General features: G+C 45.3%; 4 protein-coding genes across 6 annotated transcripts; 1 reads left to right on the plus strand and 3 right to left on the minus strand.

The window, feature by feature from the left end:
• Positions 1-593: 593 nt before the first annotated feature.
• LOC134790134 (COP9 signalosome complex subunit 2) lies at positions 594-9201 on the minus strand. Its single transcript, XM_063760924.1, has 8 exons — positions 9054-9201; positions 5251-5445; positions 4719-4844; positions 3186-3353; positions 2530-2704; positions 1840-1978; positions 1307-1639; positions 594-767 (listed from the first exon to the last, which is right to left on the minus strand). Exons 1-8 carry the CDS (start codon positions 9105-9107, stop codon positions 623-625), a joined length of 1335 nt encoding a protein of 444 aa, XP_063616994.1. The 5' UTR covers positions 9108-9201; the 3' UTR covers positions 594-622.
• A 577-nt stretch (positions 9202-9778) lies between these two features.
• On the minus strand, positions 9779-21979 carry LOC134790135 (arrestin domain-containing protein 4). The gene is made up of 7 exons (XM_063760925.1): positions 21806-21979; positions 21282-21418; positions 20561-20677; positions 19984-20201; positions 18082-18264; positions 13859-14044; positions 9779-11253 (listed from the first exon to the last, which is right to left on the minus strand). Exons 2-7 carry the CDS (start codon positions 21400-21402, stop codon positions 11089-11091), a joined length of 990 nt encoding a protein of 329 aa, XP_063616995.1. The 5' UTR covers positions 21403-21418; positions 21806-21979; the 3' UTR covers positions 9779-11088.
• A 238-nt stretch (positions 21980-22217) lies between these two features.
• LOC134790141 (tubulin gamma-1 chain-like) lies at positions 22218-28652 on the plus strand. 2 transcript variants are annotated; one of them, XM_063760930.1, is made up of 10 exons: positions 22218-22361; positions 22576-22778; positions 23297-23443; positions 23930-24066; positions 24274-24468; positions 24735-24855; positions 25017-25151; positions 26657-26839; positions 27204-27390; positions 27774-28652. In XM_063760930.1, the coding sequence occupies exons 1-10, from the start codon at positions 22313-22315 to the stop codon at positions 27788-27790; spliced, it is 1374 nt and encodes a 457-aa protein (XP_063617000.1). In that variant the 5' UTR covers positions 22218-22312; the 3' UTR covers positions 27791-28652. The 2 variants fall into 2 exon arrangements, with proteins under 2 accessions (XP_063617000.1, XP_063617001.1); XM_063760931.1 differs by having other exon boundaries at positions 25020-25151.
• Positions 28653-30276: 1624 nt separating this feature from the next.
• LOC134790142 (cAMP-regulated phosphoprotein 19) lies at positions 30277-36100 on the minus strand. Of its 2 annotated transcripts, XR_010144159.1 has the most exons (5): positions 35950-36100; positions 35523-35570; positions 34146-34262; positions 30982-32526; positions 30277-30695 (listed from the first exon to the last, which is right to left on the minus strand). XR_010144159.1 is itself a non-coding variant. In XM_063760933.1 (4 exons), exons 2-4 carry the CDS (start codon positions 35559-35561, stop codon positions 32335-32337), a joined length of 348 nt encoding a protein of 115 aa, XP_063617003.1. In that variant the 5' UTR covers positions 35562-35582; positions 35818-35931; the 3' UTR covers positions 31873-32334. The 2 variants fall into 2 exon arrangements, 1 of the variants encoding a protein (XP_063617003.1); XM_063760933.1 differs by lacking the exons at positions 30277-30695; positions 35950-36100 and adding an exon at positions 35818-35931 and having other exon boundaries at positions 31873-32526; positions 35523-35582.
• Between the last annotated feature and the right edge of the window lie 24323 nt (positions 36101-60423).

The following is a 60423-nucleotide window of genomic DNA, read 5'->3' on the forward strand; positions in this document are numbered from 1 at the left end:
ACCAATATGGAGATCACATTTCTTTGTCAATCTAATATTTTCTTTACAACGCTTAGTAGGTATGTTATGTATGAAATTTACATCACGAAATACGCTAGGCAAACATTTATTTCTTGTAGGAAGCTAATATTTAAAATATTTAAAAGAATACTTAATTCACGTAGGAGTAGTTTTCCATTTTTTGATTGATACAAGTAATTGTCACTTTCAAGACAGGAGATCTTGTATATTTTAATCATCTTTCTTGCACGAATGATACATGAGGCATCAATAAAAAAAATTATATTAACTTCTATACAGAAAAATAATCGGTATGAAATATCATTTATATTTCTAAAATAGCGAATCTAAGTACATATATAAAAAACCTATTAAAAACCGACGACGACTTCTAGCGAAACATGTAAAGCGACACTATAGTTTGGTAAACCGTCAGTAGGAAAGGTGGCAATTCCGCCAAAGGCCGCATTTCAAATGTTGAATTTAGTGTATCGGGTCTTTTTGTTAAGTATCAGTCTGTCTCACACGACCGACGCGTATCTGACCTTAAATTTATCGTAGAAGTAGGAGAGTTCGGGTGTGTAGTAGATTTGAGTAGGAAGTATGGTCGTTATGTGGTGAGCTAGGCCATCTTGTTGACCAGCGCCTGGTGCAGGTTGGCGAGCTGCAGCGTCCACTTGTCCAGCGCCGCGTAGCGCGCCAGGCCGCGCCGCCCCGCCGCCAGCTCCAGCACCAGGTTCACCTGGTCGATGCGGCCGCTGATCGTGCTGCAATGCACAATGCGATACAAACACTACGTCCATATATCACTATACAGGGTGGCCAAAAAATAAGTGCATTCCCTTTGCCAGGGAGATTTTGGGATTACACTGAGCAACTTTTCCTATGGGACATGGAACCGACCCCGAAATTGCGAAAAAAAAATTTGGCCGTTTCATACATTTTGGCTGGTCCATTTTCTATGGGAGGGTAAATTTTTTTTTCGCGATTTCTGGGTTGGTCCCGTAATAAAAGTTGCTCAGTATAATCCCCAAACCTCCCTGGCGACGGGAATGTATTTATTTTTTGGCCGCCGTGTATGAAACACATGTCAAGACGAAAAGGATGAAAAGACAGGACAGGTGCAGTAAGCTGCGGCAGCTATAATATTCTAATTTAAATCACAAGGTGGCAAACGCTCCGACACGCACGATTCCTACCGTATTAATTATGTACCAAATACGTGATGAACTAGAATGATTGAATATCAAACTAACACCAAAGACGCCATAGAATTACTGTTAAAATTGACAAATAAAGTACTCACTTATCCAAAATACAAGTGACTAGTAGATTTTCCACCTCCTTTTCATCTATATTGAGCTCCTTCGATATAAAAGGTATATGAATCCTCGTATAAGGTCCTATTAGCTTGATCAGCACTTGAGTCCTAATGTTCCGGAGTAGGTCCTCGATATGTTCTCTGATGAAGGGGTCGTCCATGATGTTGTTCCGGTTGTGTTTGAGGATGGCCTCGAAGTCGTTGATGTCGTTGTTCTGGTACGCCATCACGAGGTTGGTCATGGCGAGGATCTCGGGGTCGTTCTTGTACGGCTTCGCTTCTTGGGAGTCGAACGGGTTGATTCCGGATTTCATAAGCCTGGAAGAAATGGTTCTGATGTTAGTATTTTTATTTCGTTCCGAAGTCCGTAATGTTCTAACCGAAAGTTTTATATAAAGGTTTTTCGAAATCAAGAAAAGTCTGAAGCGAAACCCAAATAAACCTTTTTTTTAGCCGGTTCCGAACCTCGGTTTAAGGAATGGCAGTCAGTTGAGTTGTGGGTGAATGGGAATACTGACATGTTGGCGAGCACTAGGTACTTGAGGCAGGTGGTGCGGCGGGGCGAGCCGGACTCGTCGTAGTTCTTGAACGCCTCGAAGAAGTCCGTGTGCGCCTTCTCGAACTCGCCCTCGCGGAGGTGCATCTTGCCGCCACATTCTGCAACGGAAATCAATAACATATTCAACAATGGTCTGTCTAAAAGCTGTTAAAAGGTGCTATAGAGTTAGACCAAGAAAAGTCTGCAGAGATTTTACCAGCACACGCAATGCAAGTGTTATTTTAAACGTTAAACTTCTATAAAATTATGACGTATAAATAACACTTCCTCTGCGTGTGCTGTCAAAATCTCTGCATACTTTTCTTGGTCTGACTCTATTAAAGCCTGCGCAAACTGAAACTAAACTCAGTTTCATTCATATGGGGACTTATTGGCGTTATTCATAAACGTCTGTCAAGTCTATTTTAACAAGGCCTTGATAATCGTTTGTCCTAATCTATCTATTGACATTTGTGTTTGTTAGAAAGGGACAAAATTTAACAGGGGTTTGCTAAGTTTGATGAATAAGGGGGTTTCGGTACAGGATAAATTAACATTATCATTTCTTTTTCTACAGCTCATCAACGACTTATAAGTGATAGAATAGTAAACATACAATATATCTTATGTCATATATGAATTACTTAATATGAAAAGTAAGGATTCTGACCTCTGATGACCCCCATGATGAGGGGGTGGGGGATGGCCGACTTGATGTGCAGCGACTGCTCATACAGTGCCTTTAACTTCTTGTTGTTCTTCTGTGCCGTGTACATTTGAATCTCCAGCGCGTATATTTCTAGCAGTTGGGTGCCTTTCTTCAAGTCGTCTTCGCCGTCGTCAGTCTGAATACATAATTTGTTAGTTTTATAAAGGTCCTTGGTTTGATTCGACTATAATTATTATTGTTACTAATTTTGACCACTACGCATTCTCCTAAGAAACCTGTGGAAGAGTCACGTCATGACTAATCAGATTATCCTACAGGTTGATTTTCCATGAAAAGGAGTTGTTTTTTCAAGTCATATTATCCGTTCCATCCTACGAGCCTGCCAATTTAGGCCCACGGAAGAAGAAAAATTCCATACAATCCGGACCTCGAAAAGAGACGAATTTTGAAGGTTGGGTATGGCAACCTGCAAAAATGAAGAGGACTGGGCGTGGCCCCGGGGTCAATAAGTTTGGAGACGAATGACGGGTGTATTCGCCATACATGAGGCGGGGACATTGGAATGATTCATATGAGTGCACGCACCTATACCCATTTGTGCCCGGTGGGGACAAATGGGAATACACCGAGTGAGGTATATGAGTTTCGTCAGTTACCTGGCAGCTCTGGTGGAGTTGCTTGAGGATCTTGGCGAGCTTGTTGAAGTCCCCGCGGTCGTAGTACAGCTTGCCAAGTTTCGTGTTGGTCTTGAACCATAGCCGGTCGTTCTTGGCGTCCTTTAGCGCCTCCAGGGTGGTCTCGTAGAAGTCTTGTAGGAGTTCCATCTGGAAGTTACAAATGTCGCCAAATTTTAAAGCAAAAAAATTTAATTCATTTTGTCTTATGCATTTGTAATCTATTTATTTACTTTAGTGGTAGTTTCACCTTTAAATAATCAACCAAATCTATCAATGAAGCCTCAATAAGTGTGGTTCAAATAAGCCGTAAGCAAGGCCACATCCTCTACAAGATACTATAAAAAGTATGTTTATCTTATAAAGATACAGAAAGCACAATATACAATTACTGTAACATTGATGGCGCATAGCATAGGTACGTAAGTATGAAGTTCAAATTCCAGGAATCCCTGCACTATACTCTGTATCTTTAGGTATTTGAATAAATGTAAACAATTTGTACATTTTTGGGTAGTTTTAACATTTATTGGTTAACCAATCAAATACAAGACCGCCTGGATCTGTCAATGAACGACCTGACTTTAACCTACATTATTTGATCATGTAATTTCATTTCATTTCATTTATTTATTTCAACATAAACTTACAGTGAAGCACCAAACGTTTACATGAGACGTACGACTATTATATTACATTATATGTTATACCTATATCTAAGAAAGAAAAATAACAGATAGTGAGGCTCTCTGTGCCTTTCCTATCCAAGCAGGAACTTAGGCCTAGACACCATAACCTTCTTGCAGTTCCAGCAACGCATACTGCAGCACACCTAAAATATCCTCTCATTCGCGCTCTAAAATTTCTGAACGCGCTTCTGTCATGGGCTCCTGAAAGTGATTTGTTTGCAAGTCGATGGGCAAGTGAATGTAGAATCTGTCTGAAGTATTGCGAGGCGATGGATGGTAGTGGTATTTTATAAAACTGTTTTTGTAAAGTGTTGTGTACCGTAGCGTATAAGTTAACTCTAAATTGTACAGTGATTTGGTTTATACTGTCAGACTGTATGAATAAATAAAATAAAAATAAATAAATTTTGTTTGAATAAATAAAATAAAATAAAAATATGTAATGTTTTCATCTACCCCCAAACTGGTGTAAGGAGCCATTTGAGGGTAGATTTTGTTTATTTTTATTTAACTACCTAAAGATACAGACTATAGGCTAGGGGGCTATTCATTAATTACGTCATTTCAAATTGGGGGGGTTGGCCATCGAATGATGGTAGCGTGACGTGATTTTTGGATGATTTTAGGGGGGGGGTCAAAAATCGTCAAAAATCGATGACGTAATTTATGGACAGCCCCTAGGCCTGTATGGCAGGAGACCAAGTATGCAAGATGAGTTAAAGTCTCTCTCTAATTTTAATGTTTATCATAGTTCACCTTCAGCCACTACTTTGTGGCCCAGGATCGGCTCAAACAAAACAAGAGAAAGTATTTAGAAAATACGAACATTTCTCGAGGTGGAGATGTAGTCCAGGATGGAGTTGATGGACTTCTCCGAGTGGTTGCGTGTCACCGCGCTCTTGATGTACGTCAGCAGCTGCTTGTAGCGGGACATCATCTCCGTGAAATTGCTCTGGAAACAATACAACTTGTTTTAGGAATCAACTATTAAGGTTCTAAGTACTCACAATTTTTATACAGATTTCAGGACTTCAGCCATTTAAATTTCTTTGTAAATTATTAAAAACTTGTTCCTAGGGCTTGTTGAATAAATAATGTTTTGATTTTGACTATGTTATCTCACATATGCCAAGCAAAATAGAGACAACCACAACAACATGGTTCTTTTGCCAGGTTTTCTTCAGGCAAGCCATTGTACCTCTTTAGCCTCAAATTCTAAAGTGCCAAGTGGTACTCTATTGCCAAAGCTTTTTCTGATTCAAAGCCTAGCATTAAAAAAAATATCTGCCAATGAAAATAGGCTATGCATCATACTTATTATGCTTGAACAAGCACTTGGTATTTTTACCCAGACTCACCAATTTAAAATTAATCTTAATCATCTGTTTGAGGGCCTTGAAGCCCCACTCGCCCTTGTCCCCGCCCTCCAGGTCCAGCACCTTCTGGAAGCTGAGCAGCGCCTCCTTCGGCTCGTCCTCCTTCAGCGCCTTGCTGTTGTAGTACTGGTTCTCCAGGTCCACGTCCGGCTCCGAGTTGCTGTCTTCCGAGTATTCCTGTGGGATGATGGGCATGTGATTTATATTGTTTTTATGCATTAACTTACATATATTTTGGCACTATTCTTGACATATCTTTGACGACTTATATAGTTTGACTGGCAGCAGTTGAAGTTTAATTAAAATATGAATGGAATACTTTATCTGACTTTATCATATAGAGCCTTTCCAATTAATTCACCCTTAACCTTTTATTCCTATCATAAACCTGCCAAAAAGTATTCTTTGTTTAAGTATTCTCCTCGTTCCTCCTTAAAACCTTGGAAAAGGTAATCGATAAGTATATCAGGGAGAGCTGTCTTCTGAGAAAACCCATACACGACAGTCAACATGCTTACCGCAGGGGCAGATCTACAGAGACTGCCTTGCTGGAGCTAGTTGACAGAGTGGAAAGGGCCTTGGAAGACAAGGACATAGCCATGTCGGCCTTCCTAGATATTGAGGGCGCTTTTGATAATACACCCATTCGGACACTGGTGGAAGGGCTTAGGGCCAAGGAGGTGGATTCCACCACTATCCGCTGGGTGCAAAGCATGCTCTCAAGCAGAGTGGTTAGGCTAGACTTGCTTAACACTACTCTCGAAGTGGCCACTGTGAGAGGCTGCCCGCAGGGAGGTGTCCTATCTCCCTTGCTCTGGACTCTCGCGGTGGATGGACTTCTGCACAAGATGGCGGAACTCCGAATCGACACTCAGGGGTACGCAGACGACCTTGTTGTGACGGTGAGGGGCAACTGCCAAAGTACTTTATCAGACCTTATGCAGAGGGCTCTCAACACCATAAATACATGGTGCGGAGAGAATGAATTGTCTATCAATGCAGATAAGACAATTATAGTACCATTCACGAACAAGAGGAAACTGGACAAACTTAAACCACTTGTCATGAATGGTAAAACTATTCCGTTCTCAACAGAGGTCAAATATCTGGGGGTAACACTGGACCAGAAACTGACCTGGAACAAGCATGTGGACGGAACCATACAAAAGGCTAAATCAGCCTTGGCAATATGCTGTCGTTTGGCAGGCAACAGATGGGGTCTAAAACCCAAAATTGCCTTATGGCTGTACACATCCATAGTGAGGCCGATAGTGTCTTACGCCTCTGTAGCATGGTACAGGAAAACGACGCAGAAGGTAACAGTGATGAAGCTTGGCAGCCTTCAAAGAACTGCCTGTGTCATCGTCACTGGGGCCATGTCATCCTCCCCGACGGCAGCCCTAGAAGCCATACTAAATCTACCACCCCTCCACTTGCATCTAGAATTGGAGGCGAGATCTAGTATGTTTAGAATAGCGGGCGTGAGGAGAGGTAATTGGTTATCGCAAACTCTGAGACTGTTTAATGAATCAGTGTACGATATTCCTGTTCTTGGGATGCCAACCGACACTATGTCACCCAAATTTTGTCCACTCAAACTTTACTCAGTGGAAATCCCCAAACGGGAGGACTGGTCAAACAGTCAAATTAAGTGGAAAGAAGGAAGCCTGAGGTGGTACACTGATGGCTCCAAATCCGGATCTGAAGTAGGTTGCGGAGTATACGGTGAAGCGCCTAGGAAAAGCATAAGATAAACCATTCTAAAACTAAAATAATGGTAGTGGATAGGGCAAATATACTTCCAGTTACCGACGTACTCCGCCAGTACGAAAAAGTCAGCGAGTTTGTGTATCTTGGGTCGTTAATAACCTGCGACGGTGGCAGCACTGACGAAATACGCCGTAGAGCTGGTATGGCTAAGAGTGCTATGGCTAACCTTGACAAGATCTGGAGGAACAGAGGTATTCGACGTACGACTAAGGTGCGATTGGTTCGAGCTCTTGTCTTCTCGATATTTATGTACGGTGCCGAAACTTGGAGCCTGAAAAGCTGTGATGTGGCTAAGATTTTCGCTTTTGAAATGTGGTGTTGGCGAAGACTGCTGCGTATACCTTGGACAGCTAGAAGAACTAACATCTCTATTTTGGAAGAACTCAGTATTACCACACGGCTCTCCGAAGCATGCCATGAACGAACCCTTAGATTTTTCGGACACATTATGAGATCATCAATGCATGATATGGAGAAGTGTATCATCTTGGGGCGAATGAATGGTAAACGCGCTCGGGGTGGGGCTCGTAAGAGATGGTCTGACGCCATGAAGAAGGCGAGTGGCGGCAGCCTGCACCGTGCAGTTCACTCGGCTTATGACCGCAACCAGTGGGGACATGTTGCACGTGGTCGCGATCCTCAGCATTGAGGGAACGAGGAAGAAGAAGAAGAAGGAAAAGCATCAGCTTAAACCTAGGACGTTTTTGCTCTATATTCCAGGCAGAGGTATACGCCATTCTAGAATGTGCGTCAATCAATCTGCAAAGCAACTACGGCAACCATACTATCTATATCCATTCGGATAGCCAGGCGGCACTCTTAGCTCTAACCTCCGATGTCACCACATCGAGGCTGGTTGAGAACTGCAGGCAACTATTGAACAACCTTGGAGCCAGGAACAAGGTTGTTCTACGTTGGGTCCCGGGGCATGCGGGTATCGTAGGAAACGAGAAGGCCAACGAACTCGCGCGAGCAGGGGCTAAGGGGAAGAACTACAGTCCTGAGCCCTTTTGTGGTATCCCCAAAAGCCTAACGCGGCTCACCCTAAAGACCTACTGTCACTACAAAACCATTCAACTCTGGAGAGAAACAACAGGTTTGAACCATTCCAAAGCGCTTATCAAGGCCTTCAGCAAAAAGGCGTCCTCGAACGCCTTAGCGCTGTCTAGGAACCAACTGCGCAACTTGGTAAGGGTGCTTACCGGGCATTGCGGCCTAAATAAGCACATGCGCACCATGGGGAAACGTGACATAGGGCGGTGCAGACTCTGCATGGAGGCGGAGGAGACGCCCTTGCACATCCTCACAGAGTGCCCTTGCCTAATGCGTACTCGTGACCTAATCTTGGGCGGACACATATTACGCCCGGAGGAGGTAAAGTCTCTCGAGACCAAAAGGATCCTGCAGCTATTCGAAGTTGCAGGGTTGGATCGAGAGTTGTAATAGGTGGCCATCACAATAGATCAGGAATGGTTGCAGTGATACATAGGCTTTGGAGCCTTATATAGCCCCTAATAAAGAAGAAGAAGAAGAAGAATTCTTTGTTTGAATTCCAGGTGTTGGTGATAATGCTACTTTATTACATAAATAAATTTAAACAAATTATATTAGAGCTAACCAACATGCATGGGGTTTGTAATTATAATTAACCACTCTATATAAATAACAAAAACAAATAACTGAGTAACTTCTGCTAAATAAGTTAATGAACAGTACTAATCCTATTAAAAAAAGTATTATTTGTAAAGATACTTAAAGCGAGTCCCGTAAAGTCTGTAAACATCCTCTGATATGAATTCTTTCCACCAACAAGTTAACTTATAGGTTAGGTCTCGAAACCCAAAAAATGAAAGGCTTATACAAGAAGCAAAGGCAATAAACAGAATAAGAAATGCAATTAAGAATAATATTTTAATACAAAGATTGTGAGGCGGATCACAACAGAAAAACAAAGTACAGTGCGAATGTCATAGTGAAAAACGAAGTTCGCAGATTAAAATAAGTAGAAAACTGACCAAGCCGTAGTCCTCCTCCTCCTCGCACATGTAGTCGTCGTCGTTATCAGACATTATTAGAGGCGGAAACTGTTTTGGAAAATGAAAATTATGGATATTAGAAAATTTGGGGGAAATAAACAGCCGCTGACGTGAGAAGAGTGACACTGACGTTAGTTTTTTTTTGGCGTTTGGTTAATTGTTGCCAGTAATTTAAAAAAATGCGGTTGCACATAGCAAGTAATTGCGCAAGTTACACTCAGACACTCACTGCTTCCCTCTTAAGCACATAGAGTACGGCGGACTGGATCATGTTACCAGTGCTCTGCATGTTATTTATGGGTGTCTGTGATATATGCTCAAATCCAATGAGATATCATAGGCAGCCCTTTAAAAGAGGTTGACTGGTAGACTTGTAGAGAATCCCTTATGGCATTAGACCGCTTTCTGTACTGTAGGGTTATCTTTTGCGCAAAAAATGGTTAAATAAATAAATGAATAACTTGCGCAAATCAAATCATAAACTATCTAAGTGCGCAAGCTACGTACTCCGTGTGCAAGCATCCAAATTGATTTGAAGCAAGTTTCCAAATTGATTTGAAACAACAGTAAATTAGCCCATATTTTCAAAAACACACAATAAAAAATATCTACAGTAGTTCAAGGTACAGTTTTACAACTTCTTTATAGCCCCATTTGATTCATTAGAGTGAAAGGGTTAATAGGAATTTAAAAAAACGCATATATTCCTTAAAAGTATATTTTATTTTCATAGATCATAATTATTACACTGGACGGACTGGTTTATCACAGGTTAGTCGTATAAACTGTTATATTAAAAATACATTTTTACTTTTATAGTAATAAAATATCATATTCAGAACGTAAATAACACGAATCTTAAACCTAACTCCATATACTCCAATTTTTATACCTTAAAAGTACCTGTAATTATTGCGAATATTCGAGAGCATTCATAAAAACATAAAACATATAAAATTCATTGTTAAACGACATAATAAACAAGTGTTAAATAATAAAAATAACTGCAGTAATGTGATGGCACAAAAGTCATTTATAAGTGGGAAAGTGCGCCGCCAATATGTGAAAATACAAAAATTAAATCTTTACAAATACCTACTTAATCCTTTGAATGCCAAGAACCCTTAAAATTGTCGAGCTCTCTCAAAGTAACATTCATGCTTTCAATGAAGGTAAACTTTTATTGACAGTCTTGAATCGTGTACTAGTAATATAGTACGTGTGTGTGACATTTCTTATATGACGAACGGCCGTCAAAGGGTTAAGACGTTTGAAATAGACGCAAAGTACATATTGCGGCGTTTGTGTATTTATAGCTTACATAAAACCTAAGCGTATTTATTATGCATTTCCATATTAAAGTACGTTTCATAATTGAAAATAAAAAAACGTAGTCAAAAATAAAACACATCAACATTTATTGCGAGGAATTAAATTACAAAATAGTAGTACATTAGAAATAAGTCGAAATAAAAAGTCAATTCGTCGCAATAAAATAATGGTTTAATTTAGTTTAAGAATTTTTTGAGCATGTACCCAGACAGTACAGATCTAGATTTCGATTCCTAGATTTAGTTATAGTGTAACTGGATACAGACCAGCTAGGCGGGTTCTCTGGTAGTAGGCGCTTCTCGCTACAAAATGGAAAATGCGTTTTATCGGCTAAGCTTGTGCTGGCAGTGAATGTGTTTATTCAAAGCTATTGTTCTTTTAAGCGGTTGTGGGCTACCGAAAAGACGGCCTTATCGTTATGAGTGAAAAGAAGTTAATAAGAAGTTCCGTTGAAACACGAACGAGTATGTACCCAGTATTTGCCAGCGTCTTCAACTGCATATGACAGACATATGCATTGCCAATGCCGATATAGATGTCGTCATAAGATTTAATTCTGCATTTTCTCAGCCAGCCATGGGCGAAAGATGGGCAACATTCAGCCATATGACTGACTCCTATTTAGACGAGAAGAGGTAAGTACCTAGGTACCCAGTAACCCCAGGAGTTGTTGTTTGTTGTGTCAATGTTGTGGTTTCTCGGCGAGCCAGGGTCGGAAGATGGGCAGCGTGCTGGGGTAGATGGGGGGAGGAGCAGAGTCTCGCTCTGAAGCGAAGGGGTACGTGCCGAGGAGGATCGGGAGCTGTAGTTTCACTTCCTTCTCCAGGCTCTTCGGCTCGATTATGAACTGGAAACAAAGAAAAATATAAGTGTTTTTGAATGCACCAAGCCGCTATAGGCATTAAAACACAATAGGTAAATTCTGAACGAATAAAAACTTAAAAGACAACCAATTTTATATCGAAAAATTTCCTCATTTTGAGCAGTTCTTGTTAAGTATGATTTCACTTAGTTTAGGTAAACTATAACTAGTTTTCCTCCTATAACCTGGAACACTGACATTCGTACGAAGATTCGTGAATTGTGCGAAAGTCTGGGCACGCATGTGTGTTCAATAAATCCAAAATTCCGAGTACGAGAGACCCACTAGCATGACATGACATGTGAGACTCACAAACACGTCGTACTGCACTTGTATGAGATGGCAGCCGCGCAGGTTGGTGGGCGGCAGCGGCGGGATGTACAGCAGCTCGCGCCGCCACGTGTCGGTGCCGCCGGGCCGCACCTAGTATTACATGTGAGACTCACAAACACGTCGTACTGCACTTGTATGAGATGGCAGCCGCGCAGGTTGGTGGGCGGCAGCGGCGGGATGTACAGCAGCTCGCGCCGCCACGTGTCGGTGCCGCCGGGCCGCACCTAGTATTACATGTGAGACTCACAAACACGTCGTACTGCACTTGTATGAGATGGCAGCCGCGCAGGTTGGTGGGCGGCAGCGGCGGGATGTACAGCAGCTCGCGCCGCCACGTGTCGGTGCCGCCGGGCCGCACCTAGTATTACATGTGAGACTCACAAACACGTCGTACTGCACTTGTATGAGATGGCAGCCGCGCAGGTTGGTGGGCGGCAGCGGCGGGATGTACAGCAGCTCGCGCCGCCACGTGTCGGTGCCGCCGGGCCGCACCTAGTATTACATGTGAGACTCACAAACACGTCGTACTGCACTTGTATGAGATGGCAGCCGCGCAGGTTGGTGGGCGGCAGCGGCGGGATGTACAGCAGCTCGCGCCGCCACGTGTCGGTGCCGCCGGGCCGCACCTAGTATTACATGTGAGACTCACAAACACGTCGTACTGCACTTGTATGAGATGGCAGCCGCGCAGGTTGGTGGGCGGCAGCGGCGGGATGTACAGCAGCTCGCGCCGCCACGTGTCGGTGCCGCCGGGCCGCACCTAGTATTACATGTGAGACTCACAAACACGTCGTACTGCACTTGTATGAGATGGCAGCCGCGCAGGTTGGTGGGCGGCAGCGGCGGGATGTACAGCAGCTCGCGCCGCCACGTGTCGGTGCCGCCGGGCCGCACCTAGTATTACATGTGAGACTCACAAACACGTCGTACTGCACTTGTATGAGATGGCAGCCGCGCAGGTTGGTGGGCGGCAGCGGCGGGATGTACAGCAGCTCGCGCCGCCACGTGTCGGTGCCGCCGGGCCGCACCTAGTATTACATGTGAGACTCACAAACACGTCGTACTGCACTTGTATGAGATGGCAGCCGCGCAGGTTGGTGGGCGGCAGCGGCGGGATGTACAGCAGCTCGCGCCGCCACGTGTCGGTGCCGCCGGGCCGCACCTAGTATTACATGTGAGACTCACAAACACGTCGTACTGCACTTGTATGAGATGGCAGCCGCGCAGGTTGGTGGGCGGCAGCGGCGGGATGTACAGCAGCTCGCGCCGCCACGTGTCGGTGCCGCCGGGCCGCACCTAGTATTACATGTGAGACTCACAAACACGTCGTACTGCACTTGTATGAGATGGCAGCCGCGCAGGTTGGTGGGCGGCAGCGGCGGGATGTACAGCAGCTCGCGCCGCCACGTGTCGGTGCCGCCGGGCCGCACCTAGTATTACATGTGAGACTCACAAACACGTCGTACTGCACTTGTATGAGATGGCAGCCGCGCAGGTTGGTGGGCGGCAGCGGCGGGATGTACAGCAGCTCGCGCCGCCACGTGTCGGTGCCGCCGGGCCGCACCTAGTATTACATGTGAGACTCACAAACACGTCGTACTGCACTTGTATGAGATGGCAGCCGCGCAGGTTGGTGGGCGGCAGCGGCGGGATGTACAGCAGCTCGCGCCGCCACGTGTCGGTGCCGCCGGGCCGCACCTAGTATTACATGTGAGACTCACAAACACGTCGTACTGCACTTGTATGAGATGGCAGCCGCGCAGGTTGGTGGGCGGCAGCGGCGGGATGTACAGCAGCTCGCGCCGCCACGTGTCGGTGCCGCCGGGCCGCACCTAGTATTACATGTGAGACTCACAAACACGTCGTACTGCACTTGTATGAGATGGCAGCCGCGCAGGTTGGTGGGCGGCAGCGGCGGGATGTACAGCAGCTCGCGCCGCCACGTGTCGGTGCCGCCGGGCCGCACCTAGTATTACATGTGAGACTCACAAACACGTCGTACTGCACTTGTATGAGATGGCAGCCGCGCAGGTTGGTGGGCGGCAGCGGCGGGATGTACAGCAGCTCGCGCCGCCACGTGTCGGTGCCGCCGGGCCGCACCTAGTATTACATGTGAGACTCACAAACACGTCGTACTGCACTTGTATGAGATGGCAGCCGCGCAGGTTGGTGGGCGGCAGCGGCGGGATGTACAGCAGCTCGCGCCGCCACGTGTCGGTGCCGCCGGGCCGCACCTAGTATTACATGTGAGACTCACAAACACGTCGTACTGCACTTGTATGAGATGGCAGCCGCGCAGGTTGGTGGGCGGCAGCGGCGGGATGTACAGCAGCTCGCGCCGCCACGTGTCGGTGCCGCCGGGCCGCACCTTGCCGCGCGTCAGGGCGGCCAGCTCGCGCACTTCCTTCGCGCACACTTTGCCGTGAGCTGAGTATTGGATTGTCTGTGAGGAGAAATCATTTGGTCAGTTTTGCAACGTGAGGTTACAATGAAAATAATAAAATATAACATTACGATACAAGTGCGAAAAATATATATTAAAAGCAACCGAAGGGAGTGTTTTAGGGACCACCCTGCCTAAGAAAGGTTTCTTAAGGAAAGGGGTCCCACCCTTACATTAAAGCAAAATGTGAGACGCAATACACATTGGACAAAGAAATTGGATAGGTGGAGTACCACCCTTAAATCGACACGAGATCCGAATTACCTTTTCGCACGTGTAACAAGTTTTACAGTAGGTACATATGGCCCTTCAAATTTTCAAACAGGCACGTAATGTGCTGCTTTACCGCACTAGTGCGGTACAATATGTAGGAGTGGCCAGAGATGGCCAAATTTATTCAAATGACGAATAAGAATAACAAAATTTATCGCGAATGACGAATAAAAATGTCGGATGATTATTCTTATTTGAATAAATTACTCGTCGAATAACTTATCCGCGAATAATTTATTCGTCGAATGAATTGCCACGAATAATTTGTTTATTGGAATACCTTGTTAACTTTTCACGGTTTAGAATGATTTGGCAATTGTGATGTGCAATGCAGCTATCTGCAACTACCTAAATAGTTACTGTAAATATAAATTATACGCTGTGAGGTTCGCTCTGAAGCAAACAACTGCTAAGAAATCTCTTTCTAGGCCAGGCTTTTAACCCTTAATAATCTTTAACTAGTCAGAACAAATATACAGTAAAAAAAAAACAACGGGTTGCACTCCGGGAGTGCCGACAGAAGTGCAAACTCAATGACTAGTCCAAAATGTCTGCAGCACTATGTATAATTGACCCATCCTCCTTTCTATTGAAAAACTTTAGTTCCGAAATTGCTGGCCAGTGAGCTTAAATTTGTAGCGTTAATGGGGTTGGCAACTGTCAAAGGTTTGCCTAGATGGCGCCATCATAGCTTGCCCCTTTTTCTATGAGATTTGGCTTAAATAGCTGGCATCCAGGGTATTAAAAAAACAAAAATTTGACACAATTCTAGGGATTGACGGGGCAAGCTATGATGGCGCCATCTGCTAAAAACTTCCACCGGCCAACCCCATTGTTTAAAATTCGAATAGAAATTGTAAAGTTACCTTGCAGACCTCGCATCTAAATATATTTGGTCATGATATTTTGAGTTTTATTCACCAGTACTAGAGTTCACTTTTATTAGCGATTTCATCAAGATGTAGCTTTATTGAATTATATTGGAGTGATATAAAGTTAGAATGTAACTGTGAGATCCTCGTATTTCAGCCCGTACAAGATTAGAACATTAAGCTTTATTGCTTAATATAAAAGTCCAGTTTTTAATAATTGACCTGATTATGATACGTTATGACTAAAGTTCTTTGGTGAATAACATTGTCCGTCACACATAACATAAAGTCACGCAAGCGCCCTGCGCCGCCTACATGAAACAGCAGGCTCAGGCATACATTTTCGCCGTGTGGTAGAAAGAGAGGAGAGACGCCTTACGCGTTACGCGTTACGCTGTCTCGAGTTTATCATTTTTTCCCCACCTCAAAAAGTGCTCAGCGCCGCTAAAGAAGTTTACACTTCAACAAGTTATATTAAACGTGTTATTATTCGTGTTGTTTATTTAAATGGGATAAGCCAAAAAACTTAAATATTTTTCGTGGATTTATTGGAATGAAATAACGAATAAAATGCTTGATTATGATTCTGATTCTAAATCATTCATCATTTGTAAAGAGGTCGAATGATTTATCAGCGAATTTTTCCGCTTCGCGAATAAATCATAAAATATAGTTGGTCAAGCAGATCTTGTCAGTAGAAAAGGGCGCGAAATTAAAATTTTCTATGAGACGATACCCCTTCGCGCCTACATTTTTTAAATTTGCCGCCTTTTTCTACTGACAAGATTTGCTTGACCATCTATATTGTGAATTATTGTTTATTCGAATGATTATTCCGACAAAAGTTTATTCGAATGATGCTCATCTCTGGGAGTGGCCAATAACTATAGCAACTCAACCACCGTACTCATTTCAAATCAAAATCTTATATTCACAGTTCACACTAATTACTGTTACATATAAAGTGTGATGAAAAAATTGCAAAATTTCCGCTCAACCGAACACCACAACAAAATCAATAAAATAATAAGTATAACCCACGTCAAACAAACGATAGCGCCATCTAACTCGCGCGCAGAGACATCTAGCGATCAATTGGAGAATTACATCCCAAACTATAGGAATGATTTTATCATTTTTAGGGTTCCGTACCCAAAAGGGTAAAAAGAAAACGGGACCCTATTACTAAGACTCCGCTGTCCGTCCGTCTGTCTGTCTGTCACCAGGCTGTATCTCATGAACTATGATTTGATAATAGCTAGGCAGTTGAAATTTTCACAGACGAAACGCCTGATGGTAAGCTATTACCGTCGCCTATGGACACGGGCGACAACAGAGGGGTTGGAACTGCGTTGCCGGCCTTTGAGATGAAAGTACACTCTTTTCCGGTCGGAGCGACAGTTATTCCACAGTTTAGATTAGGTCACTTAAAATCGTCAATTTAAGGGATTACAGAATACAGATTTTTATTGGTAAAATAAAAGTACATTTTACAAGTCAAAATAAAATACAAATCAAATTTAGTGAGCGGTCGGCAACCTTTTAGCAGCCAAGGGCCAATAGTAGTTAACGGAGGTGACGCGGGCCGTACTTTGTTAATATTTATGACTTTATGAGACATTGTCGTTTGTCACTATTACATACAAAATAGCCAAGGCGCCTCTCGGGCAGCAAGTGACAGTTTCGCGAGCCGCATGCGGCCCGCGGGCCGCAGGTTGCCGACCGCAGTCTTAAAGCAATACAAAAGTCACAAATTATGGTCAAAGTCTGGCACCCGCACTTTACTGACGAAACGCTTCTAACAAAATGGCAATACATCGTGACGTCACCATGTAACGTTTGAGGCCGTTTCCATGTATGGAAATTAAGGAAATTGCGATTTTGTCGGTGAAATATTGCGTTTATGTATATTGTTGCTATGCTCCACGCTGCATTATTACCTCCGTGAGAGTAGCGCGGGTCCCGCGTATAGTGGTCCGGGAGTGGTTGGCCAGGGCGGCACTCAGGGCGATGGTCTCGCCGGGCACGTAGGCGCCGCGGTCCAGCGTGACGCGGCACGCCACGCTGCATTATTACCTCCGTGAGAGTAGCGCGGGTCCCGCGTATAGTGGTCCGGGAGTGGTTGGCCAGGGCGGCACTCAGGGCGATGGTCTCGCCGGGCACGTAGGCGCCGCGGTCCAGCGTGACGCGGCACGCCACGCTGCATTATTACCTCCGTGAGAGTAGCGCGGGTCCCGCGTATAGTGGTCCGGGAGTGGTTGGCCAGGGCGGCACTCAGGGCGATGGTCTCGCCGGGCACGTAGGCGCCGCGGTCCAGCGTGACGCGGCACGCCACGCTGCATTATTACCTCCGTGAGAGTAGCGCGGGTCCCGCGTATAGTGGTCCGGGAGTGGTTGGCCAGGGCGGCACTCAGGGCGATGGTCTCGCCGGGCACGTAGGCGCCGCGGTCCAGCGTGACGCGGCACGCCACGCTGCATTATTACCTCCGTGAGAGTAGCGCGGGTCCCGCGTATAGTGGTCCGGGAGTGGTTGGCCAGGGCGGCACTCAGGGCGATGGTCTCGCCGGGCACGTAGGCGCCGCGGTCCAGCGTGACGCGGCACGCCACGCTGCATTATTACCTCCGTGAGAGTAGCGCGGGTCCCGCGTATAGTGGTCCGGGAGTGGTTGGCCAGGGCGGCACTCAGGGCGATGGTCTCGCCGGGCACGTAGGCGCCGCGGTCCAGCGTGACGCGGCACGCCACGCTGCATTATTACCTCCGTGAGAGTAGCGCGGGTCCCGCGTATAGTGGTCCGGGAGTGGTTGGCCAGGGCGGCACTCAGGGCGATGGTCTCGCCGGGCACGTAGGCGCCGCGGTCCAGCGTGACGCGGCACGCCACGCTGCATTATTACCTCCGTGAGAGTAGCGCGGGTCCCGCGTATAGTGGTCCGGGAGTGGTTGGCCAGGGCGGCACTCAGGGCGATGGTCTCGCCGGGCACGTAGGCGCCGCGGTCCAGCGTGACGCGGCACGCCACGCTGCCGCCGCCCACGCAGCCCACGCCGAGGCGGTGCTCCACGCTGCATTCGAATTCTTGCTAAAACGGTAAAATCTTAGATTAGAACAGAGTACTGATTTCAAAAATACCTTTTTTTTAGTTTAAAAGGGCAGATGTAATATGTAACAGGAGCTGTGGATCTGTCAAAGCTTTTTATACATTATTAAGAACACGTTTATACATTATTAAAATCATGACACTTAATTAGTAATCACTAAATCGATTTAATCCAGCCTTACACGGCTAACTCATAGTTAAACAAACTGACATTGAACCAGTCACGGTCAATGGTCGTTATATCACGACCGGATCAAATCATTCCCACAAACCGTCACTACCGCCGGCTTTCATACCAACCAAATTTGAACCTTATAACAACGCTGTAAGATCTACCAATGCTCATTTATATAAACCTTCGTGTGTATTAATAGCAACATACTTAACTAATCATTAATGGACTTACGTGTTTGTAATAAAGTTCGAGAAGTGTCTGTTAACTGTTGACAATAGTAGGTATTAATACCTGTGCTGACATGCGATGCGTTTTGTTGCATGACATGAATGAATACTATTTCGTACTATAGAGTAGCGTGAATAGCGTGATACCGTGACATAAGGCAATTTACCTATTTCACGAAAATAAAGGTTTTTATGTGATTTACGAATCGTGACTATGGCTTGTTACTACGGCCTAAAAAAAGTTTAGAGCCTTTTCACCTGTTACATACCTTCAGAAGTTGTGAACTCTACAAGCGTGAATCAATTTAAAAATAGACTGGATAAACTATCTAACCAGTGAAATTGTGCTAAGTGAACTATGATTTAGACGCACCAGCATCAGCTGTCTGTCTAAAACGAAATAATAATAATGCACATACAAGACAGCAATAACACAGCACAAAAGTGCTACACTGCAATAGTCTTTGCACCTGGCGGGGACCATCTCCGGATGTATCACATTGTGCGTTCGGGGATGGTATCCGCCACGTGTATCCCTTGCTTTTATATTAGTGTCTTAAAGGGCCTCTGCGCTGTTGGCTTCGGCCCCACGTACGCCTCCCAAAGGTCCGGGACCCCATGGTCCCGAGATATGGACAAGACATACAAATAATAATAATAATTCAGACCCCGTTATCAGTGTGAAATTTTATTGAAATGCAGGGGTTGGCACTCACTCTCCCACCGTGCGGGCAAAATTCCGCAAGCTATTGGGTAAAAGTACGCAGGTGAGGTAATTGTTTGCATCATGAAACTTTTAATGGAATTGTCAATAAAATAAAGTTTAACGAATATTTATAAAATTGTCTGATCAATATTTTGGAACCACGTGAGCTGCGGACGCAAAGGGCAAGCAGTTCGACACACGTCGCATTATTGATGTATAATTATGACCTCTATAGTTCATTTAAGTCAAGTTTTGATGCAATAATCAAGCACTATTCAATTTCTTAAGTAAAGTATTAATAGTTATTTAATATTGTTAAATTAGTATGTGGATATTGATCAGACAATTCCATAAATATTCGTTCAACTTTATTGACAATTCCATTGAAATTTTCTTGATGCGAACAATTACCCCACATGCGTACTTTTACCCAATAGCTTGCGGAATTTTACCCGCACGGTAGGGGATTAAGTGCCAACCCTTTGCATTTCAATAAAACATCACCACTGATACCAGGGTATGATAATAATACATTGTACAGGATGCTGACAGACAGCACTTAAAGCAGAACTCTTATATCTGGGAATTATTACCGAGAGAACTGGAGGCTCCAAATTAAGATCGATCGGGTTGCAGACAATAAACACTTGGCGGTTCTTGTGGGTGAGGCCGTTGGGCTCGCGCAGCGCCGCCTTACAGTAGTACTGCACCCAGCCGTGCGTGCCCAGGAACGTGGAGGGCAGCCCCTGCGGCAGCCCCAGCTTGAAGGGGAAGCTATGGATGCCGGGGGAGAGGACTGAGGCGCCGTTTCCTGGGAAAATTACGTCACTGTTAATACGGAAATTTTTATTTAAGTTATTAATATTTATTTAAAATTTATTGCACAAAATAAAACAATTTATAATTGGTATTCTTTCCCCACGAAGATATTGGGAGCTGGTGTAATTATTGTATACTTGATGTTGAGAAAAAAAAGTTGAATAAACTCAATCACATTCTGAACAGGTGCTAACAGTCTTAACTGAATCTTATCACTTTGTAATAAGGTTTGTAATAAGGTCAAATGGTTAGTTAACTATGTAGATTATTGTAGATGATGATATTTGTTAACTGACACTCGTAAACCGTATTGAAATGACATAAGGTCTATTATTCTGAGATTGATGTTACCTGGTTCACCAAGCAGTCGCATCCTGAAGTCAATGTAGTTTTCTTTGTCAAAGAGCCGCTCGTGGCGCCCGGAGCCCACGCGGACCACTCCCTCGCCTACTACATGAAAGTGTAGCCCTGGAAGACAACATAAACAGTATTCTTTTTGTTTCCCTCCTCTAGCATACTTCATTCTGATTACTCATAAGTTTTCATTGGCACATTATATGATATTGGGTGAACATTTGGCATAATATAACAATGCCACACAAGAGAACTTCTTCTTTCTCGCATTATCCTGGCATTTTGCCATGCTATGGCTCATGGGACTCATGGGAGCCTGGGGTCCGCTTGAAAACTAATCTCATGATTTGACCTAGGCACTAGTTTTTATATTAAAACTTCAAATGGCAGTTTTAATGTAAAAACTAGTGCCTTTCAACCCAGAGGGCAAACTAACTGGGATTAGTTCGGTTTCCTCACAATGTTTTTCTTCACCGAAAAGCAACAGGTAAAAAATATCAAATGACATTTTGTACATAAGTTCTGAAAAATTAATTGGTACCAGCCGGGGTTTGAACCCGCGACCTCCGGATTCAAAGTCACACACTCTTACTGCTAGGCCACCAGCGCTTCAAGAGAACATGCATTAAAAATCATAAGCACCAGATAGTCTGTCTTTGACATTAAATTTCAAAGAGCTGGGAATTGGGGGCTATAAGATAATGGCTTTCTCACTTACCAAGTACAGGAGTGTCATCCTGCAGTTCCATAAGCACCTTCCCAGACAGGAACTGCCCTGGGAAGTACAGCAGCGACGTGTTGTCAAACACGATCAGGAACTTCAGCAGCTTCCGCGGCATCTTGGAGCCCCGCCCACTGACAAACAACTACACTTAACACAAACTATAATGTTTCTAATAAGCCATGCCCAGTCAAGAGAAAATCTAATCAACTTACAGCTGAATAATTCAAGACATACACTGTTTAATTTAATGCGTATATTTGGACATGTATTCTAACACCTGTGCAAAGTAGTTTCTAAACCGAACTCGTAACGCGTCAAATCACTTCCTTATTAGTAATTTAAGCGACCAGCGACCACCTTAGGATTTAGAGAAAACCTTGCGTTACGAAAGTTACACCCACGGTGACATTATCCTCGCAAGGTATTACATCGTAGGTTGGACAACAAAGTTGAGAAATAGCACCGAAGGCCATCAAGAATATCAAGATGTATGAGACATGTAAAGAATGCATAATTACCTTGGATTTATCACACCGATAACCACTTATTATGTGATGATTGTATGTTTCACTAATTACTAAGCACTCAATCATACATAATGAAGGTTAAAAAACGAAATAAACATAGATAAATCACTAATCACTAGCACGGCTACGGAATTCCAAAAACTTTACGAAACTTTTGACATTTAAGTAATGGAATCATTCATGCGAAAAGCATCGTTTTATTTTAGAATACTTAATATGTATAATTTAATTATGTAATTAATTAGGAATATGTGTGACTGAACAGGAATTATTTTTGCGAAGAAAATAAATAATACAAATGTATGACTAATAATCATATATAATTTATTTACACATATTTAAACGCTAAAATATGATTGAAATTTTACCCAATCTGTGATAACATCTGTCAAATAAATGTCAGTCAGTTCGGGTGGTAAATGGTGTTGTTTGGATTTTATTTAAATCAAAGCGTTTAAATTTATCCTTATAAATAGTGTTAAAAGCTACAAATCCATCATGCCGAATGAAATGATAACGCTACAGCTGGGCCAATGTGGCAACCAGAGTGAGTTTACACCCAAACTATATCCTTCGGTTAATTTAAATTTACAGCCTTGTTTTTCTTGTTTTCGGCTTACTTAATTGGTGTTTGTCGGTTGAGTATCTTTGTATCCTCTATTCCCGTCCCTTAGATTCGAATCATCCTCGTATTCAAGCAACAAAGACGCAAATTTATGCATATAAAACCTTTATTTCTAAAGCATGTTTTTGTTCCCCAGTTGGCTTTGAATTCTGGAAGCAGCTATGTATAGAGCACGGGATATCGCCGGAAGGTATCCTGGAGGAGTACGCGACGGCGGGGCTGGACCGGAAGGACGTGTTCTTCTACCAGGCTGATGACGACCACTACATACCCAGGGCTGTGCTTTTGGATCTGGAGCCTAGGGTTATACACACTATTATGAACTCGCCTTATGCTAAGGTGAGACCAATATGTTATGTATTGTATAAGTAACACTTGTTGTTATTTAGAAGCAATAGGATATCTAAATTTCAGTGGCTAAAATAAAGTCCTAAAGCAAATTATGACTCAGACAATGAAATCTTAATAGTATCTTATAGTTTGGCAACCAATTCATGAAATCATGATACTTGGGTTGGTTCAAAAAGAGGAATTTAAATATTTTCCAATGCTGCTCAATATCTGGCCAGATTACTAATACTAAATTCCTTGGGGAAGTTTTATTATTGTCTACTTTTTTGAATTTATTGCACAATTATTATTAAGTTTTATATGTTGGTTTTAGGTTATTTAATTTAGTTTTAATTAAAACATTTATTGCACAGTAAAAAAAAACAGATAGTAATGTTTGATTTTAATGCCATATGGAATATCTATTACTCAACCTACCACTTATTTTGATTATAATATTTGTCATTCATTTATCATTTGTAGTTTTTTAATTTTTAAGATATCCAAGACAATACCATTTATTACAGTTATATAACCCAGAAAATGTATACCTGTCTAAACATGGTGGAGGCGCCGGCAACAACTGGGCATCAGGGTATGCACAGGGAGACAAGTTGAATGAGGAAGTGTTCGACATCATCAATAGGGAGGCTGATGGCAGTGACAATTTGGAGGTATGCATGGCCTTATAAACATTATGCTGGTTCAATTTGAGCCTTGGAAGTTTTGGTTTAAGTTTATAACATAGAATGATAACACTTATTGATTATAACACTTATTGATTATAACACTTATTAATTATAACACTGACTAATAAAAAAAAGCCAGAAAACCTGATAATATCAACTTGTTATCAAGGAGAATTCTCTTCTTTCTTCCCTTGCCTAGCCTAAACGTTATGAAAGTAATATTTTATAAACAATAGGTTTTTTCTTTAAACATTATTAACATACAATATTTAACCTATCAACACATGCTTGAGAAGATACTACATGTGCTTTTAGCCTAGAGCGAAGGTCACCTCATATGGTGATGGATAAAAATAGTCAGTGGTCCAGGTATAAAGTCATGCAGCACTCAAAGTAGTATGAATAAGTAATATTTTACTCAGTAACTGTAGTGAGTACTTACTTATGACTTTAATTTTTATGGAATGGCAGGGTTTTGTGGTGTGCCACTCAATAGCCGGAGGCACAGGCTCTGGCATGGGCTCCTACATCCTGGAGCACCTTTCAGATCGGTTCCCCAAGAAGCTGGTGCAGACATACAGTGTCTTCCCCAATTTAGATGAAATCAGGTGAGTTCAGTTTTTCAATGAAACCAAATTTACGCCTGAGTTTAATCTCTTTTACACCACTGTTATTAACCCTCAGGAACCCATATACATATGTATAAAGATCATCCCATGAAAGCTTATTTTTCCCACGTCATACATTGTCGTCGCTTGTATTTCTCCTGTCTCGCACATAGCCAATTTGAAATCTTATTTTGTTTAATTCCCCAGTGACGTCGTCGTACAACCGTACAACTCCCTCCTCACCCTAAAGCGCCTCACAGAGAGCGCGGACTGCGTCATGGTTCTCGACAACACCGCGCTCAACAGAATCGCCAGCGACCGCCTGCACATCCCCAACCCCTCCTTCACGCAAATCAACACACTGGTGTCTACTATCATGTCGGCCAGCACCGCCACGCTCAGGTAACACACCACAACAGACAGGCTCGATTTCGGCAACGGCAGCTGCTTCAGTCGTGGTATTGATGGGGCTCGTGCACACTTGTGATTCACGTAATATTTCAACCGAATGTGTTTGGGCTTTCACCTCATCTCATCGAAAGTCTATAAGATGCGTAAACCGATGTGATTCAAATTTGCCAATTTTCTTTTGTATGAATAGTACTACTTGAGTGCAAAATTAGAAACCTTATGGTATGAAGGTCTAATATTTGACTATCGTTTGGTAGGTACCCCTCATACATGAACAACGACCTGATCAGTCTAGTGGCACCACTTATCCCCACCCCGCGGCTTCACTTCCTTATGACTGGCTACACACCACTCACAGCTGATCATCTGGTGCATGTTGTAAGTATTCTACGAACTTTACTTTCCATTTTGCGGACTGTACTTTAAAGGAAAATAGATGCAGCTTACACTATTGAAATGTGCTTTGTAAAAACTATGAATTTTAATTTGTTAAATTACTAAATTTAACAGAGGTTTTTTATGGGTATGTGTATTTTGAGCAGGCGCCAAAGATCCGCAAGACCACGGTGCTGGATGTGATGCAGCGGCTCCTCCAGCCCAAGAACATGATGGTTTCCCTCAGCCCTGACCGCGCCAATCAACACTGCTACATCTCCATCCTCAACATCATACAGGTACGAATAACTTCGTCCTTATTTTAGCCGAGACTGTCTACTTGTGGACAAAGTACTGTAAATGTAAAATCTTTTTAACACATTCGACACCGCGTACCCGACTCTCGGGCACTCGTAAACTTTACTCAGATGCCGGCATACCTGCTAGTCGGGCAAGAGCTATAAACCTACACGCGACGCCGAAGTGCCCGACAGGCGGGCAAGCATTGCATCTTCACTACCTCAGGGCTGCCACTGCCACTAACAGAAAAAATTGTAAGTCTTCTGATTATTATGTGGTCGAAAAGTTGGTACAGTTGATTATTATATTTTATTACTTCACTTTGTATTTTTATTTACTTTACCTAATGCGATTACAAAATAAAAATTCTTATTAGTTGGTTACGTGAAATTGCATACACGGGTATGTATCAATAGGAGTTAGAATTTTCGTAAATCGTACAACCTAATTTGTGTTTACGAATATTTAGTAAGTATAGGTATACATCTATTTCATGAGTACTCATAGGATGATTTTTGTGAAACAAAATTCGGAGAAAAATAAACCAAGAAATTCAACTAAGTACCTAACAACATTCTAACTTCTAAGCGGCAGTTCTCAGAAAAAGACAATAGGTCAGTCATCATAAAACAGCACTGCACTGCAACTGCGTGGAAGCAAAACGTAACAAGTAGCTTTGAATAGTTACGATAATTAGTACGTTCGTACACATACAATAAATTCGCAATTTCTTTGACAAAAGAATGTAGTTACTGTGATCATACACTTAACCCTGGAGATGTTGTTTACCATCCCTTATCTATTTGAAATTTGCGACCCGGGTTTTTTTTTCAACCCGGTCTCGGTGTAAAATTGCAATCGGAGCCATTCCGTAATGGTTTGTGATGTGCAATATTAATAAATGTTGATGATTTGGCTTTGTGTGATTTTATTCATTTCCTACTGCCCCACTGAATGCATTGTGATAATTGATAAAACGGGGAGCCTAAACAGATGAGACAGCAGATTTAATTTTATCCACGTACTTATACGAAAGTTACTTGGCACAGCCCTGAGCGTCCGCCGCTTGCCCGACTAGCGGGTTCGCGGCGTGCGGCATTGAGTTGCACGTCGTTGCCCGACTAGCGAGTACTGTCGGTTTCTGGGGTATTGTTTGAAATTTTGCCTGGTTGCGAAAGTGTTAAACTCTAGTAGTAGTGCTAAATTGTCGCGATAAATTTATTTTGATTTGTTTTTAATTTATAAACACAAAACACATAATAATTTTGCCCTACAGCTAGAATTTATAAGATCTCAAATATTCTTAATTTCTCAGTTTATAAAGTAATCCCAAGATAAATATCAGAGACTTTTAGTAGGACCTGGAGTCTGGAACTCTGGAGTGTATGTACTCGTACATTGCACAAATAGAAGTTTATGAAGGATTTAAAACATTTGCAGTCTCGTCGTTTGTGTTTCCACACCTATGTGTCTAGGTAACAGGATGGCAACTTTTTTGTTTCAGGGCGAAGTAGACCCGTCACAAGTGCACAAGTCCCTCCAGCGCATCCGAGAGCGTAAACTAGCGAACTTCATCCCTTGGGGTCCTGCGTCCATACAAGTAGCGCTGTCGCGGCGCTCCCCACACGTGACGTCATCTCACAAGGTGTCGGGGCTGTTGCTCGCCAACCACACGAACATTAGTTCGGTAAGATGCTATTTATATAATAGTTAGTTGTAATAACTACTAAATTGTACTTTCAGCAGCAGAAGAATTAGCATCCAAAATGACTATGTGGACAGAGTCGGACCATGCTAAGGTCAGAGTATACACTCTTATTTTCTTAACAATAAAGTTTTAGCAATTTATACTGCTGATCGAATCGCATTTATTGTAAAATCGGTAAGAGCGTAGGATAATCAAAACCTTAATGTTAACAAATATTGAAATACAGAATAAGTGTAAGGCCGGGGTCGTTACAATTGGTGCCGTGACCAGGATATTTTGCAAATCCCTTTTTTACGTTTGTTAGACATTTTGTTGAGACATTTAAGTTTACATATGTCCCCAGCTATTCGACCGCTGCCTCCAGCAGTACGACAAGCTCCGCAAGCGCGAGGCCTTCATCGACGTGTTCCGCAAGGAGCCCATGTTCCGCGACTCCCTGGACGAGTTCGACGAGTCCCGCTCCGTGGTGGACTCGCTAGTACGAGAGTACCATGCCGCCGCCACGCCTGACTATGTGCACTGGACGCCTGGTCAGTAGCTAGCTTTTCGGATTTTTTTAAATGATATGAGGCAAACAAGCAGGCGATTCGCCTGATGGTAAGCGATTACCGTCACCCATGGGCACTCGTAACACCAGACGGGTTGTAAGTGCCTTGCCAGTCTTTAAGATGGAAATACGCTCTTGTCTTGAAGACCGTGTCAGTTCGGAAATACCGCAGGCGACACAGTTGTTTCCACAATCTAGCTGTGCGAGCAGGAAGCTTCTGATGCAGAAGAAACGCATGGTTGCGGACTGCTAACCATCTAAGTGGTGAAGATGGAAATCTGTGAGGGTAGTATTGTATCTCGTATTTGATTGGGTTTTTTTTGTTAACTCTTTCTTTTGTTCTATCTTTCTATCTTTTGTTCACAGAGAGCTGTCAGCTATAATACAAAGATCTGCAGAAGCGCGAAGTTTCCAAAGGCGCAAATGAAAGTATTCTGACTTACAAAACATTAATGATCTAACCAGTGCCATCGTATGCATTTATCTCATTAACTCTTATAACTAAGACACTGTGATTAAATGCCAATTGTTAGTAGCGACAGAATTTTGAAAATAACGTGTTCTCGAAATGTAAGGTCTAGTCTGTAGAGTAACCCCAGTGTTCTCGTTTTGGAGATATTTTTTTACAAATGAGCTCTTAGCCTCATTATTAGATAAACCTTGTTTTTACTTCCCAGATGCTAAATTGACAGTATGATTGCCCCAATTTGTCATTTTAGTACACAAACAGGTGATTTGGTAGTAAATTGGCGTAAATTTTAGTTTCTACAGTAAAGAAAGGACGCTTAGCACGAGATATTTCGTACATTGACGTTCCTATCTCTATAGCATGCGCATAATTATATTGCTGTCCCTTTCATTGACCGCCGGCATCTTGGGCGGGAATATGTATAATTGCGCGCGTGCGATAGAGATAGGACAAAGACGAGTCATGTACGAAGTTCCTCGTGCCAAGCGTCCTTTCTTTGTCAAAGCACAACTCATAGTATGTGCCATATAATGACCAGAAGATCTGATTATGTATATCTTTTAGAATCTTCTCAATTTTCCAAATGTGATAGTTATAGTACTGTACGTTCAAGATTCGTGTCGCTAACTGTATTATGTAAATTCTCATTGTCTCTCTACTCTTTAGTTAAGTGTTGTTTAATGGATTAAACCCGTTAGGCTAAAACAAATTGTTTTGTTTAACGACTAGGTTAGTTGCCTGTATAAATAAGCATTGAAATAAAAAAGTTGCTTTTTACCAAGAATTTATTTTATAATGGCTAACCTTAACACTTTACATGTATCGTGCTCACACGAAGTTTGTACGCCTCGAAGCATTCGTTGCATACATCAGCGCTTTCCGTCCCTTTCAGACTGTGCCAGTGTGAAAGGGAGGTCTTTAGTCGATGTTACCGGTTTACCGAGACATATGGGTCTGCTTTAGGCTGCCGTTCCACTGAGGCGGAGATGAGACTAGATTGGTTGTAATCCAGCGGAGCTGAGAAAAGAACCAATGAACCAATGTTATTGGTTTATTCCCGCACGTCTCTCATCTCCGCCTAAACTGCAAAACGTAATTCAAGACCAAAAAAAGTAAGACAATGTTGCCACTGCAATAATTTGTTTGTAAAATAGTAAATTCATTTTGATAAATAATCACGCTAAGATAATTTATTTATTAGTAATTTTACTCCTGCAATTTAAAAAAGTACTTTTATTTACTTATTTTTACATAAATACAAGACACGCTAGTAAAAAAAGTGGCAACATTTCTTACTTTTTTTGGTCTTGAATTACGCTTTGCAGTATAATTGGTAAGGCCGCCTTACAGCAAAATCTTAGAAACGAAATTTTTCTCGGAAATTATTTCTGAAAAAGAACAGAGCTGTTTATTTGGATTTTCTATTCAACTTCCAGTAACATCGATGCATTGATGCTAAATCATATCGTTATTTAAATAAAACATGATTAAAATAGCTGTAGCAAATATTAGTTAATAATGATAATATAAAATCAATTGTATATCGGCGCCTTAAATTATAAAAGAGCCAAGTGTATTTTTACTGCCAATATACACAGACTATGAAATACAAATAAATGAATCTAATATGCTTCCAATTTGATGGCGATCACAACATGCTCTCTTTCACAAATTCCCCTAAATACGTATTTTATATTCACTGCAGTAAACTCGCATTTCGCATTTGATATATAAAAAATCCCTCTTATTCATAAAACTTTAGATACAAGCCAGCATTAGTTATTTATATTTTATCCTTTTCTTAGCAGAAACGATTAATAGCCAGTTGATATCGCAGATACTTTTACATTTATAGGATTTACTATCCAATCTGTCTGATTTGTACTAAAATGACAGTTGGTTTGGGCAGATTAGTTTACTCCAGTGAAAAATACATAAATTTAGGGACCCATTTAAATTACTCGAACCCTAAACTATTGAACAGATCATACTAGTCCATATCACATTCATACACATGGCATTATGTACTAAGGCTGTCTTTCCACTGAGGCGGAGATGAGAAGAAACAGGCTCTCCTGTTCCTAGCGGAGAAGACCTCTGTCTTCTCCGCTATGCTGGATTACAACAGCCATTTGTTGATTCTTGCGCGTTTCATCTCCTCTTCTCAGCGGAAAGACAGGCTAACCATATCATATCAGTTGATATGTGAACAATATTGAATGGTATAAACGTACAGTTATGATTACATGACAGCAAGGCCGAGCTACGCTATGGCTATGTATGTACATTCATTTATGTTTATATAACATGCAGATGGCAAGTGCTTAGATGACTTGGATTTCCTTAAGAATAACAACTAGTGAAATACTTGTAATTATCAGCATTTCCTTGCAAACACAGATTTTTATTTTATTGCAGTTTTTTTTCGTCAGATTTCGATAAAATTTAGTCAGTTTGAAGAGTTTCTTATTCTGGGAGGATCAAAGTGTGTCCCAAAATGTATGCAGTTCTCCGTTGATCCACGAAAATACCATACGTTTTCGTGAAGGAGATAAAGTGAAATTGCGCTTATATTGTACAGATAGGTACATAGGTCCCATGTACATACTACCAAAACTACCGAAATCTGAGAAAAAAAAAATACAAGTTAAAAATCGGCCCAAGTTTCAGGATGTTTTTTTAACGTTAATCCATAGTGTGCGTTGCACAATTTGTGTTAGCTGCACTATGAACTTATTAGAAACATTAAGAAGTTCCTGTAGTTGCAATTTATGGAGCAGTTGCGGATGGTGTGATTTCAATCTTTATTTTCTATTATTCTCAAGGACCGATGATGCTTATGTAAAGCCCCGTCTCCATATCGCGCGGCAAACTCGAACATTGGCTCGCGAGGCAGCCGCGCGCAATGGATACCGGGCTGCCGCGCGAGCCAACTCGATCTGATCTGATATGGAGACGGGGCTTAAGGGCCCTATCACACTAGTGATTTGCGAGCGAGTTGAAAGCGAGGCGAGCGCGCAGCGAACTCTCCGCGAGCGCGCAACGAGATCGCTCCCATAGGGCCCTAAGTGACAAATTGAATAAAACACTTATGACAATGTACACAAATCCCAAAGACTATGCCTAAATTTTATACATAAAAATATAACGTTGTTCTTATAAGATTTAAATTTCAACATACATCCCTAATTACGACCGAACATTAATCACATGTTTATAGTTAATACATCAACAATCAGTGCTTAGTGAAATGGTGTCCCTCCAAAGCTGGGTATTCTTTACATCTAACATGCTTGAAATGCTCTCAAATTCAACCCTCTAAATAACTTAAAAGTATAAATCCAATAAAAACATACACTAAGAAAGTGACCAAGGCCTCCAGGACCCCGGGCTGGAATCGAACCAGCAGCATCCTCTGCTATCGCAGCAGGTGCCTCGGCCCCTCGGCCACCCAGGTCACAATTTATATAGTTGTTTCTACTTGAAATAACACAAATTAAATTATTTTTAATAATACTTTAATTTGTTCTAATTGTCATTTTTAAAGTATTCAGGAGCAGGGGAAGCTGCAAGTTTAGACACCATTTTAAAATGACATGTTACGAATACAATTAATAGAATCATAATTTAAAATCAAACCAAGTAAATCCAGATGATGTTTATACTGGCAAACCCCTAATTTTTTAAGTTTATTTATGAATTATCACATTTAAGTGCTGGCTCTAACATTTACCCAGCTAAAAAACACATCGCTACATTATTGGAGAAAACTAACCTAGAAGCATGTCTAGTTCAGTCAATCCCCGGCCATCAGCAATACTTTTGTTGTTGGAACTCCAGCTCTGGCAACCTACATTCTTAATTTAAGTGATGTTTCACACTAACACAAAATTAGGGTCTGATAGGGTTGGACCCCAAAGACAGCCTTAGGTCCCAGCCTGAATAATCAGACCCTGGAAAAAAAGGTGCTTATACGAAAATTCAATGCATTAGCCATAGCAAAAAGTAAAGTAGAATAATAGCGTGACAAAAATATCTCTCTTATGCTTGCAGGGTTGGCAATCATTGAATATAGTGCAGTCACCATTCATTTATTCTACATCTAGAAAAGCAAATATAAATTGTTAAATTCTATTGTGTATTAACAAGAGTGTTTCTAAATTCTGGTTGGACAAGATTATTATTAGGATTTAAAAGAAATCTGTGTTAAGAAACACTTTTGATAACTATTAGAGCCCGTCCAGACTAACAGAGAATGCTCAAAACCGGTTCAAAACACTGAATACCAAGAAATTGCCTGTTGCTTAAAAGTCAATCTTGAGACTTAATTTATAGTTCCAAGCCTGTCAAATCAGAGAACTAGAATGAAGATTGAATGTCTGTAAACAAGAAAATGCTCAAAACATCCCTGAAAGTCTGGTCAGGCTAACAGACAAAATCCTGTCACTTAACGGCGGGCTAGGAGGTCTGGCTGGATTGCTGGAACTTGGGCTGGATAATGGAGGTTTTGCGGACGGGCACGGTTTCTGGTGTAGGGATGGCGTCGCCCGTTGGCTGCTTGGCGGGCGCGGCTGGGGCCTTGAAGGGCGCTGCTAGGTTCCCTGGCCGCTGCTTTGCCATCTGGTAGTCGCCGGAGTCGAAGAACTTTTGCTGTGGGAGAGTGACACATGTATTATAATTTGTCACTTCATTTCTCAGCTATAATACATTCACCAGTAGTAACTCTCTGTCGGGTAGCAGACACACGATATTCAAAGACATGTTTTGACTTCTAAATTAAAAAGGTTGCTTGTCATTTGACTGGTATCTGATGATATGTCCACACAGAGCGAGCATACGCGCGAGGTAATTTCCTCGCGCATAAAACGCGCTCGGCCGAGGTATGTATACACTGGCCATTTTGTGTGCGAGGAAATTGTCTCGCGCGTATGCTCTATCTGTGTGGACCCGGCTTTTCTTTTTTTGTGTGGGGTAGCGTCCACACATCGGTCTAGTTGACCTCGTTTAGTGGAAACCAAATAGGACTAAATATTGTTTAAAATGTCAGCAACTCGGGTCAGCAATGATGACAAGAGATTTTTTTATTCTTTATCTCTAAAATGGAAAGAGGGCTTTCATTGTAATAGTTTAGGATTAGGTGATTTACTACTACAGTAGAACCCGCTTAATACGATCACGTTTAATACGATTTCCCGCATAATACGCCATTTTACGCCGGTCCCTGCAACTTTAGATCTGTTTTCATACATTTTTTCACGGTTAATACGACTCGCGTCCCGCTTAATACGCCATCCAAAATTCCCGTTACGCACCATCTGCACGTTTGTGTTATTGACATAACCGTCGTACGGTCCTATTGTTATCGCCGTTAGCCAACATTTTTTATGTGTTTATTACCGCCCTTAAGTCTTTTGTTTTGTCTAATATCTTTTGTCTGGTCCTTATCGGCATGAGAATGTTATGCCATCTGCTTGACGGTTATGGACCACGGAGTGCAAGCTATCACTCCCAAATTACCATGACTTCCTAGTTGAGCCTATCGTTTGTGTTCCTAGATTAAAGTGTGAGTGTGAACTTATACCTACCTGTCCTACATTTATATATCATTCGCTCATTATCACCGCTGCGGTGTTTGGACATGAAATAATACTAGTTTTTCTTTCACGTTTAATACGATTTCCCGTTTAAGATGCTTTTTTGGCTAGGTCCCCTCAGAATCGTCTTAAGCGGGTTCTACTGTATTTAGGTTAACTAGAATCCACATACAAAATTACAACTATGTAAATCAGATGGATGTCAGTGTAATCCAAATGGTTTATATAAAAATTGCCCTGTCAGGTCTGTACTTTTAGCTTAGCTCTTTATAGGGGACACATACAACTTTACGGGCCTGATTTAGTTACATTATGTTTGTTTCTTACAAATACATAAATCAAAAGACAAACGATCATTAGCTAATTGAGGTTTGCAGCGCGTTTATGAACAAGGGGGTTGAACATGAACCAGAGCATCATCCTTTTGTTTTGTTTTTTAATTATTAGGAGAATAGGCGATGAGGCTCGAGTCATTTAATTTTGATCATTAAGGGGTTAAGGAAAGCACCTGGCACTCTGCTATCTAACCCTTAATAGGGCAGGGGGGCCACTATTTAAAAAAGGTGAAGTTCAATTTAAATAACTTCTGAAAACATTCTGCCTTATTAAGAGCTAATGAACAATATGTAATACTCCTCCTTACTACCTTACTTACGTAATACAGCTAATACTTACTCCTTTAGCAAGTCTTTTTTGCAAGAATGCCGAGTGTCCCCCGGGGCCACGTCCCAACATGGCATTTGGGAACTTTGCCTTTAGCTTAGCTTCTTCTAGTTTTTCTAACTCCTTTGGCTGCAAAGCAATATGTTTATTTTAGAATACATTTCATAATAGGGAATATTAGGCAAAGCTCTGCGTAGGTGGCACAACTAGCACATACAGTAAACAAACATCAATGACCATACATCGGATTCTAGGGGGCAAATTGTATGACGGATAGGGATCCCTATCCGTCATACAATTTGCCCCCTAGAATCCGATGTATGTCAATGACACACCATGCGTCACTACGTCAATCACATGGCCTACCGTGAAAGACGACAGTCGAAAGTTCGGTTTCTGCCTCTTGCATATTCAAGCGATAAAGAGGCTGATAACTAAATTTCGATTTTCGCATTTACCGGTAGGCCCTTGTTAACAAACCGCCTTGATGCATCAATGTCATATTTTATTGTCTGTGAAAACTTGTCAAAAAACTGTTTAAGGCACAGTATGTATAAGTTAGTCTATGAATTTACTAGAGTCGGTAGTGCTGCACTCTGGCGGCAGAACATTGCAGTAATATCCCCTATTGTTTAAAATGTATTCTTAATTAAGGTAGTTGTTGTCCTATACACATAAATACTCAAGAATGTTGCAATCAAATCAGTTTCTTTTTCAAACTTTCAAAATAAATAGCCACTATGAACTATAAATGAAGGGTACGTAGGGGGAGAGAAAATGTCTAGTAACTCTGACAACATTTTGAGATATCACAGTTTGAAAGGAGTGATGCATTTTCGTGTAATATAGGTGTTTTTAAAGTGAGAATACTTTTATTCTACTCCTTTGAGTTATATATATGATTACAGAGGTAACAGAAGCTGTAACTAATAGTTCATTGAGAGCTTTACATTTTGAGATTAAAATCTCTTTTTTTTTTAAAGTGACTATACATGTTCTTTTTGTGTACCCTTCATGAAAACAGAACCAGTGATGTCACGGTTAAGTCATCTACTTTTTTAGTTCTATCCAATTTATTAAAATGAAATTGTCTTAAAAAATAACTGCTGTCTATGTTTTTCTAATACCTTTCTGGTGCTTATTCTTGCTTGGTGTGAAATAATTTATATAAAATACAGGACATCCCTATACTAAACACTTATCCTGTGTAAAAGAGTGTAGTGCCTACTGTAAAAATGACTCCTTAAAACTAAGAAGTATAATGTGTTCACACACTCACATCTTCAGATATTGCAATGACATATTTTAAACCAGTTGCATCTAGATGAGGTTGTAATAAATTATGAAGGTCATAGAGGATAAAAGTTAGCGGTTGAAATAAAGACTTACGTCCTTCGGGGGTTCGTTCTGATCCTGGGAGTCACCCATTGTGAAAATCTGAAACAAAGACTAAATTAAATCAGCTAAATCTAATTTCAATTACTTACATGTCAACTGGAGATAGATAAATAAGAAGGAATCAGTAGATATACAACAATAAAAAGACCCTTCATTCATTCGAAGTAGATCATAGGCGGACGATTAATCTGTATAAAGTTTGAAAACGGTCCTAAATGTGCGTCTTAACGATCTACCCACACAAATAAGAACCAGTCAACAAAATTTAATTAAACATTGATATTACAACATAAACTTTACTAAAAACTTAAATTTCACGATCAATTCAGTAAATAAGTTGAAATAAAAATCGGAATCTCATTCACATGGTTTGTTATTGAGAACTTGTCGCCAAAAGGATATGGCCAAAGTTGTTTACCTTGGGATTGCTTTCTTTTCTTCTTGACGGAATTAACCAGCAATTGCTCGATTGGCAGTCGCTAAATATCAGTAATTGAAAAGAATACAACGGAATAATGATTACAACGATCACATAAAAGTCGTCAACAATCCTTGCCGATTTTTCCTCAAATGAAAAATGGCGTTTGTTGTAGTGTTGCCTGTGTACAATTTTACATTACTGCCAACATGACCCCAAGAAATTCGAAAACTCATGTTGGTAACTTGATTTATACTATAGTTTTATCCATAGACTTATAATATATACTGGGTCAAGCAGATCTTGTCAGTAGAAAAAGGCGGCAAATTTGAAAAATGTAGGCGCGAAACGATATCGTCCCATAGAAAATTTTAATTTCGCGCCTTTTTCTACTGACAAGATCTGCTTGACCCAGTATATAGAGACGGTGTCTCAGCGAGCTGTCACTGTTGCCACTTTTGTTTAGTGTACGATTAACAATGTGGCCCACCTTGCTGTAGCCATGTCGATAAAGTCATATCGATAAACTATCGACATTTCTTGCAATTTTACTTCAAAGGCTTAACGATACCTAAAATGAACAAAAACGCTTTTATTCTTTATTGTGGTTATCAGATCACAATTTTATAGTCACGCCCCAGCAGGGAACCAAGGGAAAGTTCGGATATTTAATTAAAATACATAAATACCTCCTAAAATAGGTGTTCCGCAATAATTGAATTATATTATTATATTATAATATATTCATTATCCATTACCATTTCAATTATGTTTATGTTTAACGAAGATATTGAAGCTTCAATTAATCTCTATTTCGTTCCGCTGTGTAATGTCTATCGATATATAACATGATCAAAATCGACTTTTCACATCCCTAAAAGAGCACACATATACGCTTTTACGCACACATATACAGCCTGGGCGCATCAAGAAAGGCAACACTTGATTTGAAGTTCATCTTGTCAACAGTATGGTTGTCCCTTTTTGACAAACGGCATTTTTAAAAGAGCGAGGAGAGAGAAATGATACTAGTTGCTGCGCCGTGAAAGAGAACAGAAAACGTTGGGCCCTTGGTTTTATCCAAGGGCCCAACGTTTTCTGTTCGTATCTGAACTTTCCCTTGGTTCCCTGCTGGGACGTGACGATAAAATTGTGATCTGATAACCACAATAAAGAATAAAAGCGTTTTTGTTCATTTTAGGTATCGTTAAACCTTTGAAGTAAAATTAAAATTGCAAGAAATGTCGATAGTTTATCGATATGACTTTATCGACATGGCTACAGCAAGGTGGGCCTCATTGTTAATCGTACACTAAACAAAAGTGGCAACAGTGACAGCTCGCTGAGACGGGATCTCTATATATATATTAAATCTATGGTTTTATCAGGGCTCGAGGCTCGTCTCATGGTTCGTAAGCTCGTCGAGCTAATATATTTTAAACACTAACGGCACGGCATAAGGTTTATAATCGAATGACAAGCCGAACGCGAGTGTAACGCAAGCGCGCGTCCCGCGCGAGCCCCTTTGGCTCGTGTCGTGCCCAAAAAACCGCTCCTCCACGCGAGCCAGGCGAGCGCGAGCCGAGCCACGAGACGAGCCGCGAGCCCACCGCTTACACTCGCGTCTCGTGGCGCGGCTCGCGGCTCGTCTCGTGGCTCGCGCGAGAGTCTAAGCCGGCTATATAACTTTTCTGTTGATTCGATTTGACAGTTTGATAATAAACACACACGCATCGCGGCTTCAAAACTTCAAAGGCAAGGGCAAGGCAGCTTTTGGCGCAATATATTTAAGAAAGTCTCATAAAAATGGATTCGGAAATGTCGGACCCAGTAGAGGCGGATACAGATGGATCTATTTGCAGTATACACGTACGCAATTTCTTTTGCCATGACAATTTGCAGATTGACTTGAACAAGAACGTTAATTTCGTCGTTGGGCGTAACGGCAGCGGTAAAAGCGCAATTCTGACTGCTTTGGTCGTCGGTTTGGGAGGCAGGGCTTCTGCGACGAACAGGGGAAACAATTTACATTGTAAGTACCATTATCTATAGCCATAATAACTACTATATTAAGTGTTCTCTTTTTCTGTCAAACATTATATTATTTGAAACAACATTGACCTTGACAACTGTTGATATCTATTCGACTACAAAATGAAGTCTACAATGATCAATATCAGTGTACTTTTCCACCCGTTCCTGAGTACAGGCCTTTTTATTTTCATGCTACTTCATTAGGATATACACAGTACTTACAGAATACAGATAATTTTGATCCAACTTGCCTTACTTTTATGATTATAGATAGATAGAATACTCTTTATTGGCACACCTCAGTAAAGATACTTAAAGCAGATTATAGCTGTGGCTCTGTCCAGGCTTTCCCCCGGATTTGTTATAGTTTAGAAGCAATAAGGTTATTAAATGGTCTTGGTTAAATAAAATAAAACTTGGGCAATCGAACTAATAAAATTGAAGCAATAAATCCCATAATTAGTGTGTGTATGTTTTTTTAGGGTTCCGTACCCAAAGGGTAAAACGGGACCCTATTACTAAGACTCCGCTGTCCGTCCGTCCGTCCGTCCGTCCGTCTGTCACCAGGCTGTATCTCATGAACCATGACAGCTAGACAGTTGAAATTTTCACAGATGATGTATTTCTGTTGCTGCTATAACAACAAATACTAAAAAGTACGGAACCCTCGGTGGGCGAGTCCGACTTGCACTTGTCCGGTTTGTTTTTACTTTTTATCATATCTGTAACTTAAATGATGGTAGGCATAGTTGCACCTTCAATACACCAGCAAAGATCCTATCACTGCAATTTAAAACATCTTTATTAAGTAAGTTACAGTTAATTAGTAAATTACAATACATTTAAACTTGCAAAGAAATCCCCTTATTCATAAAATTTAACAACTTCTGTTAAATTTAGTCTCTTTCTTAGAAACCGAAGTTACAGATAGGTATAAACAATCAATGGTTTGTTTGATTTGACAAAGGTTTATTAATAATACCAAAAGCTTATAATAAGATATAATTTCAGCCTTCATCAAAAAAGGTGCCAACTCGGCATCAGTAGAGATCAAGATACGGAACAGCAGTGAGCAGGCATACAAGCATGATGTGTACGGAGACTACATCACCGTTGAGAGGCACCTCAACGCCTCTGGGGGCTCCAGCTACAAGGTTAAGAATGCTGCAGGTGAATATGCTGCTAGGCCCTCTAAGGTGCCCATTTAATTAAAACTAGGAGCCCTAAAATATTAAATAACATTGTACATAATCTTCCTTGTATTGTGCTAACTTTTTTGCCATGGCTCTTGCTGATAAATATCAAATGATATATTGTAGATATATAAGTTCTGAAAACCTTATATTGGTACAAGCCAGAGTTTGAAATGTAAATTAGGTCTTTTAATAACTCAAATGATATGTGCAACTACATAATAATCAAAGAATCATCAATTATCATGTATACATACATAATACATATAGAAAGTTCTGCTCAGTGATCCCTGACAATCCTGACATAATAGACAAACATAAATTTCTTATCACCAGGTAAAGTGATATCCACAAAATTCGACGAAGTAAACAACATAATCACAGCGCACGACATCCAAGTGGACAACCCGATATCCGTCCTGAACCAAGACGACGCGCGGGGGTTCCACGCGGCGGACGCCAAACGGAAATTCACGCTGTTCCGGAAGGCGACCAATTTGGACCGGACGGAGGCGAATTACTTGTCGGCATTGGACAGTTGCAAGATGGCGAAGAATATATGGACCAGGAAATCTGAGGTTAGTCGCTTTTTTAAATGTACGTAGCTACGGCGGACGCGATTCTTTTTTTTACAAATTGAATAAAAATATAGCAATTTTCATATTTTACAGGCCCTAGAAGACGTTAAAAAGGAAAAAATCAAGCTTAAAGCGATGCACGACAGACTCCAGTCTCGAAGTGAGATCGTCGCTCGAGAAAAAGCGCTAGAAAACGAGTACTATTGGAGCGAGATAGCGCAGTTGGAGAGAGAGGTCCGAGAAATAGAGACGAAGAGGCAAAAGCAGCAGGATAAGATAGTGAAGCTGGAAGAAAAGTTGAAAAGTCTGGATGCGAGCTGCGGGGGGAAGAATGGTGTCATAGAGTAAGTCATTCAAAGTGGTCAATGGAAAGATTAGCGTTAAGTGGTTATCACATCAGGTTGCAACACCGGTGTGAGGATCGCTTTGGAAAAATTGATTCTATTGTTTTTTATGTTTAAGACACTAGACTACATTTGCAACCAAAACCTGAAAACAGAAAAAAACAAGATTTTTTTGTGTTTCACACGGTGGTAAACATTGTTTAACCGTAATGCCTCGAAATCCTCGCAACGCTCAAGATTTCACTGATTCTAGAATATTTCGCTTGCTTGGGTATCAACATTAGCATGATGGGTTAAAGCAGGGCAAAGATATTTGCCCCCTTGTAAAACAAAAAACTATTTTTTTTTCTTAGCCTAGTTGAGTGTCCCACTGCTGGGCAAGGCCTCTCCCCTGGTTCTCCATAACTCCCGATTTTGTGTTTGTTCCGGCCAGTTGTAAAGGAAGGTGTCGAAAGTCGTCCCGCCATCCCCTCCTGGGCCTACCCCGCCCACGCTACTTTACCAGCATCGACTTGGAGGCTATATTAGCCCACAAAAAAAAAAAATACAAAATCGTTTATTTGTCCAACATAGGTATGAATAGTACATAAGTACAGATCTTATAGTATTACTGTTTGTCATTAATCCACCCACCACCACCACCACCACCTATCCACCACCACCTATTCACCACCACCTATCCACCACCAGGGTTGGGCAAAATACTGGCTTCCACGTATTTCAAATACAAATTACAATATACATTTTTAAAAGTATTTGAAATACCAAATACAAACTACTTTGGTGACTGGTATTTGAAATACAAAATACAAATTACAGTGTTTAAAATAATGTATTTCAAATACAAAATACTTTTAATTTTTTTTTGTTTAATCATTTAGTTTTTTAGGGTTCCGTACCCAAAGGGTAAAACGGGACCCTATTACTAAGACCCCGCTGTCCGTCCGTCCGTCCGTCTGTCACCGGGCTGTATCTCACGAACCGTGATAGCTAGACAGTTGAAATTTTCACAGATGATGTATTTCTGTTGCCTCTATAACAACAAATACTAAAAACAGAATAAAATAAAGATTTAAGTGGGGCTCCCATACAACAAACGTGATTTTTGACCGAAGTTAAGCAACGACCGTCTTTTTTTGCCGTTTTTTTGCATTATGGTACGGAACCCTTCGTGCGCGAGTCCGACTCGCACTTGGCCGGTTTTTAACGAATATCCTTTCCTAAAAACTTATAGGGTCATTGTGCTTGTTTTCGTCCAGCTCTAGTTTTCTTCCACTTGACGAAATTTGAATAGGTATAAACCTACACTGCTGCACAAATTTGGACTGATTTCAATCCTTAGCTAAACAATATATCTGTCTACATATAAAAATTATATTTGGCAAATAGTAAATTAAAAATGAAATATATTATTTGCTAATCTGTCAAGTGGTCGAAAACTAGAGCATGGACGGAAACTACTGCAATGACCCTATCCCCTGGCTGTTGACGAAAAGTTCCGCGCAGAATAGCTCGCGCATTGTACCTACATATTGGTACCTCGTACAAGTCGTACATTATATTAAAAAAAACGTTCCATTTTAGGATCAAAGAATTTAATAAAAAAATGTATTTTGTAGAAATGTATTTTGAAGCTTAAAGTATTTGAAATACAAAATACATGTGAGTGCAGTATTTGAAATACCAAATACAAAATACTTTTCCAGGTAGTATTTGAAATACAAATACAAAATACTAAAATGTATTTCAAATACGTATTTCAAATACATGTAATTGAAATACTGCCCAACCCTGTCCACCACCACCTATCCACCACCACCTATCCACCACCACCACCACCACCACCCACCACCACCACCTATCCACCACCGCCACTCCACACCTATCTATTAACGTTATAAAATTTGGACTTGTTTTAGCACTCTGAAAACTCAGTTCGAAGAGCACGACAACCAGCGCACCCTCCTTGAGCAACAGCTCAAAGACCTAGAAGGCCAAGTGCGAGCGGCGCAGACGGCACTAAGAAGCTTCCAGAACACTGGCAACAAGCACTCGGACCAGATCAGGAGAGAAAAAAGAAAGGCCACGGCTTTGGAGCTGGAGATAAAGAATATCAAGTAAGTGACGAGCTTCTAGGCTACAAGTATGTTTTTTTTTTCATAAATGACTTCAACTGCTTGCTAATTTTAGCCAGATGCATTCGGCCAAAGGTGTGACTTTTCACTGGTAGAAGAGAATGTTCAGTTCCGTTCAGTCCAGTCCACCTAAACAAACTTCACACCACAGAGATGCGCATGCTGCGTTGGTCTGCAGGCGTCACTCTGCTGGATAAGATTAGAAACCAGTATATCAGGGGCAGTTTCAAAGTCACACCGATAACAGATAAGCTTGTTGAGAAACGTCTACGGTGGTACGGGCACATTCAGAGACGACCTCCTGAACACATGGTCAATGTAGCCTTAGCGATGCCTACGACGACGCGAAGAAGCGGGAGGCCACCTGCCACTTGGTTGACGACGGTGGAGAAAAGCCTGAGGGAGCAAGGCATAAATGACGCACACCTGGCACTAAATCGTGCGGAATGGAAGAAGAGGACAGGGAAGGCCGACCCCAAGTAAATGGGATAAGGTCTGGGAAGAAGAAGAAGAAGAGAATGTTCAGTTCAGAGCTGCGTTTTATATCCTATAATCGGTAAAGCCGGTCAAACAAGATGGTCAGTAGAAAAAGGCGTGAAATTAAAATTTTCTATGGGAAGATAACCCTTCGCGCCTATATTTTTAAAATCTGCCGCTCTTTTCTCAAATTCTCTCAAATCCGTCAAATTGGGACACATTGATTTTTATTAACTTGTTGCGTGTATCGTGTTTGTCACGATTAAATGGTTCCTATTTGTATTTCAAAATATTTTGAGGTTGAGTTTCAATCTATTATATTTTTGCGTCTGTGTGTCGTAGCGACGGCGACTCGCAATCCCAGCGCTCGTCGCTAGAGAAAGCCGCCGCGGCAGCGAGGAAAGCGCTCGACGCGGTCCGGGCGCGCTACAGCACCGCGCAGCACGAGTTCAACCAGGCGCAGCAGAACAGCGCGCACTGTGCCGGCCAGTGCGAGCGAGCGAGACAGGCCACGCAGCGGGCGAGGAGCGAGCTGAGTATGTCTGTAGGGTAGAGGAGACAGCACGAGTTCAACCAGGCGCAGCAGAACAGCGCGCACTGTGCCGGCCAGTGCGAGCGAGCGAGACAGGCCACGCAGCGGGCGAGGAGCGAGCTGAGTATGTCTGTAGGGTAGAGGAGACAGCACGAGCTCAACCAGGCGCAGCAGAACAGCGCGCACTGTGCCGGCCAGTGCGAGCGAGCGAGACAGGCCACGCAGCGGGCGAGGAGCGAGCTGAGTATGTCTGTAGGGTAGAGGAGACAGCACGAGTTCAACCAGGCGCAGCAGAACAGCGCGCACTGTGCCGGCCAGTGCGAGCGAGCGAGACAGGCCACGCAGCGGGCGAGGAGCGAGCTGAGTATGTCTGTAGGGTAGAGGAGACAGCACGAGTTCAACCAGGCGCAGCAGAACAGCGCGCACTGTGCCGGCCAGTGCGAGCGAGCGAGACAGGCCACGCAGCGGGCGAGGAGCGAGCTGAGTATGTCTGTAGGGTAGAGGAGACAGCACGAGTTCAACCAGGCGCAGCAGAACAGCGCGCACTGTGCCGGCCAGTGCGAGCGAGCGAGACAGGCCACGCAGCGGGCGAGGAGCGAGCTGAGTATGTCTGTAGGGTAGAGGAGACAGCACGAGTTCAACCAGGCGCAGCAGAACAGCGCGCACTGTGCCGGCCAGTGCGAGCGAGCGAGACAGGCCACGCAGCGGGCGAGGAGCGAGCTGAGTATGTCTGTAGGGTAGAGGAGACAGCACGAGTTCAACCAGGCGCAGCAGAACAGCGCGCACTGTGGCGGCCAGTGCGAGCGAGCGAGACAGGCCACGCAGCGGGCGAGGAGCGAGCTGAGTATGTCTGTAGGGTAGAGGAGACAGCACGAGTTCAACCAGGCGCAGCAGAACAGCGCGCACTGTGCCGGCCAGTGCGAGCGAGCGAGACAGGCCACGCAGCGGGCGAGGAGCGAGCTGAGTATGTCTGTAGGGTAGAGGAGACAGCACGAGTTCAACCAGGCGCAGCAGAACAGCGCGCACTGTGCCGGCCAGTGCGAGCGAGCGAGACAGGCCACGCAGCGGGCGAGGAGCGAGCTCAGTATGTCTGTAGGGTAGAGGAGACAGCACGAGTTCAACCAGGCGCAGCAGAACAGCGCGCACTGTGCCGGCCAGTGCGAGCGAGCGAGACAGGCCACGCAGCGGGCGAGGAGCGAGCTGAGTATGTCTGTAGGGTAGAGGAGACAGCACGAGTTCAACCAGGCGCAGCAGAACAGCGCGCACTGTGCCGGCCAGTGCGAGCGAGCGAGACAGGCCACGCAGCGGGCGAGGAGCGAGCTGAGTATGTCTGTAGGGTAGAGGAGACAGCACGAGTTCAACCAGGCGCAGCAGAACAGCGCGCACTGTGCCGGCCAGTGCGAGCGAGCGAGACAGGCCACGCAGCGGGCGAGGAGCGAGCTGAGTATGTCTGTAGGGTAGAGGAGACAGCACGAGTTCAACCAGGCGCAGCAGAACAGCGCGCACTGTGCCGGCCAGTGCGAGCGAGCGAGACAGGCCACGCAGCGGGCGAGCAGCGAGCTCAGTATGTCTGTAGGGTAGAGGAGACAGCACGAGTTCAACCAGGCGCAGCAGAACAGCGCGCACTGTGCCGGCCAGTGCGAGCGAGCGAGACAGGCCACGCAGCGGGCGAGGAGCGAGCTGAGTATGTCTGTAGGGTAGAGGAGACAGCACGAGTTCAACCAGGCGCAGCAGAACAGCGCGCACTGTGCCGGCCAGTGCGAGCGAGCGAGACAGGCCACGCAGCGGGCGAGGAGCGAGCTGAGTATGTCTGTAGGGTAGAGGAGACAGCACGAGTTCAACCAGGCGCAGCAGAACAGCGCGCACTGTGCCGGCCAGTGCGAGCGAGCGAGACAGGCCACGCAGCGGGCGAGGAGTGAGCTGAGTATGTCTGTAGGGTAGAGGAGACAGCACGAGTTCAACCAGGCGCAGCAGAACAGCGCGCACTGTGCCGGCCAGTGCGAGCGAGCGAGACAGGCCACGCAGCGGGCGAGCAGCGAGCTCAGTATGTCTGTAGGGTAGAGGAGACAGCACGAGTTCAACCAGGCGCAGCAGAACAGCGCGCACTGTGCCGGCCAGTGCGAGCGAGCGAGACAGGCCACGCAGCGGGCGAGGAGCGAGCTGAGTATGTCTGTAGGGTAGAGGAGACAGCACGAGTTCAACCAGGCGCAGCAGAACAGCGCGCACTGTGCCGGCCAGTGCGAGCGAGCGAGACAGGCCACGCAGCGGGCGAGGAGCGAGCTGAGTATGTCTGTAGGGTAGAGGAGACAGCACGAGTTCAACCAGGCGCAGCAGAACAGCGCGCACTGTGGCGGCCAGTGCGAGCGAGCGAGACAGGCCACGCAGCGGGCGAGGAGCGAGCTGAGTATGTCTGTAGGGTAGAGGAGACAGCACGAGTTCAACCAGGCGCAGCAGAACAGCGCGCACTGTGGCGGCCAGTGCGAGCGAGCGAGACAGGCCACGCAGCGGGCGAGGAGCGAGCTGAGTATGTCTGTAGGGTAGAGGAGACAGCACGAGTTCAACCAGGCGCAGAAGAACAGCGCGCACTGTGCCGGCCAGTGCGAGCGAGCGAGACAGGCCACGCAGCGGGCGAGGAGCGAGCTGAGTATGTCTGTAGGGTAGAGGAGACAGCACGAGTTCAACCAGGCGCAGCAGAACAGCGCGCACTGTGCCGGCCAGTGCGAGCGAGCGAGACAGGCCACGCAGCGGGCGAGGAGCGAGCTGAGTATGTCTGTAGGGTAGAGGAGACAGCACGAGTTCAACCAGGCGCAGCAGAACAGCGCGCACTGTGCCGGCCAGTGCGAGCGAGCGAGACAGGCCACGCAGCGGGCGAGGAGCGAGCTGAGTATGTCTGTAGGGTAGAGGAGACAGCACGAGTTCAACCAGGCGCAGCAGAACAGCGCGCACTGTGCCGGCCAGTGCGAGCGAGCGAGACAGGCCACGCAGCGGGCGAGGAGCGAGCTGAGTATGTCTGTAGGGTAGAGGAGACAGCACGAGTTCAACCAGGCGCAGCAGAACAGCGCGCACTGTGCCGGCCAGTGCGAGCGAGCGAGACAGGCCACGCAGCGGGCGAGGAGCGAGCTGAGTATGTCTGTAGGGTAGAGGAGACAGCACGAGTTCAACCAGGCGCAGCAGAACAGCGCGCACTGTGCCGGCCAGTGCGAGCGAGCGAGACAGGCCACGCAGCGGGCGAGGAGCGAGCTGAGTATGTCTGTAGGGTAGAGGAGACAGCACGAGTTCAACCAGGCGCAGCAGAACAGCGCGCACTGTGCCGGCCAGTGCGAGCGAGCGAGACAGGCCACGCAGCGGGCGAGGAGCGAGCTGAGTATGTCTGTAGGGTAGAGGAGACAGCACGAGTTCAACCAGGCGCAGCAGAACAGCGCGCACTGTGCCGGCCAGTGCGAGCGAGCGAGACAGGCCACGCAGCGGGCGAGCAGCGAGCTCAGTATGTCTGTAGGGTAGAGGAGACAGCACGAGTTCAACCAGGCGCAGCAGAACAGCGCGCACTGTGCCGGCCAGTGCGAGCGAGCGAGACAGGCCACGCAGCGGGCGAGGAGCGAGCTGAGTATGTCTGTAGGGTAGAGGAGACAGCACGAGTTCAACCAGGCGCAGCAGAACAGCGCGCACTGTGCCGGCCAGTGCGAGCGAGCGAGACAGGCCACGCAGCGGGCGAGGAGCGAGCTGAGTATGTCTGTAGGGTAGAGGAGACAGCACGAGTTCAACCAGGCGCAGCAGAACAGCGCGCACTGTGCCGGCCAGTGCGAGCGAGCGAGACAGGCCACGCAGCGGGCGAGCAGCGAGCTCAGTATGTCTGTAGGGTAGAGGAGACAGCACGAGTTCAACCAGGCGCAGCAGAACAGCGCGCACTGTGCCGGCCAGTGCGAGCGAGCGAGACAGGCCACGCAGCGGGCGAGGAGCGAGCTGAGTATGTCTGTAGGGTAGAGGAGACAGCACGAGTTCAACCAGGCGCAGCAGAACAGCGCGCACTGTGCCGGCCAGTGCGAGCGAGCGAGACAGGCCACGCAGCGGGCGAGGAGCGAGCTGAGTATGTCTGTAGGGTAGAGGAGACAGCACGAGTTCAACCAGGCGCAGCAGAACAGCGCGCACTGTGCCGGCCAGTGCGAGCGAGCGAGACAGGCCACGCAGCGGGCGAGGAGCGAGCTGAGTATGTCTGTAGGGTAGAGGAGACAGCACGAGTTCAACCAGGCGCAGCAGAACAGCGCGCACTGTGGCGGCCAGTGCGAGCGAGCGAGACAGGCCACGCAGCGGGCGAGGAGCGAGCTGAGTATGTCTGTAGGGTAGAGGAGACAGCACGAGTTCAACCAGGCGCAGCAGAACAGCGCGCACTGTGCCGGCCAGTGCGAGCGAGCGAGACAGGCCACGCAGCGGGCGAGGAGCGAGCTGAGTATGTCTGTAGGGTAGAGGAGACAGCACGAGTTCAACCAGGCGCAGCAGAACAGCGCGCACTGTGCCGGCCAGTGCGAGCGAGCGAGACAGGCCACGCAGCGGGCGAGGAGCGAGCTCAGTATGTCTGTAGGGTAGAGGAGACAGCACGAGTTCAACCAGGCGCAGCAGAACAGCGCGCACTGTGCCGGCCAGTGCGAGCGAGCGAGACAGGCCACGCAGCGGGCGAGGAGCGAGCTGAGTATGTCTGTAGGGTAGAGGAGACAGCACGAGTTCAACCAGGCGCAGCAGAACAGCGCGCACTGTGCCGGCCAGTGCGAGCGAGCGAGACAGGCCACGCAGCGGGCGAGGAGCGAGCTGAGTATGTCTGTAGGGTAGAGGAGACAGCACGAGTTCAACCAGGCGCAGCAGAACAGCGCGCACTGTGCCGGCCAGTGCGAGCGAGCGAGACAGGCCACGCAGCGGGCGAGGAGCGAGCTGAGTATGTCTGTAGGGTAGAGGAGACAGCACGAGTTCAACCAGGCGCAGCAGAACAGCGCGCACTGTGCCGGCCAGTGCGAGCGAGCGAGACAGGCCACGCAGCGGGCGAGGAGCGAGCTGAGTATGTCTGTAGGGTAGAGGAGACAGCACGAGTTCAACCAGGCGCAGCAGAACAGCGCGCACTGTGCCGGCCAGTGCGAGCGAGCGAGACAGGCCACGCAGCGGGCGAGGAGCGAGCTCAGTATGTCTGTAGGGTAGAGGAGACAGCACGAGTTCAACCAGGCGCAGCAGAACAGCGCGCACTGTGCCGGCCAGTGCGAGCGAGCGAGACAGGCCACGCAGCGGGCGAGGAGCGAGCTGAGTATGTCTGTAGGGTAGAGGAGACAGCACGAGTTCAACCAGGCGCAGCAGAACAGCGCGCACTGTGCCGGCCAGTGCGAGCGAGCGAGACAGGCCACGCAGCGGGCGAGGAGCGAGCTGAGTATGTCTGTAGGGTAGAGGAGACAGCACGAGTTCAACCAGGCGCAGCAGAACAGCGCGCACTGTGCCGGCCAGTGCGAGCGAGCGAGACAGGCCACGCAGCGGGCGAGGAGCGAGCTGAGTATGTCTGTAGGGTAGAGGAGACAGCACGAGTTCAACCAGGCGCAGCAGAACAGCGCGCACTGTGCCGGCCAGTGCGAGCGAGCGAGCGAATTTCATTTAAATTAGAACAAATTTACTTAAGTTCTTGAGTATCAAACTATATTCTGACAGTTCAGCTTAAAAACATCGAAATGCTGGAACGTGCCGCTAGCCAGCCGTGTGATCCAAGTCGAATGTATGAACTTCGCTTCGCTCGCTCGTTCGGTTACACCAATAATAATACAGTAACTTTATACATTTCGCGTTTGCGTTAAATCCGGTAGTTCTGATTTTTTGCAGACGTGTTTATGATGTTGGCCCAATGAATAGTACAAGTTGGTGACTTCGAGCGCTGAACGCAACTTTGTCAAATATCGAAAAATCCGCGAAAATTTCGGTTTTCTTTTAGATTTGGGCGATTATAACCCTAAAGGACTAGGTTTTGATAGTACCTTCCTTAGACGTTTTTAAAGAAGACTAAATTTGCTACAATACGAGATTAGAACTGTCTCTGTAGATTGAATAGTTTCCGAGATAAAGGCTTTCAAATTTTAGATATTTTTGAAATTGAGCTCGTAAGCTAAGTGAGTGCAGTGAGTATGCACTTTTGACTCAGGCGATGCCGCTTGGCACGATTGTTCCTAAGGTCAAACAAAGCTGACTTGGCCCAGTAGCTACGAGATCGTACCGTGCCTACCCCCCAAAAAGGGAGGGGAAAGGGTCGGATCCCCAGGTCCAATCTAAGCCATATTTCTTCCTGCTCTTAGCAACTAGGGCAAGTTATATATGATTTTCATATAATTTAGGGCTTCCTTATTCTATAAAGTATCACTTCAAAGCAGGCATTCATACATTTTTTTGTAAAAATATGAAGCGGATTGAGTGACTATTTCCATAGAAATGTAATTATGGCCAAAGCCAAAGTTAAAAAAACACTTAACTTGGCGGTTTAAAGGTATGACTATAATGTTTTCATCCCTAAATTATATGAAAATGATATATAACGTGCCCTAGCTCCTAAGGGTAGGAAGAAATATAGCAAAGATTGGACCTGGGAATCCGACTTTTCTCCTCCCTTTTTGGGGGGTAGGCACGATACGATCTCGTAGCTACTGGGCCAAATCAGCTTTGTTTGACCTTAGGAACAATCGTGCCAAGCGGCATTGCCCGAGTCAAAAGTGCATACTCACTGCACTCACTTAGCTTACGAGCTCAATTTAAAAAAAAATCTAAATTTTGAAAGCCTTTATCTCGGAAACTATTCAATCTACAGACACAATTTCAATTTCGTATTGTAGCAAATTTAGCCTTCTTTAAAAACGTCTAAGAAAGGTACTATCAAAAACTAGTCCTTTAGGGTTAGAATCGCCCAAAACTAAACAAAAACCGAAATTTTCACAGGTTTTTCGATTTTTGACAAAGTTGCGTTCGGCGCTCAACTCAAGGTCACAAACGGATTATTAATTGGGCCAACATCATAAATAAGTCTGCAAAAAATCAGAACTACCGGATTTGACGCAGAAGAGCCACGTTACAAAATTCTACAATTTCACTGGATTATAAGTACTTTTAAAAGTTTTACAATCCCAGGTACCATAGTTTACATTGCAAAGTGAAGTTCTACGAAAAAAAATACTTTCAGTTCCAACTGTTTGTTTTTTTAGAAACTAACTGATATTTCTGTTATAGTAAAACTCCAGCAAGAGCAGCGTTCCCTGCAGTCGCGGGGCAACGACGAGCTCGGCGTGTACGGGGAGGAGATGGTGGCACTGTGTAGAGCAGTAGAAATGGCCCACAAACAGGGACAGTTCACTAAGAAACCCATCGGACCTGTTGGTACGTTGATTCAAATTCACACACATACGTCACACATACCTTCTCATATCAGTTACATTGATATGGATATGTACGGTGAAGAAATGGTAGCCCTGTGCATAGCAGTCGAGCAGGCCCACAAGCGGAGTCAGTTCACCAAAAAATCTATTGGTTCATTGATTCAGGATCCACCACACACATGTAATTAAATAGCAAAAACATCTATCCCTACAGTTCCGTACGACAATGAGTTCAACACATAGAAATGTATACTATTATACCTCAAGATTAAACTCCCTTAACATTCTATTTTTGTGATATTAGTACCATCGCCCACACTGTTAACTGACAGTTCGTAAACCTTATTACAAAAGGCGTCAGGTCCACCGATGGTCAGGTACGAGTGTTGCTGTTTGTACTATAATTCAAGAGTAACATTTATGTGCAGGAGCTCACCTGAAAGTACGTGAGAAGAAATGGGGCGGCGCCCTGGAGCACGTGCTGGGCGGCGCCCTCAAGAGCTTCCTCGTCAACGACGACAAGGACAGGGTGCTGCTGTTCAACCTGATGAACAAGGTCAGACTCCGAAGGAGATGAACGCGCAGATGACGTTATAAGTGTTATAACCGTTTCGACACAATCCTTAAGTTCAACTTCCAGATTTAAAAAAATTACCAATTTTACTTACGTACTATATTACGTATTACTTTCGAAATAAACATTATTATGTGTTCCGTACTCTACGTCAGAGGTCTCCATTGAGAGAGTAACGTCTCCGGTGTCCGATAGATGCCGCTAGCGTCTATGTAGTCGCTCCGCCCCACGCCGTGACGTAGTTCCGCTTCCCCTTCCTGCGAACTGTTACTCGCTTTCCGCGACTCGCCGCCATGACACATTGTTTCGTCGACCGTCTTGTCCGATGGTCCGCAAATTTTTTTTGCGTACATTTTTGCAGCATGGTGCTTTAAAATTTCCGAACTAAAGCTTGTTCCATTAAATAGTGAGATATAGCAGAGATCGTTATTATTAGTCTTTTGGCGATCCCGCGATCGAAAGTGCTTTTCGATTCTACCCACTTTTTATTTTTATTTTTATTTTTCTTGCTAAATTATTTTTTACATACCATGCTGCTAAAATCGTTACCGTTAACAAGCCTGGGAGTACCTCGTGTTGTTAGTTGCGCATCGTAAATGCCTACTTTGACAGGCACGGTTCTCAGGCGGGTCGCGCATTTTCGAGATCGAAGTAGGAAGTGCGTCAGTAGTTTTTTATCAACAAGTGGTAACGTAAGTCGCTCCGCGTTCGGAGAGGGAACGTGCGTCGTGCCTGCGGCGGCGGGCGCGGCGCCCGGGCGGCGCGGAGGCGGACAGCCTGCGCGCGCTGCTGCTGGGTGCCGCGCTTCTATAGGACTGATAAGGAGGTTTGGATTGTCTCGAACCATCCGGTGAGCCAGTTTAATGATATTCTAGTTTTATTTGGCGTTCAGAAGCGACGCGACAGGGAGCCCCCGCCCGTGGCACCCCCGCCCCCGCCGTGTCGCGCGCCGCGCCGGCGCCGTCGACTCTCTTCTGCTGTCGTCCGAGATGACTCCGAACGCCGCGACGCTGCGGAGTGGTGTCGCGGTGCGGGCGCTCCCAGTCCGCGGGACTCCGAGACACGTCACACGCCCACTCCTGTTGCTGCGGTCGCGGCGCGAGTGGATCGCTCGATCCCGTCCTGGCGTCAAGGTGAAAGCGGACCGCTCCTGCGACTCCCGACTGCTCGATGTGGAAGGAAGGCAAGTTACGTGGAAGCAGTGGAAACATTACGAGTACAGCGGCGGTGCCGTTCGCCCGTCGGCTGCCGTCCGTCATGACGTCGCTGGTGACCTACGCGCCGGTGGAGGCCACCACGATGGAGCCGCCGAGGGCAAAGTGTCGCCGTGATGATGCGTGCAACTACGAGCCAGCCTACAGCGCTACGATGGCGCTGCCCGCCACACGCATCGGCGCCTCCCGTGCAGGTAACGTCCGTCATGTGCACCGGCGCCTGTCGAGCTGGCCGCCACGATGACGCCTCTCGCCTCACGTATCAGCGCCTCCCGAGCCGGCGGCAGCGGCCGCCACGATGGCGTCGCCCGCCTCACGGCTTTCGAGCTAACTGCTACTATGGCGCCTCACGCACCAACGCCACCTGAGCCTGGCGGCGGCCGCCTTACGTACCGGTGCCTCCCGAGCTGGCCGCTACGATGGCGCCTCTCGCTTCACGCACCGGCGCCTTCCGAGCCGGTGGTGACGACCACCACTTTGGCGCCGCCCGACACGATGAAGCCGCCTGCCTCACGCACCGGCGCCTCTCGAGCTGGCCGCCACTATGGCGCCTCTCGCCTCACACAACAGCGCCTCCCGAGCCTGGCGGCGGCCGCCTCACGCACTGGTGCCTTCTGAGCTGGCCGCCACGATGGCGCCTCTCGCCTCACGCACCGGCGCCACCCGAGCCGGCGGCGGCCGCCGCCACGATGGTGCCACCCGCCTCACGCGACAGCGCCTCTCGAGCGGGCCGCCACGATGAGTCCTCGCCTCACGCACCAGCGCCTCCTGAGCCAGTGGCGGCCGCCATGATAGCGCCGCCCGCCCCACGCACCGGTGCCTCTCGAGCCGGCCACCACGATGGCGCCTCTCACCTTACGCACCGGCGCCTCCCGAGCGGCGGCGGTTGCCATGATGGCGCCGACAATCACGCCGATGCTGTCCACCTACAACTACGACGATGTCGTCCCTTACAATGGCGCCCATGTTCTGTTCGCAAGAATACCACCGCGAACTTACCCGTCGCCGATGCTGCCCACCAAGCAGACGCTGGGCGCCACGGTATCAGTTTTGTCCTGTCCACATGGTCCCATTGAGGTACGCAGGCGCATATAGTTATGGTGCCACAGCACGAACAGACCGCTAAACTCTTGGTTTCGGTTAAGGATGGCGACGGCAGGCAAGGTCGTTAGGAGCCTCGTCCTAGCGTGGCTCGACTGCCCGGAGTTGAAAGCGGTAAGATTGTCGATACCCAGAGGAAAATACGTCGCGTCCCTGAGCTTCATAAAGGTGCTGATCGACGAGGAGCCGTGCCGCTTTGAGGGTCCTACAACGTCTCGAGGCCAGCGAGCGATCCAACCGGAGAGCAGCTTTGCGACACGATCCTGTGCGACCGCTCACAACCGAGGTTGAAGGCACCGAAAAGGTCTGCAGACCTCACATAATTATCTCTCTGCTGCCCGCTCTCTCCAGCTTAAGTTCCGTCTTACAAAGACGAACTCGTTCGCCAAGCCCCTAATAAACAAAATGGGACAAATAAACCCGCTGCGCCTGAACAAGCTTGAGTTTCCGGTGCTAAGAGAAAGGGGCCAGGGGGACTCCAGCAGTTTCCATCTGTCTGTCTTCGACTTTATCGAAACAGTTTTGTTACGCAAAGCGCCAAAATCGATTTTAGACTTGATTTCATCAGTTCGATTTCTTTAAAAGCATGCTACCATACCCCTATACTAGCTCAATATAGGCGTTTCTTCGGATAAAGTGAATTAGACCATCACGCTCCTAGACATCACGTGGGACACGCGGCACAGCACCCCGATTGAAAGTTTTCTTTTTCGTGACATACAGGCCTGCCTTGCTGCCGAGATCCTCGCAGAAATGAGACTCAATGCCTCCTGTTTAGTCTTAAATTCGCAAACTTTAGTTCATGGAGGAAGGTGACACCTTCGCAGTCCCCAGCAACACTTCTGACAGCTGCCGAAAACCTCGTGCCACTTCCCTCCTCATCTTATGCCTGCAGTCCGTTACAATCTCCAATAATGGTAGACAATGTACGAGGTAAGGCCCTTTCAGTGGAGAGTAATCGTTAACGGGCCGCATCTGCAGCGCTGACGACAGAAGTGTCCTACAAACATACAACCGGACCGTTACAGTATACATAAAACGACGGCGACACTACATCCCTTCCGTTACTACGGCTGTCGCAAAAACTGCTGATGCCAGCAGACCGTCTACAGGTCGCGCTGGTTCCTTGCTACTTACCAGGTCGGTACAACTCCCGAGGGCGACGGTTTATCAAGAAGTCACTGCGCGCCCGAGGGGCCGCTGCGCCCAGAAGCCGCCGAGACTATCTTCGCCTGATAGGCGCCCTGTTGGCCGGCCTCCGCTTTCGAGAGCCCTCGCACTGTGCCACGGTATTTCTTAACCGACTCTTTGAACTGCTACCACGACGCGTTTGGCAGCTGCCGGTGATACGACTTGGCATGGATGTCTCCACCTCCCAGCCTAGTCTGTTTACTGTGACGGCGTGATGAGGAGAGCCTTCACGCAGCTGTGGTAAGCTTGCAATTTACTGGCGGTCCTAGTGAACACAACGTCAGACCGCCCTTTCTAACGAGTCAACGACCTTAAGAATCGAGGCGTAGCTCCTGTCAGATAGGACGCTCCAACACCGGGCTAGCGGGATCAGGAGTGACGTCCGCTTGATGTACTTACTGGCGTGACTGGCGCATGCATGCAACATGCCAAGGGCTAACGCTACGTAGCGAACGAGACGCAACTGTCAGTGTCTCACTAATATGGAAGAGTGATAAAGAGACAGAAAGAAACTCAAGTGATCGTCCGGGGGATGCTCCCGGTACTGAGTTTGTATGGCGAGAACCGGGTATTCCCGGTTCTGGTACTGTGTTTGTATAGAAAACCAGTACCGGGAGCACTCCTTAGATCGTCGCCTTGTCTAGGCCGCCTGTACACCCACAATGTGGAAATGGTCTTCATGGTGCATCAAAAATAAGATTGATTGCCAGGTACCTCTAATATCCAGTGAAGTAATGAGCTATCTCAGGCACCTATTTCTACTGTCCATGTTAGCTTTCAGAACGACACTTGTTCATAAGCCTATCGGACACTATGCCTTCTTCCAACGCCATTAATAGCGAGACCAGCGCCTCCCAAACCACCAGCTTGGGACGCGAGAAATCTAATTAAAATTACTTGCCCTAACTTGAATAGCCCTACAACGTACCTATATAGAAGAGCTGCCGCTCTTTTACTGTTAGCATCAGGCCGCAGGGTCAATGACCTTACTCTACTACTCTGTAGCCCGGGCAATTGCATAGATAACTTTCGCGCTTATTATTTTGTGTCCGAAATTCGGCTCTAAACCAGATAACGTGTCTTACCGACTGGACTCTTAGAGACTCCGGAATAAAGTATAGACCCAGTAAGTAGGTAGTCTGGGTACGTTAACTTGTGAGTATTACACAAAATGTTAGGGGACACTGCGCCTATTTCTTCCAGCCACAGTCTCATCCAAGCCGGCCTCGCCTACGATTGCTTTCGATCAACGATGTACTTATTCACTAAATTGGCTGGAAAACTATCCAATTAGCTTAAGTTAATTGGAAACATGACTTTTTCAGACGATTCTATCGCCGAAATTCTGCGGATCGGATGCGATTTCGAATGAGAAATCTCTTAAACCAGTTTAACGTCAGATTCGAACCTGGGATTACAATTTAAATTCTCAATTTCTTGTAATGCATCATTATAACGAGTCACTGTGATTTCATGGGTTGCAATAAGGCGTATATATATTTATTCTTTCTCTGCGTTCAATGACAGTAGGTGTAGCCCTAACGCTTGCGCGCCCGCTGACTCGCCACCAGGAGATAATAAACAGGTCTCAATGGAGACCTCTGACGTAGAGTACGGAACACATAATATAAAAATTTTACCTTCCAATAAAATTGTTATTATGTTTCCTTCTACGTCAGAGGTCTGAGTAATGCCTTCCTGGCAGGCTACTAGGCTACTTTTATGCCGACGGTACTTCTCCTCAACAATTTGTCATGGCGGCGAGTCGCGGAAAGCGAGTAACAGTTCGCAGGAAGGGGAAGCGGAACTACGTCACGGCGTGGGGCGGAGCGACTACATAGACGCTAGCGGCATCTATCGGACACCGGAGACGTTACTCTCTCAATGGAGACCTCTGACGTAGAAGGAAACATAATAACAATTTTATTGGAAGGTAAAATTTTTATATTTTATGTCGTTTCCCGGACCTCAAACTATCTCCATATCAGATTTCATTTTAATCGGGTCAGCGGTTTAAGCGTGACTGTAACAGACTCACAGATTTACTTTCGCATTTACGAGTATAATATTAGTAGGGATTATAGTAGGGCTGTTTCCCTCGTAACCTAGCCTAATCATTTCAGATATACGGCAAAAGGAGCAAGCCAAGCGTGACCTGCAGCAAATTCCTGCCCAGACAACACGACGTGTCCCAACACGTGGTCCGCGCGCGTCCGTACGTGTCCGCGCTGGACTCCCTGGTCGTCACCAACCCTGTCGTCGCCAACTTTCTGATTGACAGTGTCGGGGTGGAGAGGATTCTCATGGTACCTGAACACGGTCAGTGAACTTATCTTGTAGCCCTAAGTTCCTGTCAAAGCATGACGTGTCCGCGCTGGATTCCCGGTCGTCACCAACCCTGTCGTCGCCAACTTTCTGATTGACAGTGTCGGGGTGGAGAGGATCTTCATGGTACCGGAGCACGGTGGGTGCTATACTTTTATCATTTTGTAATCCGACAATATAAGTATGTCAAATATTACTAATATATCCTGTTCATGGCACCAAAATGTAGAATTGGCAACATAATTTAGAATTTAGTGATCTATAAAACGAAAGGAGCGGAAGATACAGTCTTGTACGGTTTCAACACAAATTACAGCCTAAACCATTATAAACCATTGGTTTTAAACCCTATTGTATAAATTGAGGAAATAAATGTTTTCAAGTTTTAATTTGTTTGCAGCGGACGCCCAGCGCCTCTCGGACCGCGTCGAAAACGTCCCCACAAACTGCGGCCGCATCGTAACACTGGACGCCACCGAGTACTTCCCGGCGCCGCGCTACCGCAGCTACGGCGGCTCCAACCGCCGCGCCTGCTACCTCGCCGTCTCCAACACGGAGCGGAACAGGTAGCCAACTAACACAAACTGTAGCATCGTAACACTGGACGCCACCGAGTACTTCCCGGCGCCGCGCTACCGCAGCTACGGTGGCTCCAACCGCCGCGCCTGCTACCTTGCCGTCTCCAACACGGAGCGGAACAGGTAGCTAACTAACACACACTGTAGCATCGTAACACTGGACGCCACCGAGTACTTCCCGGCGCCGCGCTACCGCAGCTACGGCGGCTCCAACCGCCGCGCCTGCTACCTCGCCGTCTCCAACACGGAGCGGAACAGGTAGCCAACTAACACAAACTGTAGCATCGTAACACTGGACGCCACCGAGTACTTCCCGGCGCCGCGCTACCGCAGCTACGGTGGCTCCAACCGCCGCGCCTGCTACCTCGCCGTCTCCAACACGGAGCGGAACAGGTAGCCAACTAACACACACTGTAGCATCGTAACACTGGACGCCACCGAGTACTTCCCGGCGCCGCGCTACCGCAGCTACGGTGGCTCCAACCGCCGCGCCTGCTACCTCGCCGTCTCCAACACGGAGCGGAACAGGTAGCCAACAAACACACACTGTAGCATCGTAACACTGGACGCCACCGAGTACTTCCCGGCGCCGCGCTACCGCAGCTACGGCGGCTCCAACCGCCGCGCCTGCTACCTCGCCGTCTCCAACACGGAGCGGAACAGGTAGCTAACTAACACACACTGTAGCATCGTAACACTGGACGCCACCGAGTACTTCCCGGCGCCGCGCTACCGCAGCTACGGTGGCTCCAACCGCCGCGCCTGCTACCTCGCCGTCTCCAACACGGAGCGGAACAGGTAGCTAACTAACACACACTGTAGCATCGTAACACTGGACGCCACCGAATACTTCCCGGCGCCGCGCTACCGCAGCTACGGTGGCTCCAACCGCCGCGCCTGCTACCTCGCCGTGTCCAATACGGAGCGGAACAGGTAACCAACTAACACACACTGTAGCATCGTAACACTGGACGCCACCGAATACTTCCCGGCGCCGCGCTACCGCAGCTACGGCGGCTCCAACCGCCGCGCCTGCTACCTCGCCGTCTCCAACACGGAGCGGAACAGGTAGCCAACTAACGCAAATTGTAGCATCGTAACACCGGACGCTACATAAATCTGTCTCATTCCATTTTACTTTTTCTTTTTAAGTACGTAATCAGGGTTTCAACTTTATGAAATACTTCAGTCAATTGTTCTGTTACTTGAATTTGTTTTCTTTTAAACTTACACAAGTATGTATCTTCATACAGGCAACTGCTAGAAGACATCAAGGAAGCCCAAGCTCAACTGCGAGAGCTGGAAGCCGAAGAACAAGAGTTGGATGCGACCTTGAAAGAGGCCAAGCAGCTCGAGCACGTCGCTTCAAGGGACCTGCAGGTTCCTTGTATTATTGTTTTTCTACTTTAGTAAAGTATTTAAAAACACATGCGCAGTATTTTAATGTTTTCCCTAAGTCCTAAAAAAACAAACAAATTATAACTTGTGTTCTTTCTGCTTTTCATTGCAATAATCGACGATAGTGATACTGTTATACTTATTAACCACACAAATCGGAATTATCTCTTGAATTTTTTTACTATCACAAACTATTGTTTTCTTACAAAATCGAGTCTATATAATAAAAGTTAATTGTTAGATTCGTCCATCCATCAGTTTGAAGCACCGCCTACGACATCCGTCGAAGGAGTAATGATTTACTTTATGTGCAGAAACTTCTAAGCGAGCAACACAGCAAAGAGAAGGAAGAGCGCGACGCGCGCGCCGCGCTCGAGCAGCAGCAGGCGCCGCACCAGGCCGCCGTGCTAGTAAGTGACTATAGCCGGTCAAACAACGCCGTCACTAGAAAAAAGGCGCCAAATTCAAATTTTCTATAGGACGATAACCCTTCGAGCCTACATTTTTTAAATTTGCCGCTTATTTCTAGTGACGGAATTGGCTTGACAGATTATATTATATGAGAATTTTACAATGCCTCTATCTTTTACATATTTTTTTTTCAAATACTCCATTTAACAAAAAAATCATAGCGCAAGTATTACGCAACTTACACGCTTCCAAAATAAACCATCATATTAATTTATAAGTTACCATTTTGACCAACCAACCACCAACTTTCTTACAAATCTAATTATTCTAATTAATAACATCAATACCAGGTGGAAGAGCTGACCCAATCCCAGGCTATCCTGGAACGACTGAACAACCAAGTGGAAGAGTGGACACAGAAGGAGCAAGAACAGAAGAGGAAAATAGACGAGCTGGAGCGCCAGATGAAGGAGGTCAAGAAACAGTTCAGTGAGGTGCAGAGGACCTGCGGGAATCTGGAGGTGAGCAAAGTCACTTTAATTGACCGAGCGAAGCGAATTTATTAGGCAAAACTGATGCATTATAAATAAAATATAAAAATTGCTTGTGGCAAGACTTGCTGGCCGAATCTTGAGATACATCTGTCAAATAGTCTGTGCTTTCAGAACAGTCCTAATATTCGATTTCTAGAGATTTCTTAAAAGTTGAGCGTACATATATACAATACAAAGCATATTGTGGACTGAAATGTGTGAAACTATTGAAGATTTCTAGAATTTTTTCTTACAGCACCATAGCACATTTCTGTTTGACTCTGTCTGTGGTTGACTAATTGTGGTTGGAGGCATTAAGTCCGTCTTTTGTACTTTTTATTTGTTTTTATGCAATTAAGTTAAATATAAGTAAATAAATAAATAAAATATAATCATATTTATATGTATTCAAATTCGTTTGAATACAGGAAGAGATAGAACAAGAGCACGTAAAACAAGAGCGAGGGGTGGCAGAGC

Source organism: Cydia splendana, chromosome 4, assembly GCF_910591565.1.
Source record: "Cydia splendana chromosome 4, ilCydSple1.2, whole genome shotgun sequence".
NCBI classification, from domain to species: Eukaryota; Metazoa; Arthropoda; class Insecta; order Lepidoptera; family Tortricidae; genus Cydia; species Cydia splendana.

Excerpts from the sequence above, each read along its gene's own strand:
- LOC134790134 (XM_063760924.1), bottom strand. The coding sequence starts at position 9,107 with ATGTCTGATAACGACGACGACTACATGTGCGAGGAGGAGGAGGACTAC. Across the intron at positions 5,446-9,053 it reads AGGAGGAGGACTACGGCTTG|GAATACTCGGAAGACAGCAA; the intron begins GTCAGTTTTCTA and ends ATCATCCCACAG. Across the intron at positions 3,354-4,718 it reads ACATCTCCACCTCGAGAAAT|ATGGAACTCCTACAAGACTT; the intron begins GTTCGTATTTTC and ends TGTAACTTCCAG.
- LOC134790135 (XM_063760925.1), bottom strand. The coding sequence starts at position 21,402 with ATGCCGCGGAAGCTGCTGAAGTTCCTGATCGTGTTTGACAACACGTCG. Across the intron at positions 18,265-19,983 it reads TGGAGCCTCCAGTTCTCTCG|CAAGAATTCGAATGCAGCGT; the intron begins GTAATAATTCCC and ends TTACCGTTTTAG. Across the intron at positions 14,045-18,081 it reads CCCGCGCTACTCTCACGGAG|ACAATCCAATACTCAGCTCA; the intron begins GTAATAATGCAG and ends TTCTCCTCACAG.
- LOC134790141 (XM_063760930.1), top strand. The coding sequence starts at position 22,313 with ATGCCGAATGAAATGATAACGCTACAGCTGGGCCAATGTGGCAACCAG. Across the intron at positions 22,779-23,296 it reads TGAACTCGCCTTATGCTAAG|TTATATAACCCAGAAAATGT; the intron begins GTGAGACCAATA and ends CATTTATTACAG. Across the intron at positions 24,856-25,016 it reads CTGATCATCTGGTGCATGTT|CAGGCGCCAAAGATCCGCAA; the intron begins GTAAGTATTCTA and ends GTGTATTTTGAG.
- LOC134790142 (XM_063760933.1), bottom strand. The coding sequence starts at position 35,561 with ATGGGTGACTCCCAGGATCAGAACGAACCCCCGAAGGAC. Across the intron at positions 34,263-35,522 it reads AGAACGAACCCCCGAAGGAC|CCAAAGGAGTTAGAAAAACT; the intron begins GTAAGTCTTTAT and ends ATTGCTTTGCAG. Across the intron at positions 32,527-34,145 it reads AAAAAAGACTTGCTAAAGGA|CAAAAGTTCTTCGACTCCGG; the intron begins GTAAGTATTAGC and ends ACTCTCCCACAG.